The sequence below is a fragment of the Macadamia integrifolia genome, chromosome 9 (genome assembly GCF_013358625.1).
Source record: "Macadamia integrifolia cultivar HAES 741 chromosome 9, SCU_Mint_v3, whole genome shotgun sequence".
In the NCBI taxonomy this organism is placed as follows: domain Eukaryota; kingdom Viridiplantae; phylum Streptophyta; class Magnoliopsida; order Proteales; family Proteaceae; genus Macadamia; species Macadamia integrifolia.
The window spans coordinates 36,311,013-36,383,101 of record NC_056565.1 but is presented as its reverse complement, the minus strand read 5'-3'; the positions used below and the strand labels follow the sequence as shown (position 1 = coordinate 36,383,101).

The following is a 72,089-nucleotide window of genomic DNA, read 5'->3' as shown; positions in this document are numbered from 1 at the left end:
TCTATTAACCACATGGGTGGGTCACTCAGGTGGGCGGATGCGCCCGCCTGTGACCATCCACCTAAGGGCCAAAAATTAGCCAACAAGTGAGATTTTGACGGAATTCGACTCTCGACATGTATCTCACTCTCGACATAAGGTATATTATACGTATGCACTTTAGGATACGGCTACATACCAGCATTACCCGTACATGGCCTTATGATACGTGCATGTGCACGACTTGGGTACACCCGTCTCCTCTGGCACTTACTCAAACTTGTCTGGCCAACTTGTGTTCAAAGTCACCCTTGCCATCATGGTCCATAAGGAACCCACCTTAACCCTCTCTGGTTCGGGTCCTGCATGGTTAACCGGGTCAACCGTGTAATTAGATCTGGTTTAAAAAGTAGGGTATCACATTTACCCCCCCCTTTTTGAAAATTTCATCCTCGAAATTGGCATACCTGGTTGTTCGAAAAGATGTGGGTACTTGGCTTGGATTTCATCCTCTTTCTCCCAAGATGCTTCTTCAAGTAAATGATTAACCCATCGCACCTTTACGAAGGAAATTGAGTAGTTGCGAAGGTTTTTCACTTTTTGGTCCAAGATTTCAGCTGGCTGCTCTGTATAGGTCATATCAGCTTCTAGATATTTTGGTTCCACGGGTAATACATGCGATGGATCATGAACATATCGCTTTAGCATGGATATATGGAATACATTATGAACATTCCCGAGTGAAGGTAGCAGAGCAAGCATGTAGGCTACTGAGCCAACCTGGGTTAAAATCTCAAATGGGCCAATGTATCTCGGGCTCAATGGAATCTTTGCAACCCTTTAGTAGGAGAAATCTTGAGAAACACCTTTTCTCCTGTTTGAAACTCAATGTTTTTCCTACGGTTGTCTGTATAGCTCTTTTGACGTGACTGAGCTACCTTAATCCTTTCTCGAATAACATCGACCTTGTCACAAGTCATCTGTATTATTTCAGGTCCTAACATTCGGCGTTTGCTTACCTCATTCCAATACAGAGGAGTTCTACACTTCCTACCATATAATGCCTCATATGGAGCCATCCCAATTGTAGCTTGGTAACTGTTGTTATAGGCAAACTCCATAAGGGGTATCTATTCTTCCCAACTACCACACATTTCCATTGCATATGCCCTGAACATGTCTTCTAATATCTGTATGGTTCGCTCCGACTGACCATCAGTCTGTGGGTGGAAAGCAGTACTCAAATTCAATTGTGATCCCAAAGCATGCTGGAAGCTTTTCCAAAATCTGGAAGTGAACCTTGGGTCCCTATCTGACACAATGCTCACTGGCACTCCATGCAAGTGCACTATGTTATCCATATAAAAGTTATGCTAACTTGGCCATAGAGAACTTGGTCTTGATGAGAATGAAATGAGCAGTCTTAGTAAGCCGATCAACTATCACCCATATCGCATCCATCCCCTTAGGTGTGCATAGTAGTCCGGTGACAAAGTCCATTGTAATCCTATCTCACTTCCAGTCTGGTACTGGGAGTGGCTGAAGAGTACCATAAGGTCAATGCCTCTCAGCTTTTACCTTTTGGCATGTAAGACAAGTCGCCACATATTGGGCTATTGTGATTCTCATGCTTGGCCACCAATAATTTTGTTTAAGTTCTTTATACATCTTTGTACTTCCTGGGTGGAGTGAGTACTCGGAGCTATGTGCTTCCCGCACTATCTTGTCTTGTATCTCCAATCGGGCACACACAACCTACCTCGAAACAATAATGCCCCGTCGCTGGCTAAAATGAAATCAAGGTCATTTATTATTTGATCTTGAATCTTAACTCTGATCCGTTGCAACTCAGGGTCCAAAGGTTGTTTCATTATCACCTCTTGCTTAATAGACGGATGCACTTGTAGGGCTGCCAGGGATACAGTCAACCATTCAAGGTTTTCTAGTTGATGTTCAAGCTCTAAGGTTGCTCCTTCATATAAGAGGGTTTCATCCATTAGCATCGCCTCTTGTATGAGTGGTGGGCTGACTGCTAAGTATGAGAGTGACACAGTCTGTGCCTTCCGACTCAATACATCTGCCACTACATTAGCCTTTTCGGGATGATACTGAATATCGTGGTCATAATCTTTCATGAGCTCAAGCCATCTCCTCTGCCTCATGTTCAAATCTTTTTTGGTGAAAAAGTACTTAAGGCTTTTATGATCACTATATATCTCGCACTTCTCCCCATAAAAATAATGTCGCCAAATCTTTAGGGAAAAAATGACTGCGGCTAGTTCCAAGTCATGAGTGGGGTAGTTCTTCTTATATTCCTTTAATTTTCGGGATGCATACGCTATCACCTTACCGCGTTGCATGAGAACATAACCCAACCCAACCTTGAAAGCGTCAGTGTAGACTGTCATTCCACCTGTGCCTTCAAAGATGGTCAACACAGGGTCCGACACCAACCTTTTCCTCAATTCCTGAAAACTCTTCTCATATTCCTCTACCCATTCAAATTTCACACCCTTTTTGGTTAACTTAGTCATTGGTGTTGAGATCCGAGCAAAATTCTCAATGAAACGCCTGTAGTATCCAACCAAACCCAAGAAACTTCTAATTTCAGTAACATTCTTAGGGCTTTCCCACTTTACTACTGCTTTCACCTTATCAGGATCCACCTCTATTCTGGCCTCAGACACTGTGTGTCCCAGGAATCCAACTTGCTCAAGCCAAAATTCACATTTACTGTATTTGGCAAACAATTGTTGTTCTCTCAGCCTTTGTAACACCATCCTCAGGTGTTGAGTGTGCTCCTCTTCTGTCTTAGAGTAGATCAAGATGTCATCAATAAAAATAATTACCCATTTATCAAGGACATCATGAAATACTCAATTCATTAAATCCATAAATGTTGTCGGTGCATTGGTTAACCCAAAAGATAACACTAGGAACTCATAGTGACCATACCGAGTCCTGAACGCTGTCTTGGGTATGTCGCCGCACTTTATCTTGAGCTGATAATAGCCTGATCTAAAGTCTATCTTTGAAAATACCTTTGCACCTTGTAGTTGGTCAAACAAATCATCAATGCGTGGCAATGGATACCAGTTCTTAATGGTTAACTTATTTAATTCCCGGTAATCGATGCACATACGCAAGCTGCCATCCTTCTTCTTAACGAACAATACTGGGGCACCCTAAGGTGAAACACTTGGGCGAATAAACCCCTTCTCCAATAATTCTTGCAACTGCGTCTGTAACTCTTTCAATTCGGCTGGTGCCATCCTGTATGGAGCTTTAGACACTGGAGCTGCTCCAGGAATCAAGTCTATAGTAAATTCTAACTCTCTATCAGGCGGAAGATGCATCAGATCATCTGGAAATACGTCGAAAAATTCTTTAACCACCTTTTCCTCTTCTAGAGGTATAACCTTTGCATCAACATCAAGTACCGATGCTAAGTAACCCTGACATCCACTTTCCAATAACTTTACCTCTTGAAGAGCGGAGATGAGGACCCTTCTAGCCCGTTTCATTTTATCTGCTTGGTATACCAATTCTTTTCCTTCATTATCTGTCACCCTAATTAATTTTTTGGCACACACCACATTAGCTCAATGGGCCGACAACCAATCCATGCCTAGTATAACATCAAAATTCTACATGTTGAATTTAATGAGTTGTGCATCCAATTTCTTCCCACTGATTTCCACTGGGCACGACCCATACACCTCCTTCAACTGTGTAACTTTGCCGGTAGGCATACTAACAATCATCTCATGATCTAGTGTCCTGGGTGACATACCAAGTTTCTCAGCAAATTTCTTAGATATGAATGAGTGTGCAGCTCCTAAATCAAACAAGACATAGGCTGGTATACCTGATATAGGTAGAACACCTAGTGCAACAATGCATATAAGTATAGCAGGTCATCAACATTTAGCATAGGGAAAATCTTAAATTAAAATGTACATGCTACCACTTCTGTGCTGGCCTCAGCTTCCTCAGCTGATAAGGCATACATTTTTCCTTGCGGTTGATTCCCCCGAGTTAAGGGAGGTCTGTACGCAGAGGGCTGACTGGAGGGTAAGGCTGGTCTAACTCGACAGTCTTTAGTAAAATGTCCAAAACTGTGGCAATTGAAGCAACAAATCTATGACGTCGAAACTGAGGCAGGGCCCCTCTGCACTTGACCTGATACGGATGGGGGACGGGGTGGCCTTGTGACTGTAGGCACCATACTAGTGTTTAGGTGAAAAGATGTAGAGCCTGGGCCACCAACTGGTCAAGGAAGGTAGCCAGATGGCCTATAGGGCTGTCTGTATATAGGCCCAGAACTATACGACCCACGGTATACCTTGGACGAGTTGCCCATGTCCGGAAATGGATTAGTCATCTTCCACAATCCAGGTGTGAGGGACTGTTCTCCCTTCTACTTATCTTCCATGGTTTTGGCCTTTTGTACAATCTGGCCATAATCTGTCAAATCTAAGACCTCGAGCACTGACCCAATAGATGCCTTTAATCCCTTCAGAATCTTACAGCCTTTTCTTCAGCTGACCTCATATGCCTAGGGGTAAAATGGAACAAGTTTTCAAACTGCTGCTGATACTCAAGGATAGTCTTATTCCCTTGAGTTAAGGCCATGAATTCCGTCTCTTTACGGTCTCTAAAGCTACGAGGGTAATGGTTGGTCAAAAACAACTCCTTGAACTGCTCCCATGTGGGTTTCGGATGTGCGGCCAACAATATAGGCTTAGAGGCTTGCCACCAAGAGTTGCCTTCATTCTTGAGTTGTAGCCCCGCACAAATAAGCTTCTGTACCTCAGTGCACTCAATTACCTCAAATATCTTTTCCAGCTCTTGGATCCACTGGTCCGGCTCTAGAGGGTCACTTCTCACCTTAGAGAATGCAGGTGGCAAATTCCTCTTGAAAGATTCCACTACCCTTGACGTATTATTCGTCGGTGGGTAATTAGGTGCATATGCCGTATAGTAAGGGTATGGAGGGGGCACCATATACAGAGGAATGCTGAGTGGCGGAATTGGAGGTGTACCTCCAGCTTGTGGCCCCATATCAAACCCTACAGGTGGGTCTTGTGGAGTAATTATCTGGGGATGTTGACCGGTTTGAGGAAGGTCTAACTGTTGCTGTATAGCAGCCATAAATGCCTGTTGCTGCTGGAGCATTTGTTGTTGGGAGGCTTGTTGTGACTGCTGGATTATGGTTGCAACATCACCCATAGTGATGACCGGTGGAGGATCCATAAGTGTAGTCACAGGTGGGTCCCTTTGTGCCACACCCTGATCAAAGGTTTCTTGAGGTTGTGGGAGTGGGCTTTGCCCCACAGAGTGGGACCTTCTAGGATTTGGTGGTCGATCGACCGAACGAGGACCACGTGAGGTACCTTGTGCATTGCTACCAGGTCTAGTATGTACCATCCTATCCTTGAACCTGGAACATACCATACACAAACATTGGTTAAGTACCTTAGAATTTACATTGACACATAATCATATACCAACACACGGGGTATTATAGTGTATGATGTCTTGCATCTAGCCATAGCTTAACCCTGAAAGTATTGTGCAAGTGCTTCGACAAGTAGGACGATGGTCCCACTCGACCCCCCCTTTTTTTGTTTTTTTGTTTTTCTCCCAACCTACGGGCAGCTTGGGTCGGGCCCGCAGGTCCAACCCGAGGCGGAAAACGCACAGGGGCTTTTAAGCCCCTTTTTCCTCCTCTTTCTCCCATTCCTTCTCTTGGCTTACTTAGGGTGATTTTTGGAGGTTTCTTGGCGCGTCCACTCTTGTTTTCACTCAACGATTTCGTGGATTTTGGAAGATCCAAGCTCATTTCACTCTTAAGTAAGTCTCTTCTCCATTTCTCTTCTTGGAACATGTATTTTGGAGGTTGAATCCATTTATACTCCCCAAATCTTGATCTTTTTCATGTTTCTTTCCATAGAACAATCATTCCATGAGAATATAATGCTTCCTTTGTGACTCATTCATAGTTTTGGGCTTTACTACCCAATCTATGAGAGAAAATCCCAAACCATGCCCTAATTTCTCCAACTTGGGGTTTTCTTCTATCACTACCCTTTTCTCCCCAACTAACAACTCAAATGAAATTTCTCATCCTTAATTTGCACTTACAATGTTGGAGAGATCATGGAAACTTGTATATGCTTGCAATCCCATCTCTTTTTCATGAAAATCCATCTCTTTTCCATGAAAATCCATCTCTTTTCCATGAAAATCCATCTCTTTTGTGTTGGGTTTCTTGAAAAAATTTATGGGTTTCTATGATTCTCTTCACATCATTCCATACTTGTGGACAACTTGAATCTCTTTCATTCATTGCACCTCAATGTCATAATAGAAAATTTCTTTGCATAATCTTGATTGTATAATGATAGGCATTTCATTCATAGACATGTAAGCTTCAAGTTCTACACTATTATGGGATTTTTTATTTTCTTGGATTGAACTTGCACATTGAAATTTTGGGTTTTCCATCATTTGACACCAATTACCCCACTTGAGGAAATTCTCATGAGGCTTTCCATCACTTCTCACTTGCCATGCTTTATACGCCTTTGTTACTTTTCTATTTTGCAACATGCTAATGGATGTCATGTTTTGGGGGCTTCCTCCTCTTCATTTCTCCATGGTTTAACCACTCCTCTTTTTATAATAATCCACATTATGTATTTAGGTGCATTTACATTTGCTTGCTCACCCACCTATTTGCTTCCTTTGTTATGCAACATCCTTACTTATCATTATTCCTTCTCTTTTCTTACTAGGATGTCTTCTCGCAAGGGCAAGGAACCCGCATCCTCTTCCAATCGACATAGGGCCACTACTTCTAAACGAAAAAGTGTAGGGACTAGTTCCCTAGCCCTTCGCACAAGGCAACAAAGACATGCCCCCATCAATCCTTTAGACTATGATGAGGGACTCTTCCGGAGTTTGAGGGCAGAAACTAATGGGTAGATCTTTCTAAAGAGGTCTGTGATGATGGAGAAGACCGTGGTAATTAGTGATTTCAACAAGATTTAACTTCAAGAGAGATTTACTGCATTGGGTTGGCAATCCATCCTTAACATCGATCGTCCATGCTATGAACAACTGGTTCGAAGATTCCACTGTAATTTGGAGGTCTCTTACCAGTATGGGGAGTACTCAATCACCAGCATGGTGAAGGGGGTGAACATTTGCTTGACTGTGGACACCCTTGCTAGTATTTTAGATATTTCATCAGTTGGGCATCAATTCTATAGTCCCCCAAGGAGTAAGCCCGTGGCCTATCTTTAAGTTCGGAGACGCAGGACCACATTTACGAGACCATTTGTGACAGCAAGGTGCATCCGGATTCTGAGACGACATTTTACCCGGAGGTTCATGTATTTGCTCGCTTGGTTCAGTTTAATTTACTCCCTAGAGGAGGTCATCGGAACTAAGTAGGCTTCATGGCGGCCTACATAGCCTTCTGCATCTATAAGGCCTTGAAGGGAGGTGCCAAGCACTTATGCTTGCCCTACATTATACTTAAGACTATGGAGCATCATACCACACACCCTGAGGACGGAGGTTTCCCATATGGTAGGACCCTCATCAGGATCGTTGAGTTCTTTGGGGTGGATTTGAGTGGTGAGGAGGGAAAGACTCCAGCGGACAAATTTAATATGAGGAAACCTACAAAGGATGGGTCTCCAAGCTCTTATGGATGTACCTCAGAGGGTAGGAGCTCAAAGAGGCAAGGACAGGGGGAATGCCCACAGGGAGGATGTCCCCATGGAGGAGGAAATTAGGGAGGAGGATGAGGATTATATTCCTCAGTTCGAGGAGGAGGACTTTCTGGACGAGGATATCCTCGAGGAGGAGCCTCTTGATTCGAGAGATGCTTATCCTGACTTTGCGAGGGCTGCAGGGCCACAGCATAGAGCCCCACCACCTGAGAGTAGTGCATTTGAATTTGAGAGTATGATGACTAGTATGAGGGCCTTGAAAGATGGGCAAGATCAACTTCTGAGAAGACTAGATGAGAGTGCTACTAGAGAGGAAAATATCTTAGAAAGGCAGGCTACATTAGAGAATTCCTTCCTAAGATTGAGCGAGGATTTGGACATAATGGACAATGCTATTTCAGCGGATTTTTCCCGACTCCGGAGGGATGTACAACTAGTGAACTCAAGGTTTGATTACTACGACCGTTGGCTCAATATTAGATCGAGGCCTAGGAGGGATGGAGTAGTAGAGCTAGACAATGACGAGGGTCTCTGAGGACATAGCTTGCCTGTCTTAATCAGCTTTTTACTTGTCTCTATGTTGTTTGTGTGTTTATGGTGGACTATATTTTAATTTTATTTTTACCTTGGTTAAGTTTTATTATTTACTATTTACCGTAGTAAATCTTTTAGATTGGGACACTTAGTCAGCGTATCTTGTAGATAGGGAAGCTCAGTCAGCATTATCTTACTTCCTTTATTTGATTTATTATAATCTTCTTATAAATAAGAAATATCTTCGTCATTACTGATAAGTCAAATCATCTCTAAATCTTTGATTCTCAACTTGGTATCAGAGGCAAAAACCCCTAAAAGTTCTTTTTCCTTTTTTTGATTCTCTTCTCCACCCTTGGGGCCTCCCGCCTCCTAGTCTAGTATGGCAAACTAAACCCTGCTCTATGCAAACCTAACCCTAACTCACCATGCCTTCTAATTATGCCTACATTTATTGCCACTGCGACTCCCTGCACCTTGCCGCTGCCTACACCTCCTCGTCCCCCGCTGCTACTTGTGCCTCATCGTCACCTACTGCTGCTGCCGCCTACCACTGACTGCTACTGCCTATCACTGCCACTGCCTGCGGCCTGCTGCTATGCCTCTCATCATTGTCTTGTCTGCTTGCCTGCCTACACCTTCTTGTGCCTATGCCTATTGTTGTCGTGCTCTCTTTCCACATGTGCTTTCTCTCTCCTTTAAGCTAAGACTAATATAAGTAATGATGCCAAGGATGTTGTGGTACCTACCAATGCTCTTAATGGATGTCGTTCAAGTACTCAGATCACTCTTCATCTTGGACCCATCAAACTTAATGGTCAGAACTACCTCACGTGGTCTTGTGCTTGTCTTCTTACTATTCGTGGGAACAACTTCTCTAGTTTTGTCATTAGAGACACTCCTCAATCGACTGATCCTACCGTCGCTAACATCTGGTTAGCCAATGATGCCATTATTATGTTCTTTCTAATAAATTCTGTGGACCCTGCTATTAGTCCAAGCTTTGTCTTGTTCAACTCTGCTAAAGATCTCTAGGATGCAGTGAAGCAACCTTATTCTCAGGGAGGGAACTATGCCCAAATCTATGAGATTCGTCATACCATTCGTTCCACCACTCAAAAATGGTTGTCTCTCTCAGCGTATTAATCCACCTTATGCAGCCTCTGGTAACAGCTAGATTTCTATCATTCAGTTTCTATGGCTTGCCCTATTGATGTTGATACACTTCAGATAGAGCGTGAAATGGAATGGCTATACGACTTTCTTATAGGTCTCAACCCTGAATATGATTAGATCAGGATACATATATTAGGTCGTGAGACTTTTCCGATTCTTCTCCAGGCATATACTTGGTTCTATCTAAGGATCGTCATCGCTTTGTTATGCTACCCTCTATAGTTCCTATTCAGTCTGCACTATTGGCTATTCCACCTGTATAAACCCCGTCTAAGGGTTCTAACCCTCCTCGAAAAACTGTTTAGTGTGATTATTGTGGTCATCCTCGCCATACCAGGGAAACATTTTGGAAGTTCCATGGTTGTCCCAAGGGTGGGTATAATAGCAAAACTGAAAAACAAGGCCCCCAGGCCCATCTATCTAAGTCTGTTGATAGTGCCTTCACTACTGCACCATTCTCTCCTGATCAAATGGCTGCCCTTAAGCAACTAATGGCACAGTTAGGCACTTCTCTTACTCCTTCTTTTGTGTCCAACCTTGTTCAAACATATAGTTTCCTTGTTTCTTCCTCTCATTCTCCTTTATACTTGATTCTTGTGCTACCGATCACATGACAAGTAGCTCTGAGGTCTTACATACCTATATTCCTTGTTCCAATTGGGATAAGGTACATGTGGCTAACGGTTCCTTGTCCCCATTTTTAGTAAAATTTTTATTTCCCGTACCTCTACAATTTCTCTTCCATCCATATTGCATGTCCCTAAATTATGTGCTAAACTTATTTTCGTCTATCTCTTAACTAGGGAGTTGAAAATTGTTTTATTCACTTTTTTCTACCCATTGCCTTTTTTCAAGATCTGGTGACGGCTGCAACGATTGGGTATGGTTAGGTCCATGATGGGCATTACTACTTGGATTCTCCATCGGATGTGCCTTCTCCTGTGGCAGTGCATATTCTCCATTCTGACAGCTCTCTCTCTCTCTCTCTCTCTCTCTCTCTCTCTCTCTCTCTCTCTCAACTCCACCAGTGGCACCTCATCTAGGACATCTTTTCTTTTTTTCATATTTTACGTCGCATGTTTTCTATTTTAGTTAAACATTATGGTTTGGACCAATTTAAGTGTGATGCATGTGAGTTTACTAAACTTAAGTGTGATATATGTGAGTTTGCTAAACATACACGTACCTCTTACTTTCCCACTGAAAATAAAAGTGATATTCTTTTTTTCTATTATACATTCATATTTGTGGGTTCCTTTTCGGACAATTGATAAGAATAACTTTTGTTGGTTTATTACCTTTATTGATAATTGTACTCGTCTGACATGGGTAAATCTGTTGCATAATAAGTCGTAATGCCTTCTCTTGTTTTAAATCTTTTCATGCCATGCTTCGTACCCAATTTGATATCAATGTATGAATCCTTTATAGTGACAATGACACTGAGTATATAGATAGGGAGTTCCATGAATACCTTGATTCTCAGGGCATTCTCTCCCAAACTTCTTGTGTTAGGTCCCCTGAACAAAATGGGATTCTAGAGCGCAAGAATCGTCATCTCCTTAACGTTGTTTGGGCTCTAATGCTTGCTACTGGTGTTCCTAAATATCTATGGAGCAATGCCGCTCTTACTGCTGCCCATCTTATTAACCGGCCCTCTAGTGTACTTAACTTTAAGGCCCCAATTTCTTTTCTCCCTGATCCTACAATTGTCTCTAGTCTTCCTCCTCAGGTATTTGGGTGTGTCTGTTTTGCCAATAATTCCTCTCCTTCAAGGTCCAAGCTTGATCCTCGGGTTGTAAAGTGTGTTTTCCTTGGTTACTTAGCTTCTCAAAGGGGTTATAAGTGTTATCACCCTCCTACTTGCCACTTATATGTCACTACGGATGTCACTTTTCATGAGTTTGAGGTGTATTTCACATCACCTCTTAAGGGGGAGAGTCTTGAGGAAGAGCCTCCTTTTGTTATTGATACGTCTCCTATTCATGATATGCCTCCCACTCAAGGAGAGCCACCAGATCAACTTGTAAGAGACGTGATCACTTATACTCGAAGATTCAAGGAGCAAGACACCACTGGTAACCAACCATACCCATATGAAGCACCTCCATCGGATCCATCAATATCAGGTAATACTTCTCCCATACTTGGTATTGTACCTATTATTTCTTTAGAGCCTCTAATACTTGATTTTATATCTCTTGATCTTACAGTGGACGATCTTCCTATCCGTGTTAGAAAATGAGTTCATTCTTGTACCAAGCATCCTATCTTCAATTTTGTTTCCTATGCATCTTTGTCTCCCTCCTATAGGGCCTTTGTTTCTTCGTTGTCTATTGTGTCTACTCCACAATGTTGGAAGGAAGCCATAAATGATTTGAAGTGGAAAGTTGCAATGGTTGAAGAAATGCTAGCATTGGATAAAAATAGTACTTGCGAACTTGTTCTTCTTCCTCAGGAAAATAAATTAGTTGGGTGCAGGTGGGTGTTTATGGTCAACCAAAGGTTGATAGGACAGTTGAGAGGTACAAGGCATGCTTGGTGGCTAGGGCTTTATCCAAACCTATGGGATTGATTACTAGGAAACCTTTGCCCTAGTTGCAAATATGAACTCTATCAGGGCATTGCTATCTGTTGCTGCATATATGGGATGGAATCTCTAACAACTAGATGTTAAGAATGCATTCTTGAATGGTGATCTTGAAGAGGAAATTTATATGGATGTTTCTCCTGGCTTTGCCACTCCTTCCAGTGTTAGACGTGTTTGCAAGATGAAGAAGTTGTTATACGGCCTCAAGCATCTCCTAGGGCATGGTTTGGCCGATTCATGAAAGCTATGATAAGCTTTGGATATAGACAAAGTCAAGCTGATCGCTCCTTGTTCACAAAGGCGAAAGGTAATCAGGTCACTGCTTTGATTGTCTACGTTGACGATATTATAATTACTGGTAACAATGATAAGGAAATCTCCAACCTTAAGGCCTTATTAGTGACAGAGTTCAAGATTAAGGACCTATGACCCCTTCGGTATTTCCTTGGGATTGAAGTGGCTAGATCTAATAGAGGTATCTTCATTTCCCAAAGGAAGTGTGTTTTAGATCTCCTTAGTGAGATATGTATGCTTGGGTGCAAGCCTGCAGATGCCCCTATGGAGGTCAATCATCAACTAAGCAATACAATGAGTGACTCTATTGATAAAGAGCAATAACAGAGACTTGTTGGCCTTCTGATTTACCTGTCCTGCACCAAATCCAATATTACTTATGTTATGGGTATTGTTAACCATTTTCTTTATGATCCCAAGATAGCTCACCTTGATGCTGTGTACTGGATCATACGATACTTGAAATCGCTCATGGAAAGGGTATTTTGTATTCCAATTAGGGGCACTTGAAGATTGAGGCCTTTACTAATGCTGACTGGACTGGATTTATTGATGATCGACGATATGGGTGTTGTACTTTCCTTGGAGGGAACCTTGTTATTTGGTGTAGCAAGAAACAATCCGTGGTATCTCGGTCTAATACTGGAACTGAGTATCGCACAATGGCCAAGGGATTTGTGAACTGGTTTAGCTTAAGATCCCACTGAGTGATCTCTGAGTTAATGTTGAAGGTCTTATGTGTCAGTATTATGATAACAAGGCAGCCATCAACATCACTCACAACCTTGTTCAGCATTATAGGACCAAGCATATTGAGATTGATAAAGACACTTCATCAAAGAGAAGCTTGACCAAGGGATTGTCTGCATTCCCTTTTTTAGTACTACAAATCAGTTAGTTGATGTGTATACCAAGGTTGTTCACTATAAGGCATTTCATCCTCTCATCTCCAAGTTGAGCATGCATGATATATTTGCACCAATTTGAGGGAGAGTGTTGAGATAACTGTAGTTAGTTTTATTCTTACCTTATTAAATTTTATTATTTACTATTTAACATAGTAAATCTTTTAGATAGGGACTCTTAGTCAGTGTATCTTGTAGACATGGACGCTTAGTCAGCGTTATCCTACTTCCCTTATTTGATTTATTCTAATATTTTTATAAATAAGAAAGACCTCTGTCATTATTGACAAGTCAAACCATTCTCTAAATCTCTGATTCTCAACTTTTTTGTCATTAAAATGGATTCCTTATCATCTTCTATTCTTGATCTCTAAGAGATTTTTCAGTTTCAGATTGAATTCTGATATAGCAAAATCAGATTTGTTTAAAGTTCATTATTATCCTCCATACTTGATCTTCAAAATTTATTTTAGCACTTTGTTGATCCTCCTGTCATGATATATATATATATATATTTGGCTAACGACGGGTATCCATGTCTTTGGCTTGACTAGTCCTGTGGGCCCATATTGACTAGACAACCACATGGATCAGGTCATACCGGGGTTGAATGAGAACCATTCAACCTTCACTGAAAGTAGTGAAGAGCACTAAATATCCCCATGTGAGTGGCCCAAGGTGTGCCTAGTGGAGTCGAACTTAGGACGTTCTAGTTTACGGCTTGTACCAAGTTCATTGCTCACCAACTGCGCTAGCCCCTTGGGTTAATTTTCAGTATATATGTAATTTGTATGCGCTCACAAAAACACATGTTATGGCAATTGCAATATAGAGGGGAATATAGGATTATGTCCTTAGAGGGTTTGCGGACAAGCCACTAAGTTGAAGATAGGGATATCCTTCATGGCCTCTTAGAGCCAACCGGGATAGTTAGAAATTGCTAAAGTTTGGCTAGATTCTCACGAGTTAAGGGACATGCAATATGAATTAAACATTGTTGTGTGGTTTTGGAATTTTTTTTTTTTATTATTTATTATTACATATCTCTTGTATGCTTATTGATACTATTTTATTTATATTTTTTTTACATTACGGAACTGACATAGTTAATTTGTTTTAGAATATGGAATTTTAAAATTTGAAGGAAAAGTCGAGTTTATCGACTTCTATAACATTGGAGGATGTGATTCTTATATATAAAGTACCAGTCTCTTTAGTATACAGTCTTGCTTCTTTAAATTTCAATCATAATTATTCGAGAGCATAATAAGTCCAAAAAATACAAGTGGTTTCCAAATAAGAATAATATTAAATGCTTAGATAAAATCATAACACAACACACACACACACACCAAAAAGGCCTATAATAATTTTTTTTTTTTTAATTCAAACAAAAGCTTTTATAAAATAAACCATTATGGAAAATCAGTAATATTCATATTTCATACTAATAGTGTTATACTAGGAAATCCTGAAAGAGCAGTAACCGGGTTTTGCATGCAAGGAATAAGCGGGTCAATAAGGAAATCCGACCCGCGAATGATTGGTTTAACTTGAACAAGGAGCAACCAAACCGGTTCGTGAAAAACCATTTGGTTCACGTAGGTTTTCTCCATCGGACAAGTCGAGTTACGAGAGGACTAACTCGAACAAGTATGAATCGGGCAGAGATTCGCCAACATAAAACGAGTACAGGAAAATCAGATTAACGGGTCGGGTCGAATACGAGCACCCATAATACATACACGGCCCGCGCGTTCTTCTTCCTCCTCCTAGTTATTGAGGAAGAAGGACAGAAGAACGAAGGCAAAGAAGGACTCTAGGGTTTCAGTTTCAGGTGTTCAGATCAATTGAAATTCGACTATTCAACCATTAAATCAACTAATTAATCGGCACAGGGACGATTTTTATTGGCGTAATTGATGAGGTAAGTTGTGAATTTCTTGTATTTGTTGCTCTATTTTATTTTCGAATGTGTTCGATTGAACGCCAAATTTCTGAAATTCTTCCCTAATTTTGGAGAATACACGCTCCGAATTCTCTGTACATTGTTGACCATTACGAACCAGACGTAAGAATAATTTTAAGTCATTGTAATGGTCGTGTAGGGTACTATAGTTTGTAAGTTTAATTCAATTCCTTGTCGTTCTCAAGGTTTCGGGGCTAAATAGTGGCAGAAGCAACAGGAAGTGGGGATACTTGGGTTCAATTGGAGGGTTTGATCTGGTTCTCTGTTCAAGGGAAATGCTCTCTTCTGGGTTGTGTTTTTATCCTCACTACACATGCTTGTAACTGAGTATCTGCGTTTTCTGAATGCTGAGAGCTCTGTTTCTTCTTCATTCATCTCCCTTGTTGCAGAATGATCTCCGTGCAAGGTTGTTATTTCAGTTTTTGATGATTTTCTATTAGTTGTGTTAGTATTGCATCAGTTACTACATTTATATCTTCCTTTTTAGAGGCATTGGAGATTGTTTCCTATTGTTTGTTGAGACTCCATTCATTTACTGGTAATACAACTACCTAGCTGAAGTCAAGTCTACCTAGCTTAACAATCCTTTACATGATGCAAGCAGACCACTCAATTATATCATTAGATAGTAATACCAAATAAGTTTATATTTGCTTTGCTCCTGTAAGTTTTATTGGAAGCATTTCAGGGGCAAGAGAGGTATAACTTGTGACTAAAGGAAAAATCGGACATGCATAATGATATATTGAAGCTGATATAACCTTCTTAAGAAAAACTAAAAACTGGAGGGTCCTCATATCTCTGCTTGTATAGAGAACGTGGATTAAAAAAAAGGAGAATTAATTCATAAACTAGCCTAATTAGATGGGCCTAAGCACTCTCTCTCTCTTAGTGTGTGTGCACGCCTGCATGAGTGTACATGAGTGTGTGACAATATAGGACTGATGCCATTGCCCAGGTTGATCTCTTTCTTGGGTGTGAAAGGATCTCTTGGTTAGTGGTCTCATCTTTTGAGCTCACTGCAGCACCTTGTTTTTATTACCTTTTATTTTAATGATATTTTTGTTGCTGTTGCTATGGTTATTGTTTCTTTTCATATCAGTGTTAGCTTTCTGTTGGGGAATTATTCAATCCCTGACTGCGAATCCACACTCATCTCCTTTTCTTTGCACCTCGTTATTTCAAGTTTGTGTTGGGGTGTCAGTGTTTTATGATTGCTAGTCCTTTTTGGACTTTGACAGAGGTGGGTCGGGTTAGGGGTTTTTGGTACCCTTGCTTTAGGCCCCATTAAGGTTCCTACAAAGTATGGGTAGAATTGTTATAAAAGACACAATGTACAAAAAATTTTTTAAAATTTTATTTTCAGTATAAACTTATGTAGAAAACATGGTCTTGTGGCTGACATGGAATCTGCGGGTATTCATGTTAATCTGTGAGCAAATACAACGTGCTGCCTATAATCCACTTGTATGGTTGCCAGCATGTAAGAACCTGCTTCCTGAATTGTTTCTCTTTCTCATAGCCATGATATGTTGGACTTAAGAAAATGTAGGGGATGTGTTGCGGTTTAATTCCACTTAGATATCGAAAATATTTGGCAGACAAATATTCATATAGTTATGTATCATTCGTGTATTTCAATGATTGTAAAATCTAAGCATATCAAATAAAGTACTTTAGAACAAAATACAGTAAACTTATACAAGTTTGTAAGGAAGGTGTTACTGTATAAGATATGAATAATTATTTTTTTTTATTCTGTAGCACTGATAATATGGCATACAGCACATAATTTAACAATATAGCATGTGTGAGTATTATTAGCAAATAATAGTGAATTAACTAACTTCTGTAATACTGTTTATTTTCACCCCATTCACCCCCCCCTTTATGCGTCCGGTCACTTATGTGTGTGTAGTTAAATATATTTATTAGAGTATTTCTTCTATTCAGTACTTCATAGTGGTGTATCCATCCATGTTTTTCTATCTATCTGTTTGTCAATCCATCCTGTCTATATTTGGGTGCATATATGTAGGTTTGTAGATCTAATTATGTACTATATCTAAGTGTCTACTAGTCAATCCATCTAGCAGTCTATATATATATATATATATATATATCTATATAGTTGAAACAGCCTCTCGACATTCTCGGGGTAAGGCTGCGTAGTTCTTGCCCTTCGGACCTCGCACATCCAGGAGCCTCGTACACCGGGTACGCCCTTTTTTATATATGGTTATCTATATCTACTGCATCTAAGTGTCTATCTGTTTACTCGTCTATCAGCTTCTCTGTTTTTATGTACAAATGCAGGCAATGATGCCGTCGATTTTCTGTTGCCTTTCTTATACAAATTAATACGGTATGATAATGCCTCTCTACAGATCAAGCGACATTTTTGACAAATTTTATGAACAAACATGCAGGCAATGATGCTGTAGATTTTCCGTTACCTTCCTTATACGATTAATACTGTATTTTAGTGCTCTGCAAGTAGATTGATATTTCCTTAATACTCTTAGGATGTTTTCATTTGCCAATTATCTACTGCCTTAGTGTTCTCTAGTCAGAGTGTTCTTAATTGTCAGATAGGGCTCTTTTATTAGTTTATGCACTTCAGATCCTGGAAGTAATGAGTTGTTTCCTGGCCTTGTCTATGAATTCATATCAGTAACAGGAATAATGGAGAAATGATCTCACTTAGGCAAGGATTAAAGTATCGGTATCGGTCGGTCAAAATTAAGATACGTATCGGAGGGTATCGTATCGTATCGGAGATACGCTAAGATACGCTAAAGATACGCACATAAATGGATAGGGAACACATTTTTATACACTTTTGCATAAAAAAACAGTTAAAAAAAGTTATATATAACATGTAGAATGCATAAATACTTAAGTGGAGGGTATCGTATTGATAGACAAATATATTGAGTTGAAAATGTTCAAAATGATGAGTGTATGGTATTGATAGACAAATATTTTTTTTTGAGAAAAATCAAAATTTTCCATGGAAGTTGTAGAACACTTGTTTTTACATAACATATAAAAAATCTAAACATTTTTAATCATTGAGCATGAGTAGATCTAAGAAATTTGAAATAAATTGAAACCCTCATTTTCTCTTGAAAAAAGTTTGTAAATCCTTATAAATCCAATGATTTCATGTAATAATGATGCACAAAATGTGATTCTAAGTATGATGAACTAGGGGTGTCAATTCGTGGCCCGAACCGACTAAACCCATCGGGACCGACCGTTTATAGACCGGTCCAGCCCGGACCGTTTATTAAACGTGTCGGGCTTGAGCCCGGCCCGTTTATAAACGGTCGGTCTTGATTTTGCTACTTGGACCATCGGGTGCCCGACCGAGACCGACCGTTTAACACCCGATCGAGACCGGCCTATTGTGCACTGGCCTAGCCCGACCCTTTAATGATTGTAGAATACCTATTTTACCCCCCAAATTAGAAATTAAAAACTAAAAAGTAAAAACATGTTCATATTTTAAATAATGGTTATATTTGGTATCATTTATTAATTTATTGTCATTTTTTTGGGTTTGCATGAGTGGGCCGGAATATAAGAGCACATTTTAAAGAGGGTCCGTTTAAACATTAAACATGTCCGTAGCCCAATTAAGGCCCGACTAAAGCCCGATTAAGGTGGCCCGATTATAGCCCGAGGCCGACCGACCGAATATAAAGTGTACCATGCCCTCAATAACTAAGCCCGATTAGTTAAATGGGCGGACATGGTGTAGCCTTTGAAAGTCTTTAAACCCGATTAAGCCCGATCGAAACCGAACCGACCCCACCGGTTGACACCCCTATGATGAACCTTAGATTTGTAAAAAAACTTGAAAATCTAAGGTTAAAGTTGAAAAAAGTGAGTAAAGATTCAAGAACTTACTATTCAAATTTTTCAACTTTCAAGTTCAAGGTTCTTCTTGGACTATGTTTTTTTCCTTCTTTGAACCATTCACTTCGACAATGTTTCTTTCAATCTACCATTTGAGTCTCCAGAAAGGTGTGTGAATCAAAGGGGAAGAAAGAAGAGAAATATAAAAAACTATTGGTGAGAGTTTGAAGTGTTTGTTCAAACAATAAAAGGCACATTCACGGGAATTTTCATATTTTCAGTCGATACGTACCGATACGGTACCGATACAGTACGATACGGCTCGATACTTCACGATACGGTCGATACATACCGATACGGTACCGATACGTACCGATACTCTCGGGAATTTCCAGATTTTCAAAAGTTCGTATCGTACAGTATCGTACGTATCGGTACCGATACGGTACGATACGATACGATACTCACGATACAGCGATACGTAAAAGGGGGCCCAAAATTCCCCGTAGCGTATCGGTATGTATCGTGCCGATGCCTACCGATACGGATACGTATCGGCCGATACGGCACGATACGCACCGATACTTAAAACCATGCACTTAGGTGATACCTTACTCAGCGCTTGTGTTGGTCCCAATCTTTTTGCTCAGTGCCTTTGGAGTATGGAAAATCTTGCACTCCCTCATCCAATGGAGTTATGGAGCATATTATTTCCCTATATATTATGCATATGTTCTAGCTCTTTGTTTCTCTCATTTACAGATCTACTTTGCAATATATTTTCTTAATTCAGTCAGTGAGTGACCTAGATTATGAAATTGAAAGGCTTGTATCTGATCACAGTGAATTCTTGTTGAATCCACCTTCGTGCTAATTCTTGTCTTCCGGTTTTTATTTATAAATTTAGGCTTTTGAGGGAGTTTTTGAATCCAAGTGGTTGGAAACATTTCTGTAGAGATTAAAGAGTTGGCATAAAAGGAATGCATGGACATAGCCCTGGATCTGCTCTCTTAGTAAATGCCGAGGTTGACTCCATGGGAGGGGTCATTGATGGTGGAGTTGGTATTGATAGTAAATTCTCTCCACACCGAGCAGCAATTGAGAAGGCTCAGGCAGAGTTGAGGTAACTGTTATGTTCAAAGTTCTATGTACCAGTATTGAATTAGGCATATTGTCTGCCATTGTTCTGGCCTGATCTGGACCAGAATCGACTGAGACCGACTAATCCCAAATACAGATACTTAAGTCCTTGCCTACATTTCTTTAATGTTTTTTTTTCTGGTGTTCTCTTAATGTAAAGCCAAAAAACTATAATATGTTGATTACAGGCAGGAGTATGATGTTCGTGAGGAGCGGAGAAGGGAGCTAGAATTTCTGGAGAAAGTATGATTTTGTGGACCCTATTATGCTTTCTTAAATTGTACTTTTTGAATTTTATATTAGCTCTTTATTGTGGTTTAAATCTCTCTTTCTTTCAGGGCGGTAATCCCTTGGATTTTAAATCCAGGCCTGCAACCTCACTCAGTGTTCAATCTACTTCTTTGACTGATCAGCCTGCTGAGCAATTTGTGACCAGGTATAGTCCTTGTGTTAAAGTAGGTTATCAGATCACTTGTTAGTAAACACGTAGGTTTTTGGTTTATGGGTTGGATTATTGTGATGTCACAGTGAAGCGAAGGGTAGCTGTGCATTGGCTGCCTCACCTCATGGAGATTCTGTTGACAGTAGTGGCAAGCCTGGGGTTCCTCCAAGTCGGGAGCCAAATAGTGGTGATAATCTCTTGCTTTTTGATGGTGAAAATTATCCACTTGAGGGAAAGAGAAATTCTAAACATACTGGCAGAAGAAATAACATTGCTCCATCAGAACAATCCTCTCAGTTAGATGGGAACCATAATGCAAAGGAGTCTGAAGACTCGGTGATGTTCCGCCTTGTGAAAAGTCAAGCATATGCTCGAAGGAATAGGTCCAGATCAAGCCGTGACAGTGCTTGGGCTTGCTCAACTGATATAGTTCCGCCTGCCGATGGTAATGGATCTTCAAGTTTACCCTCTGCTCCCCATGGTTCAAGGGATGCAAAGGGGTCAATAACCGAAGCAAAGGACCAAAAGGACCATACTGTGCGTTCCATTGCCAACTCAAAATCAACAGGTCCAAACGGTAGTTTGGTTTCTAAGACCGTGGCTTCTGATAATCAGGCTGATATGGAATTGGATGCCGGGCAGGCTATTAAGACAGCTACTGACCTGGCAGAAGTTAGTTTGCCGGCAGGCCCTGAAGTTACAGCTTCTAGAGACTTGCATGATGGCAATGGTAATCAGCAACTGCCAATGGATGATGGTAAAATTCCTGAATCTGCTGCTTGTGTTTCTCCTGATTTGGGTGAAAAGGGAGTTTCAGCTGGTCTTGCTTGCAAGTCTTCTACAGCTATTGCAAAGACAGAGAATCATCCAAGCGTAGGTGAGCTCAATGGGTTCGGCACTCCAATTAGAGATGAGAAAGACTTGCAAAACCAAGATCAAAATGGAGCTATAGGCTTGAGTACAAAGGGGTTAGACTCAGAATCCTCTAGCACTCAGATTACCCATAGCTTAGATGGCAATACTTCCAGTGATCCTTGTCTGAATAAAGTCCATGCTAATGGAAATTCTAAAGAGCAGAAATTAATCTTTGGAGAGAGTCTTGCTACTGCCAATGCCGATTTGGTCAAACAAAATAGTGAGACCAAAGCTGTTGATGCTTTTGGTGCAAGTAATTGTGTTCATGATTTTGTTGAGAAAAACCTCAGCAACAATGTTTCTGATGTCAAATTTGAGGAAGAAATATATGATAGTAGAACTGGCTTGCAAAATGAGGGGAGACCTCTCACCAACATTGAGGGGATGGAACCCAGTGACAATGTTGGTTCAAAAACAGAGAATAAGCTTGATAATTCATTGGGTGATAATTCCAATTTGAAAAAGGCTGGTTTCTCTCCTCAAGGTGGGCCTTCAAGCACTCCAGTTTCCTCCAATTGTGAGCTTCTGGATCCCAACTTCTGCGGCAGGGGCCTTTTATCTGCCTCTGAGCCTCAAACTTGTACAGGGAACCAGCTAAAAGTGTTGAGCAAGGAACATGAAGATTTTATTCTGAAAGAGGCACATACAATAGAAGTAATTTCTGATGCTTCTGTATTCTAGTTTTCAGTGGTGGACCTTTCTTCCTGATTTGGGACTTCTATTTATTTATTTTGTTAATATAATAAAATTTCGTCTGGTAGTCAACAGTTTGACTCATTCTGGTTACAGGCCAAGCGTAAGAGGATTGCCGAGCTGTCTGTGGGAAATTTGCCCTCTGGGTACAGATGCAAGTCTCACTGGGACTTTGTCCTCGAGGAAATGGCATGGTTGGCAAATGACTTCATGCAGGTATGCTTTCAAAAAAAATTTGGAAAGAGATGGACCTGCCCAGTTGTTGGCATACTTTATGGCATGTAGATCTTTTTCTCCCTCCTTGAAATAACAAAGATGATATTCATCAAAGTTTTTATTTTTTTCCCTTCTTATTTTTGGCATTAATTTAGACTGTTAGATTTGTTATTTTTCTGAGTAGCTTGATTTGGGAGAACTAAATTCTTGCTTTCTTTCCCTTAATTCTGTGAATAGGAGCGTCTTTGGAAGATCGCTGCAGCTGCCCAAATGTGTCGTATGGCTGCTTTTACTGGTCGGTTAATGTTTAATGAACAGAATCTATGTCAGAAGCAAAGAAAATTAGCTCACATCGTGGCGAAGTCTGTCATGCAGTTCTGGCATTCAGCTAAGACATTTCTAAGCAGTAATGATCCAACCGTTGTGCTTAAAGAGTGGAAGGAAGCTTTAGTTGGATCAAAAAAGGTTAATGCGGGTAAAGCCATCGAAGATTGTGTTGGAGAACATAATATGGTATTGGTTTGCTTTTGCCAAAATCCTTTTGGTGCTGCTGGTGCTATATTGTGATTTTCCTTGTTTCTATATTTCAGATGATCTTAATGGGATGTCATATTGGTCCTTCCATTATACTTTTCTATTTGTGGATATGGCTTTGTGAGTGAACTTTTTATGGCTTCATTTTATAATTAATTTTATCTAATGTATGGTATTCTTTTTTTATGAATTATATAGGTTTTAATTTCAAGACAAGGAAAAGAAAAAAATGATAGATTGCATCACACAGTAAGAGTAAAGTACAGGGTGAAAATTGTACCCAGAAGCAGCACAATAGTCATCAAATACAGAAAACAGGAAATTTCCACAACTAATCCTACTGCTGCTTCACTTTCCTAAATGAAGTGCAATGTATAATGTACTCCTAAAAGCTGATTATTTGACCAGAAAATTGTGCTGGAAAGGTGCCTGATCTGGGTTGCCACTGGTTTGAGATATTCCAGTGAGCACACATCATCCTTGCCCTACGTATCATATGAGAGAGTATATCAAAGATCCTGAATTCCACACTTCTGTCCACCCCATGAATGAGAATGACTTAATTCCCCTTCAGTGCTCAAACTGAACTGCAGTTGCTACCTTTAAGTAGTGCTCTTATTTTTTGTTTTGTTTTTTGTTTTTGTTTTGTTTTTTGTTTTTTGTTTTTGTTTTTGTTTTTGTTTTTGTTTTTATTTTTATTTTTATTTTTTATGACTGGGAGAAGGATTGATTTGTCTGAGATCTTCTATATCAAAAACTAAACTTGCTTTACAATTACTGATCCACAATATCTGACCTTGCAGTTGAGACTGCTTGTTATCTTAACAAACAAGCAGTTTGGCACATTTGAGAGTCTGGTTGTATCAAGTATTAGTATTAATTAATCAACTCTTAACAAAGGCAGTTATATTAGGCTATTGGCTAATTCAATGATGCTGAACCCTTGTGGATGGCTAAATTGAAGCATGGGAGGTGTTGCCTTCCGCTTTAGGTGGACCATTGAGAAGGGTTTGAGAGATATGAATGGCTGGATTTCCAGTAAAAATAGGGCCTTTGCGTTCCTATAATATTTAATGCCACAGTCCAGAAAACACTTTAAGCCACATACTGTTTTATCTCTGGGTGTGCGTCTAAGTTTACAAGTGATTAGCTTCCTTTCTGACAGTTGCTCTCTGAGTCTTCATGGTACCTTTAATGCCGAACAAGTCTGTCAACAGAGTGTCAGGAATCTCCTTTAATCAGATGGAATCACCCAAGTTCCTGGGGATAACTCCTTTGACTTGTCTTGAAAAATCCAGCACTTCCTTTGAAACACTTTTCTAAAGAAAGGAAATGGACAATCCAGAATCTCCTTCCATCTACTCTTTAGAAGTTGTGGTGGTTCTCATCCATGTGAAGATCTTACATCTCAGAAACATCGGCTAAAGCTAAAATGGAGGCTTGACCTCATGATTTTCTAAAGTGGAGCAATGAAGAAACAAGTGGTTCATATTTCTCTGACAGGAAGAAGGATTGACTCGATAAAGGCGAGATGTAGAAAAATTGGGCAGTTAAAGTTGTATTGTGGTTCCACTCTGAGTTTTCCTCCAAGAATATCTGTACAAGTATCTTATAATATTCTGAGATTTTTTTTTTTTTGGATCTGTCCTGTTATAATGCAAATGCTCGTTCAATGAATTTAATATTCACCTTCTGTTTGTTGGATTGAATGATTAACTATTCAGAATATGGATCTGTTTGTCTTACATCAACACCCAATGCGTGGCGGTGTTTTATCAGGAAACAAGCAAACATACGGAAGAACAAAACCCTGGCCAGAGTCCCAGACTTGCAATTCAGGGATATGCAGTGAGATTCCTGAAATGTAATAGTTTCCATGATCTTGCTTTCCAAGCTGAAGCACCAGTAACTACTGACAGGATATCTGATTTGGGCATTCTGGAAAGGGAGGAACGTTCTTCTAGAGTATGGGCCTAGTACTTGCACTTTTTCTTTATCTTTTCCATTTTTTTTACTGAAGCCGATGTTATCTCATTATGAGATTTTTCTCTCCCACCCCACCCCTCCCCCCCCCCCCAAGCCCCCCCCCACCCCCCCCCAAAAAAAAAAAAGAAAAAGAAGAAAAAAAGAAATAATGAAATAATTCATTTTTCTCACTTATTTTAGAAAACTATTTTAGTTTTTTGATGTTCTTTATTTAAATATCTGTAAATGTTACACATTCAGAAAATAACTTTTATTCTGCATTTTCCCCCTTCTATATGTGTATTCAATTACAGCTTCATATGACCATTATGCGCTGATTTTTTTCTTGGCAGGAAAGCCTTTTCTATACTGTTCTCCCTGGTGCAATGGAAGAGTACAGAAAGTCTATAGAATCTCATTGGGCTCAGCATGAGGTAGTTGTGTGCTTGTCACTATGTTATCTACATACATGCTATAGTTGTCATGGAGTCTAGGCAACCCAAGGTGTTGGAGGGGGCCTGGATGCAAGGCGACCAAGGTGCCTGGACACCTAGGCATCGCCTCGCTGATGCCTTGACAACTATAACATGCAAGTGATAGATCAATCCTTGAAAACATAGAAATCAATGTTTATACCTTTTCATTTATTTCATTGATTTTAAAATTTCTGTCAAGTTGAAGCTATCACTTCAAGTATAATTTTCAAAGGGGTCATTGGGGGATATGGGTAGGCTCTTTCTATTGAAAATTAGCTTTATTTAGGACATGGGTTCCTACTGTTGAAAATTAAGTTTATTTAGGTCCCCACTTTTTTTTCCCTTCTATTCCCTCCCCTCCCCCAAGGATTAAAGTATCGGTATCGGTCGCCGTATCGGTCGACCAAAATTAAGATACGTATAGGAGGATATCGTATCGTGTCGGAGATACGCTAAGATACGTTAAAGATACGAACATAAATGGATATGAAACACCTTTTTAAACACTTTTGCATAAAAAAATTATTAAAAAAAATCTATTGATAACATGTATTATGCATAAATACTAAGTTGAGGGTATCGCACTAAGAATTCAAGGTTTGTAGTTGTCTCATAAATGTAAAATCCTTGTTCCCAACCTTGATTTTCACTTTAGTTAGAGAGAAATATAGCTGGCAGCAACTTTGGAACAAAAATCCCTCAAAAAATTGTGTTTTCTGAAAAATATCCATCGCCATTATATGACGGTAGCGCACTGTATCAGTACATACCGATACTCACCGATACGTACTGATCGATAGTTCGATACATACCGATACTCACCGATACGTATTGATACTCATCGATACATACCGATCGATACATACAAATACTCACTGATACTTACTGATACATACCGAAACGTACATTTCACCTCAATTTTATGTTTTCCATAGAGTATCAGTACGTATCGATAGTGTATTGGTGCATATCGATGTGTATCGTAGGATACATATCGATACGAAAGGATTTTAAAAATTCCATGTATTGTATCGGTGTGTGTCGTATCGCTCGGCTAAATTTAAGATACATATCGGAGGGTATCGTGTCGGAGATACTTTAAACCATCCCCACCCCCCCCAAAAAAAAAAAAAACATTCCGTGTATGCTGTGTAAGGATCTAGATGATGGCTTCAGTACAGTATATGGGCATATATGTGGCGGTTCTCCGTCGGACCTTTAGAAGAATACGATATCATCAGAGAAAGAACTACTACTTCTCTAAGAGAACATCTTCCCTCCAATTATCAATATGAAAATGAAAAATTTTATGCAGCTACTCTTTGAGAAGCAAACAATTTTTGCTTTGAAACTGCTTTGACATTGCATAATGCATAGGCTTAAAAAAAGTCAGGAGAATCCAATAAGTAACAAAAGAAAAAAATAAAAAAAAGTCCGGAGGATCAAATAAGTGACAAAAAAAAAAAGAAGTTCCAAAGGTGCTTTTGAAATCCAGAAAATACCCCTCCTTCAAATTACTTTATAGAAGAGATATCAAATGGTCACAGCCCTTTTGCAAAAATATTTTGCTGCCAGAAATATAATGCTTAAAGCTTTTTTTTATTTATTTTTTATTTTTTATTCTTGCATATAACTGTTTACTAGCTTACCATATACTATTTCTTTTGAAAATTTCAGAAAACTTGCAACAATATGCAACAAGAGGAAGTTGAGACATCTATGTATGATGCTTTATCAGGTATTTGTTGGGAGAAGTTTTGATTGCTTCTTTTTTAGTTTAACATTGTCATGCACTTGACGAACTTTATTTTGGATTCAGAGTTTGGATCCAGAGAGAATGCATATGAAGAGGATGAAGGAGGAACTGGAACATATTATTCTCCTGGAAACTTTCAAGGTAGAAAACCATCAAAGTTCGTTCAGAAGAAGCAGAAAACGTTACTGAAATCATATCCTCCAAGATCATATGAAGTCAGAGCTGATCCGTATGGGCACTGTATGGAAAATAAACTAGCCACACAGCCATCCTCATTAATGGGGAAAAGACCTAACAGTCTCGCTGTCGGTTCAATTCCAACGAAGCGTATGCGTACTGCATCCAGACAGCGTGTTTTGTGTCCTTTTAGTGCTGCAGCTACTGGGAGTGTACAGATTACTAACAAAACAGATGTTTCAAGTGGAGACACTAGTTCTTTTCAGGATGACCAAAGCACTCTACATGGTGGATCCCAGTTCAGGAAAGAAATGGAGGTCGAGTCAACAGGAGAATTCGGCAAGCAGTTACCTTCTGATTATACAGATATATTAACGAAACCTAAAAAGAAGAAGAAAGCTAAGCATCTATTTTACAAGAACTCATTGCATTCAACAGAAGCTGGTGTTCTCTCTGGAAAAGTATGGTTCTATCATTCTGGATTCTTCTTTTCTATTGTCATGGTTAGATTGCCTGAATCCTATATGGTAACAGGGTGTTGCATTTGAACAGAGATGTCAGCTTGATTCCATGGTTCAAAGTGAACAGGTATCATATTTTGTTTAAATATTTGAGTCCTGGGTCTTTCTTGTCGGTGAGACTTGGCTATTGCAATCTGTTGGTTGCAGGTTTGAAACTTGGAAACAGCCTCTCCTGTGAAGCAGGGGGTAAGGCTGCATACTTTTGTCCCTCCCAGACCCTGCAGTAGTGGGAACCTCGTGCACTGGGACGCTTTTTCTATTCTTGGGTCCTTTCTTATGAAGCTTCTGGTTTAACCAATGGCATATGAAAATGGCTTTGTTAGATTCCCTTTAGAACAACAAAATTTTAAGCATTTAGCTGTTACTGTTAAGTATGATTCATTATGAAAGCTCCCCTATCAACTGATAGGGTGAGCTTATATTGTACTTGAGAAAGCATCGAGTATATTGGACCTCCTTTTGCTGGTTTGGTACGATTTCCAGGATGGTGTAGAATCTGTCAGAATTCCCTAGATTTATATATATATATATATATATTTTCCCAATGGGAGTGAACATTTAATGTTGTGTTTCTTGTCCATATGTGTGCTTTTCCATCCTGCTCCTGAAAAAAGAAAAATGTTTCTAGTAAACTTGGCTGGCTCACATGAGAACAGAAAGGAGCATAGTAGTTGCCCAAGTGTCTTAAATAATTCCATTACATGATTATTTCTAAAATTTAAGAAATTTGAAGTGTTAAAACAGTTATTGAATTCCATCTCTACCATTGTGGTAGGAAAATTGTGGGGTAAAAAAAAAAAAAAAGGAATCTCAAGGTTAAACTGATGTGATGCAGGAACAGCTCTTTGGACTGGGCCGAACCTGTTTGAGAGTTCTGACTGAGAACCGGGACAGAATTGGGAGTTGGGTCTAGTAGGATATTAGTAATTTATTTATTTACTTATTTGAATTTATCTTGTAATCTTTTACTTAGGCAGAGTTCCATTTCTTTTTTAGTCTAACAGTTTGATTCCATTATATGTTTAGATTGGGTTAATTAGGAGATAAGAGTAAGACATGTATGGTGATGTGGTGACTTAGAAAAAGCCTATGACAGGGTCCCTAGAGATTTAATCTGGCAGGTTCTAGAGAAGAATTGGGTGTCAAGTAAACACGTGGATATAATTAAAGACATGTATGGTGATGTGGTGACTAGTGTGAGATCAGTGAGAGGCCAGGGAGCTCAGTTCTCAATTACTATCGGGTTACATCAAGGATCCGCATTGAGCCCCTACCTATTTACTCTAATTATGGATGATTTAATCAGGGATATTCAAGGAGAGATCCCGTGGTGTATGCTTTTTGTAGATGATATTGTTCTGGTCGGTAAAACGGTGGCAGAAATTAACAATAAGTTGGAACTATGGAGATACACTTTGGAATCGAGAGGTCTTAAGATAAGTAGAACGAAGACGGAATATATGATGTGTAACTTTAGTTGATTGAGGATTGATGGCGAGGGAGTGAAAATTTAGGGGAGAGAGATCCCGCAAAGTGACTGCTTCAGATATCTGGGCTCTACCTTAAACAGGGAAGGTGAGATTGATGATGATGTTTCCCACAGAATTAAAGTAGGATGGATGAAATGGAGACGAGCATCTGGAGTGTTATGTGATCGACGGATTCCTCTAAAGCTTAAGGAAAAATTCTACAGGACTGTCATAAGACCGGCTATGATGTATGTTGCTGAATGTTGGGCAGTCGAGAACCGTAACGTAGATAAGTTGAATGTGGTGGAGATGAGGATGTTGAGATGGATGTGCGGCAAAACCCTAAGGGATAGAATAAAATATGACCGGATTAGAACCAATTTAGGAATTGCACAATTTCAAGATAAGCTCAGAGAATGTCGGTTACGATAGTTTGAGCATGTTCAAAGGAGGCCTTTGGATGCCCTGGACGGAGGAGTGACCGGATGCAGATGGATGGAGATAAAAGGGCTAGGGGTAGGCCAAAAACGACCATAGATGAGTTAGTAAGAAGAGATATGCAAAAGTTAAGTCTTCACCCAAGTATGGTATCGAACAGAGCTACTTGGAGGGCTGTGATCCGGGTGGCCGATTCGTGAGTGGGATGTCCAAAATTTATATATATATATATATATATATATATTTAGCCCTTTGATCCATGTAGCCGACTCCATTCAGTTGGGATAAGGCTAAGTTGTGTTGTGTTGTTGTTGTAGTAAGATTTTACTTTTATTTCAGCATTAGACTACAATTAGGAAACTTTCAATTTCGTTTTTATCATTGGATGAATTTGAGAATGAATTGAATAGCTGTGAGTGCCTGTGTGGCGGTGCTTGTGCGATCTCCCTCCCCTCTTCTAGTGACTATTCTTTCCTAAGCATTCTGGTTATTCTGTCCTGCACTACTAGCAGCCCCATAGATTGGTTCAAATTTCCCTCACGGCCTCACCTCCTCTTCTTTCTCTTTGATATTGTGGGTCTGAGGGCCCATACCCTAGACGACTTAAACCCCATAATCTTACATCCATATAAGTCCCCTGCTGTGAGTTCCATAGCAAGATTCTGAACTGGTTCGTACCCTACCACCACGCCTGATTTCAGATCTCTTCAGTTCCTCTTCCGCTGATTTCTTCCAACTGATCACTTGGGCATTCGATAGGCCTGGGGGTATGGTTCCTACATCCAGATTTTCGGACTATAATACCTTAAAATGAGGGGGTTCTCCCAAGAGAACTGATACCTGTCTTCTGCCTCTTCCTTTGTCAAGAGGTAGAAGATAACCTCTCCTTATCATGGTTATTGAGGCCCTCTATCCATAGCCCCCCCTGGCTTTTACCACCCATTCTCAATAAATTGAAACCCTTTTCATATCCTTTCCTCTTTAAGGGTTTTTTTGGTATGATTTCGATTTCAATTTCATAGGGTCATAAATTGACATTATGGTTTGGTATGATTTTTTAACCTTATTTATGAGAAATTAAAATCAATATCATCTGAAATACTGTAATAGCTGAGGACCTGTTTGAATATTGAAATTGAAATCAATTTCAAGTCTTTTGTGTGCCCCACTTTAATGAGCATGTATTAATAACAGAGTATATATATGTCATTTGACATGTTTAGAAAGAAATGAAAGCAAAATCGCTCTATTTCGCCGCCGCCGCCGCCACCACCACCACCATAGCCCCACCCCTCTGCCTCTGCCTCCGCCACCAGCAGCACCACCCTCTCCCAAAGAAATATAGAGAATATATTCTCAGAAATTGAACCACCAAATGGATTTCTGATTCTTGCAATATGTCAGATTGATGCAAACAAAACAATTTCAATTTCTTGACCAAAAATCTATTTGTTGACTATTTCCTGAAATCAATCTGAAATTGAATTGAAATAATGCCAAATCAGCTATAACTTCCCTAGTAACCCCTTGAGAAATCTGATTATTTACAAGTTCGACATCGTCCCTGTTATTGAGTTGCTTAATGCTTGAGTGGGCCCATGGTGAACCCAAGTAGGGTTTTGTGACCCGGGTTCCGCATCATGATGACTGAATACTAACTCTCCCCTAACCATGTGATTTGCATTAAATACCCAAATAAAATATGATCAAACATAGCTTGTGTGGCTTGTGAGAGCATAGTAGTTACCCAGCCATCTTAAGTAACCCTATCACAGAATTACTCCTCATACTTTTAGAAATCTCAAGTTTTGAAATGAAACTAGAATTCCTAGTCTGCCTTGTTGTTTAAGAACCTTGTGAATAAACTAATGAGTTTATTCACAACTCTACCCTAGCTGTGTGACTCGATAAAAAACCCAAATGAAATATGACTCAACCCTAGCTTCTAATACTTGTGTTGCACTGTGAGTTCCATTGTGTATTCCTTGATTGTTTTTAGACTTCCTCTTATTTAATGTGTTTTACTTTTAGTTTTTTTGGTTAAGGCTTTATCACTTGTCTAATTTGGGGACACTGCTTTTCTCACAGTGCCTTCTAACTGCTGAGCTTGGACTTCCTCATTAAAACTTATGGAAGTTAAAGTGTTAATAAATTGCCAAAGCATGATTTGGTTATATGTTGCCTGGGGTGTAGAACATGAAAATGATTTTGAGTTGAAATATTGATGCAGTTGCCTTGGCCTGGCTGGACCAAAATGTCCCCCTTTGGAGGCCTAAGCCAAGAACCTTTCCTAAACCAGTTTTCTGGTATGGCAAGGGTCCGTAGGCTACATGGAAGATTTATTTCCATGTAATTTTTATTTTATTCTCTTTATTTTAGAAGGTCGGGTAGTGGGCGAGTCTTGGCGCAATGGCTAAGTTGCGCTATTTTTAACCTTTTGGTTGCGGGTTCGAAACTTGAAAACAACCTCTCTTGCAAAGCAAGGGGTAAGGTTGTGTACATATGCCCCTCCCAGATCCCATAGTAGCGAGGGCCTCATGCACTGGGACACTTTTTTTTTTCTTTTGTTTTGGAGGTAGATTACATAGGGGATAGTTTCCATATTTTGTTTTCATTGTTTTAGAGTAGTTTCTTATTTTAATTGGGTTTCCATTTTTATGTAAGCATGTTTCTTCTTTATATTTGCTACCATGCAATGGAGAAATCGGATTTGAGACTTGAATATTGAATGAGAAGAATTGAAGAAGATTGGATTTCGTGTGTTGCAAAGGCTTGCTGCCGTGAACTTTTACCCCCCTTCTTCTTCTTCCCTTTCCCTCTTGGTGCCATTCTCTTTCTCTGTTCTTCCCTGCTGGTACCGAAGTGTTAGAGCTGGGAGAGATTTGCTCAATCCCCTTCATTCCTTCTTTCTCTTTACAACTTCCAGCAAGGGTGTATCCGACATAGGTGATTCTAGTCTTAGTTTATTGGGCCTTGAAATCAATCCTGCTGCTTGAACCCATCCTCTAACCATTGCTGAATTTAGTTCTACTGCCAGACCTAGTTTCAGAATATTTATTTTACTTCTGTATTTGGGAGATGGACTTGCAACTGGCTGCTTTCAGGATGAACATAGGTTAGGATCAAACCCCTAATTTTTCAGCTTTGTTGGATTCCTCTCGAAGGAGTTCAAACACTCAACTCGAGCTCTGTTTTTCCATCGTAGGTCTCGGCTGGAGGTAAGGGATGACCACTACTCTCCAAGGTTTGGGTTTATTTTATTTTAAGCCTTGTTTCCCATACTACCATCTACTTAGTTCTTTACTCATGTCCTTACTTTGTCCTTGGTTCCAACTATACCCTTTCCTCTATCATATGAATTATTCCTTCTACTTCTTGTTCTTATGGTTAGTTTTTCCCATGAATTACGGTTCTGCCACCACTTGTTACTATATCAAGTGCTAGATTGTTAAAGAATTTACAGTTTTTGCCAGTGTTTACAATACTTAGTTTGGTTAGTGTTTGGGTGGTGGGGCCCAATTAGCGATTCAAACCAGGTTTTCGAGCCTTGGATGATCTGCATCACCTTGGTATCAGAGCAAATTCCTACAGCCCTGGTGAGTAATAGTAATGTACGGCTAGGTATGGTACACCCCTAACCATTGTAGGATCACAATAAAGCCCCAAATATAATGAAGATCCAGTGGCTAGATTTGCAACCAGTGTTGTCAAGGTCAGCTTGGAGTGGTTTCTTGGTTGCCTTGCTGATGTCGCCTTGAATTTCTTCCACATCGATTGCCTTGGTGCTGTGACAACTATGTTTGCAACAGAGATTAAATATTGAGAATCTGGTAAATAAAATTTCAGAATTAGATGATTCGGTGTAGCACCAGATCAGAGGCCCAAATTTGCACAAGAACCTTGGTTGAAGGCTAGGGTGGTGCAGTGCTTTATTGCCCTAAAATATCTCCCCCAAACTGATGATTAGATCCCCTAAAAATTAGGCCACAGTTCAGCAAAGAAAGAGCCCCAAAACTGAACTACTGTAGGGATAAACTAATCAAATTCAGTCAGGCCTTGTCTTGATCTGATCTAATCTTATTGGTTGACCCTGTCCAATAAATAAGGAGATATATATCAAGGGAAACACATATCTCGATAAAGTAGCTTGACCCAGAACATAATCTGTTGAGAAGTCCACGAAAATAAACAATTTATTTCACTTAAAAATCTTCCCAGGATTTCTAGTTTTGGCAAAAAATTACAACTTCGCCAATTGATCCCAAGAGGGACTCTTTAAGTGATAAGATTAGCCCCCAACCAACCACCATTCTTTATAGTCGATTGTTTGTAAATAAAACCTTGCCGGCTTGGACTGGAGTGGTTGAATGAAACAGGGAATCCAATCAGCAATGCTGCAAGATATCTCTTGTCTCTTGATCTTCCACCTAGGGTTTAAAGTATTGGTCTGTATCGTATCATATCGGTGGATATCGATATGTATAATATTGATAAACTTATCAGTATCTTTAAAAGGGTTACTATGTGCAAGGTTTAAAGTATTGATCCGTATCCTATCATATCGGCCGTATGGTATCGGTATCTATATCGGCGGGTATCGATATGATACAGGATACCTATACTTTAAACCTTGCTCCCACCACCAATTTCTTAGGGATATCGATGGATCAGATTAAGGAACTCCAACAGCTCTTCAAAAAGGTATTCAGGAGGTCTTTGTAGATCCTTCCATAGGCACCGTTGCAGGTTATGAAATAGAAATTGGAAGTAAAAGAAAAGCAGAGAAGAAAGGAAGAAGAATAAAGGATAGGGAAGGGAAGCACCTTTCACCTCGCAGGAATCTCTCCACTCGACTGCATCTCACAGCTTATGATCAATCGACCAAGTCCTTTCCTTTTTTCAAATTGTTGGCTGCTGAAATCCAGCAGTTGCTCTTTATTTATAATAATTGATTACATCAATGGGGATTCTTTCTTGCGTGGAAAGACAGCTCCCTTTGTCCTACTTTAGACACTAATTAGGAAGTCAATCCCATCCCAATCTACTTAACTAACAAACTAAAGAGTTCTAAACTTAGAAACTACCTATTACATGAAACAAATCTAATGAAAATTGGAAATTAATTTTAGCTAAAAACCCCCTTACGCAAGGAACAAAAATTATTCCAAAGATCAGAAGCTGTCAGATCCCTCCACATTCTTCTCCATGCATTGACAATGGGGCCTACTTGAGATATAGAAATTATCTCACAAGCTGCTGCCTAATATCCTGTTATGTTGGGCAGAATAAGGACTTGAACTTGCCTAATAGCCTCAAATATGGCCTAACTATGGATCTATTTTAGAGCCTAACCAGTGGACCAATGTTGCATCAAATAATGTTCTCTTCAACGGATTAGTTTCAATAAAGATGATTGTGATACAACTATAGCCAATAGTTTCAATAAAGATGATAGTGATACAACTATTGCCAATCTCACTGAACGAGTGACCACTTTAGAGTCAGTGTCAACACGCTTAATAACAATGTCAATTCTCTACATAGTATGATGCATCTTTGCAAGCGTCCATTGACATGATAACTGCTGAGAAAGGAAAGAGTCCCATCCTATCTGGGGATTCTTCCAACTTTGTCCCACATGATTTGCTACACGTCACCCCACCATCACTCACAACCACTCCACCACCACCTCCACATGTTACCCTCTACCAACACCACCACTAGGGGTAAACAGCGCTGGTTGGGCCGGATTTCTTAAAACCCTAGCCGAACTTAGGTCCTTAAAACTCAACCCAAGCCCAACCCTACTAGGCTCATGCCAACCCAACCCGACCCTAACTGACTCTGATTGGGTTGGGTTGGGCCAGGTTGGCCCTGATTTGTGCCAGGGTCGGGCTAACCTTGATTGACCTTGTTTTTTCCATTTGTGTCCTATGAATTAAAAAAGAAATAAAAAAAAAGAAGCACCAATAGATCAAATGATCAATACACAACTAATATTATGAAGTGCAACACAATAATGGATGTTCAGGACACTTGACCATAAGAATCAATGACCCAAATTTCATTATTTTGAATAAAAGGATAGGATGATAATGCTAAATTATATTATATAAATCAAGGTTAAAATCAAGGCCGGGTTAGGCCAGGCCAAGTCGTGCTGGGCTTTAGCCTCAACCCAGGCCTGGCCCAACCCTGACCTAGGGTCCATGTTTTTCAACCCTAACCCGTCTTCAGGGTCAAAAATCTTAGCCCAAGCCCTATTCGAGCTTAGGGGGGGTTTGGGCCGTTAGGGCCAAACTTACACCCCTAACCACCACTACCATATAGGGCTAGACGATATGAAGACTGAGTGGACAAAGTAGTGAGGTTGGATGCCCTTGATTTTTATGGGGACCATAACCCAAAAGAATACATTGACTGGGTTCACAGTTTGGAAAATTTCTTCAGATTGTACAATTTGATTGAGGTCAGGAAATTGATATTTGCAGAGGGTAAGTTAAAAGGCACGGCTTGAATTTGGTGGATTAAACACCAGCAGTAGAACATGACTCAAGGTCTTGGGCAGGTTACTACATGGGCTAAGATGCGAAATGCAATGTAGCAAAGATTCACATATCAATGCCGCACTTGCTACCAACAGATTGTCTACTATATAGGAAGCAATTCAAGTTGAGGAAAGTCTGAAGATGCCTTACACTTGGGGGACTTTTACTGACACATTCTAGAGGGGATAGCTCCCATCTACAATAGTCTTCTTCTCAAGAGAAATTGATTTCGATTAGTAAACCATAGGCTTTACACAACCGGTTCGTCTTTACTCCCACCTCGGCGAGGTTTAGACAGACCTTACTCCCCACCTCGGTGTGGATATGACATGAATTCGGTGATACTGACGGTAGCTATTCAGTACTTCGAGTGCAACGGGTACGAACATATGCCTATTCAGTGCACTAACCAGTTGGTAGCTTACATTGACAAGGATAAATTTCATACCATTTGAATCGGAAGAGAAACGAAAGACATGGACAGTAAATCTGGAGGTTGAGTGTGAGAGTGAGCCTACAGTGGTCAGTGGCGGTGATAGTGACGGAGAGCGTCAGCAATGCTATATTATTTGCCATTTCTTAACTACATAGAAGGTTCTCGATGAGGAAGATTGGCTTCATAACAATATCTTTCAGACTAGGGTGCGATGCAATGACAACTTGTGTACTATGGTGGTTGATCCCGGCAGCCGCATGGTTTAAAGTATCTTTGATGCCGATATGATACCTTCCAATAGTTATCTTAAATTAAGCCGATCGATACGATGACTAATACCAATATTTTAATTCTTGTTCTTTAGCATATCTTAGTGTATCTTCGATACGATACGATGCCCTCCTATGCGTATATTAAATTTAACCGACCGATACAGAAACTGATACCGATACTCTAATCCTTGCCGGCAGTTGCACCAACATCGTTCTGAAGATGTTGTTCGCAAGTTAGGTCTGAAGACGGAACCTCATCCGAATCCCTACAAGGTTGCGTGGGGCAAATAATACAAATCTCAAGATTAATGAAAGGTGTTGGCTTACATATTCCATTAGTGGATTGATTGATTAGGTGAAGTGTGATGTCCTCCCTTTGAAAGTCTGCCACATTCTTCTCGAACGCCCATGGTTGTATGACAAGAAAGTCAAGTACTTTGATTATGAGAATACATATTCCTTTTAGCGTGGTGGACTTTAGATGGAATTTCTTTCGGCAAAAGATCTTCCATCTCTCAAACTCAAGCGGATGGCTGGTACATTCCTCCTCTGGCGCGTTGACTCAAACGTCATTCTTTGACCTCATCCAAACTCGACGAAGTTGATTTCTTTTTAGAGGAGGCGAGCTGATGCAATTGGCTTGGCTGGACCAAAACGACCCCCTTCGGTAGCCTAAGACAAGAACCATTCCTGAATCGGTTTTCTGGTCTGGCTGGGGTTGGTAGGCTACATAGGAGACCTGTTTCTATGTAAGTTTTATTTTATTTTCTTTGTTTTAGAAGGTTGGGCATATCGTGTAGGGGATAGTTTCCATATTTTAATTTCCTTGTTTTAGAGTAGTTTCTTATTTTAATTAGGTTTCCATTTTTATGTAAGGGTGTTTCTTCTTACATTTGCTGCTATATGATGGAGAAATCAGATTTGAGACTTGAATATTGAACGAGAAATATTAAAGAAGATTGGATTTCGTGTGTTGCGAAGGCTTCCTGCCGTGAACTTTTAACCCCCCCCCCCTTTCTTTTAATCTTTTTCCCTTCCCCTCTTGGTGCGATTCTCTTTCTCTGTTCCTTCCCTGCTGCTACCGAAGCATTAGAGTTGGGAGAGATTTGCTCAATCCCCTTCATTTGTTCTTCTTTCTCTTTACAACTTCCAGTGGGGGTGTATCCAACACAGGGAAATTCTAGCCGTAGTTTGTTGGGCCCTGAAATCAATCCTGCTGCATGAACCCATCCTCTAACAATTGCTGAATTCAGTTCTACTGCTAGAATAAGATTCGGAATATTTATTTTACTTCTGTATTTGGGAGTTGGACTTGCAACTGGCTTCTTTCGGGATGAACATAGGTTAGGATTAAACCCCTAATTTTTCAGCTCTGTTGGATCCCTCCTGAAGGAGTTCAAACACTCAACTCGAGCTCTGTTCTTCTGTCATAGGTCTCGGCTGGATGTAAGGGATGACTACTACTCTCCACATTTTGGGTTTATTTTATTTTAAACCTTGTTTCCCATATTGCCGTCTACTTAGTTCTTTAATCCCTCATGTCCTTACTTTATCCTTAGTTCCAACTATGCCCTTTCCTCTATCATGCGAATTATTCCTTCTTCTAGTTGTTCGTATTGTTAGTTTTTTTTTCCCCCCATTAATTATAGTTCTGCCACCACTTGTTACTTACCATATTAAGTGCTAGATTGATAAAGAATTTACAGATGTTGCCATTGTTTACAATACTTAGTTTGGTTGGTGTTTGGGTGGGGCCCAATAGCAATCCGAACCGGGTTTTCGAACCCTGGATCCGCATTGAATATGCATCCAGTAAGATTTAGTAAGTTGTATTCATACCCATTTTTTCTTTGGTAGCAAGCACACAATTAACATATGTGGAGTTTAAAGTGATGATAAAATGAAATTATGCTGATGAGGTATAGACTCTGCACGAGGCTCCCGCCAATGCGGGGTTTGGGGAGGGTTATTATGTACCAGTCTTACCACTGCTTTATTGAGAGATTGTTACCTGACGTGAACCTGCACCTGCTGACACTAGGTCGCAATGGAGCAACCTTACCGTTGTGCCAAGGCCCACCTTTTAATGTCTGTTTGTGCATATGGTAATGCAATATCTTCAGATATTCATAGTGTGCCCTTTTAATTGCAGAGGGACCATTCCAAAAAAAGAATGGAGGGTCATCATTTTGAATCTAATGGAAACAATGGTAATGCTCTTTCTCATTTTGCACCATGCTCTTAAGCAGGAAGCTTAATAAATGCATAAATTGTACTTCTTACATTTACTTGAATTATGAATGGCTTCTGTGAAGGTCTTTTTGGCCAACATGTCGCGAAAAGGCCTAAGATCATGAAGCAATTAGCAGATACCTCTCCTGAGAACTTTGCACCAGTGACTGGGTCAATTCCTTCTCCAGTGGCTTCCCAAATGAGTAATATGTCCAATCCAAATAAGCTAATGAAAATGATTGCTGGCCGGGATCGGGGAAGGAAAGCCAAGGTGCTGAAGGTTTGTTTTATGTTGACAGCCTGTTGACAGCTCCATGTGATCTCTATTTACTTTGACACTGGTTTCTTTGCTAGTGTATCTTCAATTCTTCATTCGCATGATCTTTTGGCATTAAATGTTTGATCTCCCCCCATGATTGTTGCAGGTTCCTGCTGGGCAGTCAGGGTCAGGGAGTCCATGGTCACTATTTGAAGATCAGGTGATATGGATCCTTTCAATGATATTTAGAATCGAGGGGTTTTAAAAACCAGGAATGAATCTCTTAAATTCTTTCTGATTTTTTTTTTTTAATGCAGGCACTTGTTGTCCTTGTACATGATATGGGTCCAAACTGGGAGCTTGTAAGTGACGCTATCAACAGTACACTACAGTTCAAGGTAAAACTAAATTCATAATCTTCCTCACTCACGACTTATCCTTGCTTTCGGTGCTGTATTAAGTTCTTTCACTAGCCCTTTGGTTGCTTTCTGTCGTCCTCATTCTATGGTTTATGGCATATATATTCATTGCTTTTGTACTTGGGGATTAAAGATGCTGAATTTTATCTACCCGTCCAATGTTTCCAGTGCATCTTTCGGAAACCAAAGGAGTGCAAAGAGCGTCACAAAATTTTAATGGATAGGAATGGTGGTGATGGAGCTGATAGTGCTGAAGATTCAGGGTCATCACAACCTTATCCATCTACTTTACCTGGCATTCCAAAGGCATGCTTTCTGTTTTCTAACTTGTACTCTGCTTCCTTTTTCTTTGTATGTTGGTTATGGAGTAACTTTATAACTACATAACTGCAGCTTGAAAAATTAACTGATCCTATCTGTTGGTGGTGCTGCATTCATAATCAGGGCAGTGCCAGACAATTGTTTCAACGTTTGCAGGGTCCTATGGAAGAGGATACTCTTAAGTCTCATTTTGAGAAAATCATTTTGCTTGGTCAGCAAATGCATTCTCGTAGGAGCCAGGTTTGGTTCACAACTGCATCTTGAAGCATAATATCATACTATGTTTTTATATTGATTGATTTTTTTTTACCGAGTTAAAATTCTAGGATGAAAATTTGCATACGCAAGTCAGCCTCTTTTATTTTTAATTGGATTACTTTCGAAGAGTTTATATAAAAGGTCTTGTTTGGCATTTAATAGTCCATTTTTGTAGTTCTTGATCGTTAGATGCCCAACTCCATATAAAATTGGCATGTTTTTAACTTCTATTTTGGCTAGTTCCCACTTTTTGGTACTTTCCAGTTTCCATAGTTTCTATATATTACATATATATGGATACGAAGTCAAAACCTTGCATAGATACACAAGGCACTAGCATTGGCAACATGAACCCACTTACCAAAAGCGAAAAAAAGAAGGATGATTTGGACATATGAATTTTTGGTTTTAAATGTTTTTTAAAAATATTTTTATTCCATATAAATAATTATAATACTAATATGTTTGGACCTCAGTTTTCCCTACTTTGTTTCGTACGGATCCATGTAGCCGACCCCATTAAGTTGGAGATAAGGCTAAGTTTTTTGTTGTTGTATAAATAATTATGAGTGTCTCCTAATATATCAGAATATTTTCTGTGCATATGTACCTAAGCTATTGGTAGTGTGTCTGAAATCAACTCAACTAAGCCTCATCCCAGCAAAATTTGGGGTGGCTACCCTGATCCTGTTTTCACCATTCAACTATATACCCTAACCCATGAATGCCGTCTCTCAGAGTTTCTCTCAAGGCCATTTCAGGTCTACTCCTTGCTCTTTTAGCTCCTCCATTTGGAATCTCCAATCCTCTTTATGAGTTCATTCAAGGATGTTCTTTGCACATCTTCATGGCTTCATGCCACATTGCCACCTCGAATGACTCTTTCTTATCATGTATTGGAGCTACTCCTAAATTACCTCTAATGTGCTCATTCCGAATTTTATATTTTCTAGTTTTATAACTCATCTCAATAACCTCATCTTAGTTACTTTAATTTTATTTATATGTTGTTTCTTCATTGCCAAACTTTCAATTCCATTAATCATTGTAGTTCTCCAGCATTCTCTTTTCTATTTTACTATCTTTCCCAGGTGTCTAGGTAACAGCTGTAGATTCGTTGGATTATAATTCAAGCTTCTAATCTTCAATATATATTCAATATTTGTGGTTTCTTGGCCATTTATTATCTAATTTCGAGATTATATGTTCATCTGCATGATAAATTAACATATTTTATCCTTGATAGCTAATCTGCATAATGAATCTGTGTTCCTAACTCTGAGATTCTCAGGCTAGTTGATTCTTTCCATGCTATGTTCTATGATGGAACAAGGCGTTTGTATATTTGTGGGTTTTAAGGCATTAAATATATAGTCTGCATGATTAATTGGCTCACTGTTAGTGGCCCTATGTTGCCACTCCCGAACTGCCAATTTTTTCGGTGTTCCTCATGTTCTCAGATTGAGAATTCCTGTTTCTATGGTTTTTTGGCAACATGGATTTAAGTGGTTTGCTATCTAATTATTTGCATCAGAACTTGTTTAAAAACATTGTAAAAGTGTAAAATCAATAGTTTTTGGATCTGCGAGCAATTGTACTAAGGTGGCTTTTGAGTTATTTGATGTTGCCTCCATTTACATCCCTTAAACAAGTTTTTGAGTGATTGATTATTTTTATTGCTTTTTTCCTTTTGAAGAATGATAATCAGGAACTGAAGCAAATAGCACCAGTCCATAATTCTCATATTATTGCCCTTTCGCAAGTCTGCCCTAATAACTTGAATGGAGGAACTCTAACGTAAGTTTGGTGGCGTGCATTTGAGTTGCCAAAATTTCTAAGAATTTGACTTTTTGCTCCACATATTCATTCGTGTTTTCATCATTCACGGTTTTGGGCACTTGATGCACTTTATATTGCTTCATGTGTACTTATTTCTCATAATAATATGATTTTTAATTGATTCCATTGAATTTGATGAAGGCCTCTTGATCTTTGTGATGCCACAACATCTGGCCAAGATGTTCATTCCCTTGGATACCAAGGGTGTCATAATAGTGGTTTAGCGATTACAAATCAGGGTTCTGTTGCATCAGTTCTCCCAACTTCTGGAGCAAATACCATGCTGCAAGGGTCTTCTGGTATGACTCTTGGCAACAGCCTGCCATCACCATCTTCTGGCCTGAGTGCTCCTACGAGGTACCTTGTGTTTGTGATTTTTTGTTTCTCTTTTTTCAATTCTAAATTCTTATACTGGTATTAATTGGCTGTTATTTATTGGGGATGGTCAAAGATATGGTGCTCCAAGACCAGCATCTCTACCAGTTGATGAACAACAAAGAATTCATCAAATGCTATCTGGTAGAAACGTCCAGCAGCCTGGCATGAGCGTTCCTGGGGCTATGCCAGGCACAGATCGTGGTGTTCGCATGCTACCTGGTGGAAATGGTATGGGTATAATGTGTGGAATGAATAGAGGTATGCCAATGCCTCGACCAGGATTTCAAGGAATAGGTTCAGCAGCTATGCTGAACTCCGGAAGTATGCTCACCTCAAGTGGGGTGGGGATGCCAAGCCCTGTAAATATGCACACTGGAGCTGTTTCTGCACAGGGAAGCTCTATGCTTGGACCCTGTGATGCTTTGCATTTGATGCGAGTGAGTATGTTTAAATTCTGCTGGACTACAGTAATTGTTCTGTTTTCTGTTAGATAATTACTTTTTTGGTTTAAGAGTTTTGTGGATGCCACTAAACTCCTGACCCATTCAATACAGTAAGACAAAATGTTCAAATTTTGACAATTCCCAATAGTTTTGGAATTTTTTTTTTCTCTGGTTTGAAAGGTGGTGAGGGTGATATGAAGGATATATTATATGAATTTTTGTGGGGTAGGAAGAAATGAAGAGTTATTAAAAAGGAAAATAGAAATAAGAAAAAATTGGAAAAAAAAAAAAAACTGTAAGTAATAAAAGGTGGATGGTGGGGAGGAATTTGTTGGACATTTTGTCTAAATCATGAAATCTATTTGAAAATTGTCAATGTTGGTTGATGCCTGTCGTCTGATAACCCAAACTCAAAGGCCTGAGAGGACCATTATACATGTTGATTGTTAAGTTGCATTTTTTATCATTAGATATCTCTAGAAGTTCACCCTTTCCTACATGTCAGTGACCTTATGCACTTCTCAGAAAAAAAGGTAGTGATATAAAAATCCAGAAGACTAAATATCTTTCACGTGTAAATTCACCTGACTTTCAAATTTGGTGCAAATATTACCACCAGCCCCTTTCTACCTATAAAATTTCAGTTCAGTAGATTTACGACATGGATAAAACCAGTTCAAAATATGGTTAAAAACTCAAAACAAGGACCCAAAAGTACAGGATATGCAAAATACACAAATAATTGAATACAATTTGGTCATATGATTGAATAGGACCACGAATTTGACATGTGGCTAATCCATAAGGGGCCCTACTTATTCATACAATTGGAAGTTGCCACATCTTCAGCCACTTACCAAAATAAACTGAAATGATCGGCAACATGTCCGTACTGCCACAGTTTTGCCAAATGTTTAAAAAAAATAAATAAAAAATGATTGTATTTGAACATATGAAATCATCAAGATAAATGAAAAGTGGAGCTGTGTTGATGGCATCTGCAGTACTGAGTTTGCGTGGCAACGTTATACTGTTTATTATTGTCACTGTAAATGGTGACACAATGCTTATTTTTGTTGTGGTTCTGTTCAGAGCTTCTGTCTTTTTCTCCCTGAACTAGTCTATTAATTGTTCATCTGATTTCAGAATTTTGATACAACAACAATTCTCCCTGATTATGGCATTTCTTTTCTGTTTTAGCCTGGTCAGAATCCAGAGGATCAGAGGCAGATGATGATGCAAGAACTTCAGATGCAGGTCACGCAAGGGAGCAGCCAAGGGGTGCCCCCTTACAATGGGCTGAGTACTGCATTCTCCAATCAGACAATCCCTCCATCAGTTCAGACATTTCCAGTCCAACATCAGCAACATCAGATGCCCCCACAACAACCACATGTGTTGCACCACCCTCGCCTCCAAGGAAACAGCCATGCTACAAACCCACAACAGCAAGCCTATATTCTTCGCCTTGCTAAAGAGAGGCAGCTTCAGCAACGGTACTTGCATCAGCAGCAGCAACAACACCAGTTTTCTGCCTCCAATCCTTTGATGCCGCATCCCCAATCACAGTCTCAACATCCCATATCATCTTCCATGCAAAATAGTTCTCAGATTCAGAAACAGGTATCCTCTCAGCCAGTATCAATGCCCCCTCCGAATTCCGAGCATCCCTTGACACCGTCTTCTCCAATGAATCCCATCTCTTCGCAATCCCAACAGAAACATCACCTACAACCTCATGGGCATGGTCGGAACACTCAAGCTGGTGGTGTCAGCCTCCCAAATCAGATGATGAAGCAGCGGCAGCGGCAGCAGCAGCAGCAACAACAGCAACAACTTCAACAGCCTGGCAGGCATCCTCCTCAACAACGGCAACAGGCACAATCGCAACAGCAAGCTAAACTTATGAAGGGATTGGGTAGAGGAAATATGATGATTCATCAGAACCTTGCTATTGATCCCTCCCATGTGAATGGGTTTCCTACGACTACAGGAAATCAAGTTGCTGAGAAGGGTGAGAAGGTCATGCATCTGATGCAAGGACAGGGTTTATATCCTGGTGTAGGTTCCAATTCCATTCAACCTGGTAAACAGTTGATACCCCAATCTTCAAATCAGTGCCAGCCACAGCAAAAGATGTTTCCTCGTCCACCACCCCCTTCATCGAAGCAGCTGTCACAGATGCCTTCTCATCCGGATAATTGCAATCAAGGACAGGTCCCATCAGTTTCCCCTGGTCATATATTACCATCCCAACAACCAGTTTCTTCACTGTCTATGGCTTCTTCACATCAGCAGCAGCATTCGCAGCCACAGCAAAGACAGGGAGGTCAGCCACCACATGCCATCCAACGAATGCTTCAACAGAGTCGGCAAATGAGCTCTGATCCCCCTCTGCAGTCTCCAGTTGAGCATATTCAAGTTACCCAGCATACTGGGAACAATGCATTTCAGATGGCTACCACCACAGCAATGCCCCAGTCCTCTACTGAATTGAGCAATGTTGTACCTGTTGTTTCCTCTGCAAGCACTCCACAGTGGAAGGCACCAGAACCATTATATGATGCCGGTTCGCCAAATGCAGCCACTAACTTGGCTGCTGTTGGAAACTCACCTCTGCCGAATACTATAGGAACCGAGTCCATTTCCTCTCCTCGCCGATCCCAGAGGCAATTCTCAGGCAACATGTCCATTCATGGACACAATGTTGGGACACAGTGGCAGCAGCCACCACAACAACAGTCACAACCATCTCCGCCACCACTAACACCTCCAGCACCGGCGCTAGCTCCCCCACAACAAACACAACCGATGCAGCAGCAGCCACCAGCACACCCTGCACCATCACCACCACCACCACCACAACCCCCAGCCCAACCCCCACAATCAAACCCACCATCCCAACAACACCAGCTGGAGCCACCCCAACGGCAGCAGCTACCTCAACTGCAGCAATCTCAACAGCAGAATCTGCCTGCTGGGGAGGGTGGTCTGCATGCCAGGCATACTGATTCTGGATCAGGATGAATAACTGCAGTGGTTGAGCAGTCCTCAGTGTAGTGGGTTGGTCTGGTTGGGCTTTTGCCCTGCATGCCCATGTAACAGCAATGTACAGGTAAAGAGCTAATTCCATGACCCAGATTCTTCTAATTTTACATTAGCACATCCATATGTCATACAGTGAATCAGACATAAGAAATATGGTGGGATTCTTCTGTTCTGTTTCATGGAACATGTTGAGCTGATTGGGTATTGGGTTATGTACAGATGGAGGCTGGTTACTTCCCGTCGGAATGCTTTGTTGGAAGGAGTGTCCTGATGTGGGTTTCACCGGTGTTGGAGGGAGGCAATGTGGGTTATTGTTTTTGGAATCTTCTTGTTCTTCCTTGTACATTACTATTGATAAAAGCATCGGACAGAGGGTGACAAAGAGGTTCATGTACAGGGGTCTCATTCCTATTTTTCTCTTTGTTACCTTTTAGCCCCGAGTTACCATGTACAGGGGGAAGGGAGGGGGAGGGGGTCTTAGTTTATTTCTGGCTCCCGCTAGTGTTTAAATGTATTATTATGTTTTTTGGATTAAGCTGTTAGTGATCATTGTTCTGAGCATAGCTTTTGTACAAGTAAATGGGTTATTTGTGTAAGAGAGTTCGATGAGCCAAAGTAGGCTTAGCATGGCCACTGCATAAGCCACTCAAACCATTTACAGATAGCCAGTCTATACTTCTATTGTTTCAAACCCATTCTCCTTTACACTCTGCAATCCTTGGAATACTCCATTAGCTTCTGACTCCTTGGTGGATCTTGAAATCTAGAATCCTTAGTAGCAAAATGAAATTGATATTATAAAGTATAACTGAAGCCCATCCAGCAACCCTAGATGAGGAATCAAAGTTTGCTTCACAAATTAAAAAAGGGTGATACACTGACAGTAGACTTAAGATACTGAGGAAGGAATTTGGCTCCTTGACTCATCACTCATCTCATTTTCTACTCTCCTTGCTGGGCCTTTCTTTATTGCCATTGAGGTGCATTCTAGGGCTGCTAACTGGGTTCTTATCTGCATCTACGCCCCCCTCAACCTAATCCTCAAACTGCTTGTTGGAATGACCTCTCCCTCTTTCTTGTTTCCCTCCCCTTTTTGCGCGTTGGGGATTTTGATGATATTCTGAAACCTTCAAACCATCCCCCTCTTCTCTTCTTGAAAACGCTCTCTCGTCTTTCAACCTGGAAGAAATCAGGATTGTAGGGAATCATTTGCCTGAACTAATGAACGAAAATCACCCAAGTTAATCAAAGAAGCACTAGACAAAGTCTTTGCCTCCCCAACTTGGCTTTCCTTGTTTCCGGCAACCTCTCTATCGAAGTTGCCCTCTCTTTTCTTTCCAATTCTGTTCCTATTCCTAAGATTAGGAAACTTTTCCACTTTCAGAACGCCTGGTCTTCCCACCCTGAGTTCTACTCCTTCTGTCACAACAAATGGAACCTGATCTCTGACACTAACCTTGCTTCTAAGCTGGCCAGTTTCAGCAGGAGCCTTTCGAAATGGAACATTACCACCTTTGGTATTATCTATCTATTAAAGGAGTCCTTGGTTTATCACACCTTGCTGCTGAAGACCATCCATCCCCTTCCCCTGCCACCCATGAGTCTATCTCCCACAACCTTAAAGTGGATTTTTGAGGCTGAGGAATTATTCTGGTTTCAAAAATCCAGACATTTGCAGCTCAAGGATGTTGTATGCTATTGTTCGGAATAACCAATAGAAGGAAGATTGATTGTGTCCGATCTCTCCTTCAAAATCCTGTAGACATTGCCAGTGCCTTTGCCACTCATCTTCTATCATTTTCACTACTTCCAACCCCGTTGACCCATCCTTCATTGAATGTCTCTTCCCACCCATTCTCGATCCTGAAGAGCTACGAGGCCTTCATGAAATCCCTTCCTTTACTGAAATCCATAGTCTTGTCTTCTCCACTGGGGCCTATAAAGCCCGTGCTGATGGATTCCAATCGTGTTTTCAGAAATTTTGGGATTTGATCAATGTGGATGTTTGCAACTTCTTCACCTCATTTTTAGGAACATCACTCCTCCCCTGGTTCCAACCATACTCTTATTTGTCTTATTCTAAAAAAAAAAAATACTCTTCCATTGTTGGGGATTTCAAAACTATTAGCTTGTGCAATGTCTCTTACAAATTCATTATCATAATTTTTTCTTGGAGACTCAAGTCCATCCTTCCTAGAGTTATTTCCCCGTTTCTATCATCCTTTGTCTTTGGCCGACAGATTTTTGACAGTATCATTGTTGTCCAAGAAAATTTTCATTTTCTTAAATCTATAGAAGGTAAGTTGGGTTATGTTGCTATTAAACTGGATATGGCCAAAGCTTATGACAAGATTGAATGGGCTTCTTATGAGACACTTTTGACTATCTTAGGTTTGGAGAAAAATGGAGAGGCATAATTAGTTACCTCATTAGTTCCCCATCTTTTCTCCATTAAACTTAATGGGGCTACCTATAATATTTTTGAACCTTCCAGGAGTATCGGACAAAGGTGTCCTCTCAGTCCCTTTTTGTTTATTGTAACCATGGAAGGACTTTCGCGCCTCTTAAATGCCCATAGGGACCTCAATTTATTCAAAGGTATTAAAATTACGAGAAATGCCTCTAAAATTTCTCACATTTTCTTTGCTCATGACACCTTTATTTTTTGTAGAGCTACTTCTGAGGATATTTCTACAATTGAATGCATTCTTGAGATTTTTTCTAACTTGTTTCGATGAACCATGAACCTTGAGAAAAGTGGTCTTGCCTTCAATTCTAATGTTAGCAACCCCTGTAAGGCTAGCGTATGTAACTTACTTGGCATCAAAGAAATCGATAATAACTCATCTTACCTTGGTACCTCTCTCTTCCTTGTGCATGCCAAAAGTTATAGATTTCAGCATATTGTGAATCGCGTTGTAAGAAACTTTCCTCTTGGAATGCTAATTCCTCTCTTTTGCAAGACTACGATTTTAATATAGTCGGCTTTATCCTCTATTCCTTTTTATCTTATGTCTTGTTTTTCTTTCCCCAAAACCACTTGTTGACAGCTTGATTCCATTTATTTAAATGTTTGGAATGGTAAACACCTCAAGGAGAAAAAAATGCACCTTATTGGTTGGCAAAAATCTACAAATCAAAATCATTTGGAGGGTTAGGATTGAGAACATTTGAAACCCAAAATCGAGCCCTCCTTCTAAAATTGGGTTGGGGACTTATTTGTGAAAAAGATGCTTTATGGGTCAAAGTGCTATCTTCTAAATATTTCCCCCATAGGTCACCTTTCTACCTTACCACCCTAAAGAAAAGGGGATCACGGTTCGCCTACTTGGAATAGCATTGTCAACATCCTTCCCTCTCTATCTAAGATGATTTTTCGAAAATTGGGAGACGGTTAGAATACCGACTTGTGGAATGACCCGTGGGTTCCAATGTACCCTTCTTTAAGAAATTCTGTGCAGGGATTTCTCCCCCCACCCCCAATCCTCTCTTTGTAAGGTAAGTGACCTGTTAATTGGGAATTGTTGGAATTCTAGTTTGTTGACCTCTTTTCTTCCCTCCATGTCGTTGATGACATTTTGAAAATCCTAGTGAATTCTCAAATAAGTGATTTTTGGTGGTGCCACATCTCTAAAACAACAATCGTAACCACTAAATTGGCTGCTAAATTTCTTAATTCATCTAAAAATACTAATCCCAGTGGATTATCTATTAGGTGTACTTGCTCATCTCTTTAGTTACAGTGGTGGCGTTACTTATGGAAGCTCCATATTCACGTGAAATTTCGGATCATTTTTTGGAGATTCTACTATGGTGGTTTCCTCACAAAGGGTACCTTAGGGAAATGGAAGCAAATTGACCATATCTGTGCTCTATGGCAAAATCAATCCAAATCCATCTAACACATTTTCATCTCATGTGAACTCACCAAATGGATTTAGGTTGCAAGTCGGCTGGGTTTACACACTGAACATCTCTCTACTACCTCCTTTTAAAATTTAGTATTGTACCTTTTTAATTCTGATTTGGTTCCCAAGTACAACCTTAACTTTTTCTTCTCTGCTTTTATAATAATTTGTTACTTTATTTGGGATCATGGAAATTCTGTTCTTTTTAAATTTGATAAACCTCATCCTTTCAAAGTCCTTTCTCTTGCCCTATGGTGGCTTAATTGCCTAGATTATAACAATGCTTCAAAGATTGAAACTTAGGTACCGGACCTGATACCCCTTGGACCAATGCCTCATTTTCCAAACCTTGACACTTACATTTTGATATGTGTCTCTGTTGCAAATTATGGTCTTAATTTATGTTGTTTGGTATACTGTTTAATTTTTAAGGGAGAATGTATCTTATTCACAAGTATCTATTTGATGGCAGGGAATCCCACTGAAGCTTTTACTAAGAAGTTCCTCCTCAGGGTGCAGGAAACACAAGTGAAGGGCTGACAAGTCAAGGAAGTATGAATGAATTTTGAAGATCTTTACAATCTTTTTTAAAACCAAACACCCGTATCATGGCCTTGGAGCATAGTTCTCATTTTCTTAGATGTTTATAATACTCTTCCTTCTCTCTTTTTTTTGTTTAGTCCCACCAATGAAGTGGTTGTTTTTTTGGCTAACATTGCTTACAATGCAATGGTTGGCTAAAAAACTTTTTCTAAACAGGTGTAAACTGGATAATTATGGTTTATCCTCTATTTTTTAAGTTTTATTTTTTCTTTCTATTAAAAAAAAAAGAAAGTCTATCCGCATTATGTGGTTAAACTTTAGACTAATGTTGAGTTCTTCACATGTCTTGAAGTGTAGTATATACGTGTATTGTGGGAGCTTCCCAATCTACCAAACGATTAGGGTGACTTAGGGAAAAAGAACTCTATCGATAGTATTGAGTATGCCTAGATATATGGAGAAGTAAAATCAGGCTGTAAAAAGATGCCCATGCCTCAACTCTATTTCCCCATGTGTCTGGGAGGACGCAATACTATCGGGTAGAGTTCTTTCTCCCAATTAGTTATTAGTGCTTTAACGGGAAACATCAACATGCGTCTCAGTTGGGAACACTTTTCTCCTATGGCCAATGACCAATGGCAGTGAGCTTTTTGTCACCCTCTGTGTTTAGGAGTAGGGGAGTGCGACCGGTTAATTATTTTGTTCCCATTTGAAAATAGGGAAGAGATCACAGCTTAGTCATGTGTCCCTGCTTGAACATGTGTGCCAATGAGAGTATGCACGGGGCATCAACATGGATGAGATTTTGATTTAATGAGGGATGGGGTGGTAATTTGTGTGCTCCTGTATTTAGGTATAGAGGCCACACGATCAGGGAACATTTTTCTTCTGTTATAAAATGTTCCTCTCTCTAATTTTTGATCTGTAGTGTTCAATGCTTGAACCCTTAAACATCCCAAATTTTGTTTTGACGAAGATAAAATCTTGTGCCCCATAGTTGTTTAGTCCCACATAGGAAGTGGGAGAAACCTCTAACTTGTTATATACTTATGATAAAAACAAAGTTACTTTCCTTGTGCTGGGGTTGGATTCGGGGTGCTTTTCACACATAAACTGTGGGTTCGGTCATGTCATGTGTAGGTGTGTACCAATCTTGGTAGTTAGTAATTTTTACATACATATGGCTGTATAGGTACATAAGGGGTTCATATGCCTTTTATACGTACAAAAGGAGGAAACAACACGTTACCAAATGATATAATATACTTTGTTTAAAAAGTTTGACAACAAACCAAACAGCTATTTTATTATTTAAAAAAAAAAAAAAAAAAAAACAAAAAGCTACTTTGTGGTTTAAGGCAAGGAGCTAATTCCATGATCCGGACAGAACCCTATTTTCTAATTAATTGCAACCAATACTTAGACATGTTCTTTCATGACCAGAAGATTAAAATTTAAGAAGAAATGTCAAATATAATTGTTTTCTTTCCTCTTGTGTTGAAAAATGATTGATATGATGATTTTATGAGAAAGAAAGGTTTTGTGCATACATCCATTAGATAGGGTGACGGAAATGCATCATAGACTCTCATCTTCCATTCAATAATTGTTTGTATGGCCATAATCATGCACAAAACCTTTTGCCATATTTTTAATAAGCAATCTTGTATCGATGTGCCACCAATCCAATACCTACATCATCAGGCCATGTATGAAATCATGCCTGGCTACTAATCCTGAGCCATGGATTGGATGGAATGATGCATGTTATGCTATGCTACGATTGAGTTGTCAAGCGTCTTGTCTCATCTCTATGTTATTCACCACTTGCATGCTTGCAAGGAAAAGGTTGAGGTGTATGCGAGGGATCTCCCAGCTATTGGATCCTCACTGTTACCCATCGCTCACCGCAAAGGATTTGAACACATGAATGATCTCTTGTTACATACGGATACGTTCATGCATCCTTAAAACTTTTTCCGATCTTTAGCACTATCGATGGGGTGTAGCTTAGTTGACAAGGGAACATGCTTAAATTGACATTAAGCATGATTCTTCTATTAATGCACACACCACTAAAGAAGAGAAGATAATAAAAGAATTGGTGAAAACCAACCAATGCCCCCATCAGTACTTCAACGTCCTGCAGTAAAGTTAATTTGATACTTTGACTCGGAATTAATGGCTCATATCAATTTTTCTTTATATAGTGGTTCATATAAAAATGGTTGAATATATACTTATTCATCACACCGTTCAAGAAAACTTTGTCCTATTTCAATAGAAGAATCTGAAGATTATTATTCCAAACTGATATCACCAAGGTAGTCTCCCTCTTGCTTCATGGTAAGATGGTGAGTGAATTGATTTTTGTTGAGTGTTAAGAGTTGAAGATGCCAAGAGAGCCAAAAGGCAGCACGCTAATTAAGCATATGCACTAACGGTCAAAAAGTTTGAAGCCCCAATTGAGAGTAAATTAAGGTCTTTTTTTTTTTTTTGGGGGGGTGGGGTGTTAATCTATAAGTCTTTGTGGATCATTAAATTTGAATTGGTCTAAATGACTTCAAGTCTTCATATATTATGCAGTCAAGAAAAGGACCTTCATGAAAATTAAGCATCAGCTAGTTCCTACCAACTGGCCACGGTGGATAGTGACCAGATAAGAATTTTCCATTTTCACATATGGACAAAAAATTCGTATTTGGAATGCAGATTTCTTGGCGCATCCTCTCACATAGATTAAGGCCCCACACACTGTCCCCTTCATAAATATCCCTATTTGAGTATTCGTAATGGGACCTCCCATATGCCCAAATTAGTACTCAGTAGCGTCGTGAGAAACCCTTTCCTTTGCTTTCACAATCTAATTTCCTTTTCTTTGTACAGTCCTTGTTTGTGGGCTGGATCCTTGTGTTTGACGTATAATTTATAGGAGAAAGAACCCTGCTAGTTTTCTGTAAACAACACTAGCGTGCAGAATCAATGAGAGAATGCGTGGAAACATCTTCAACACACAGGACGGGGCAACATGGTCTTTTCACAACTACAAATGTCTAACTTGTTTTCTATGTCAGACCCGCAGGATTCTTTTTTCCACAATTGATATGCTAGATTGATAGAAACTGTCTTTCCTCTATTTCTTTGAGGTCATAATTACCCGTCTTTCCTCTATTTATTTGAGGTCATAATTACCCCTGTTTACAGTGCGTGAAGTCTGTAATTGAATCTGTTTAACAGGGGTAAAAAGGCCATGCAAAAGTTTAAAAAGTTCTGGATTATGGCATTCCAGTGGTACCCCTAGTGCATAGGTAAATGAATGCTTATCGAGGGGGGATAAGGGATAAATTTATAACAGAGAGGCAGGCAATTAGGTAGTTGTACTCTTGTATAAGTCTAAGAAAAGTTACTTGTTTGACCCTTCTACCACTATAAGTACTTTCAACTATAGAGTAGTGGAGTAATAGATTAATAATTAGTAATAAATGTGATCTGTAGCCCATCTGGCCCCAGTGTGGCCTTGCACCAAAAAATATTCTTATCAGCACACAACAATTGTTTATACCCTCTTTTTTTTTTTTTTTGGTAAAAGTTGTTCATACCCTAGCCCCATAAAATAGACTCGCTCTGTCCCAAAGTTCAATGCTTCGGTTGCTTATAGAAAGCTTTCATATTGAACTACCAAACTATGAATTCTCCCTTGTGTTAATAATCTGTGTAAGTTACTGAAAGTGAAAGTTGGTATCTAACTATGATGCTCAGTCTGTGAAGGAGTCGTCAAATTAATTTGTTCGAAAGGGTCAATTCTGAATTCGTATTTATATAAGTTGCACTGAACCCTGGAAAGTACAGATCCATTGTCATCTTTCTTCAATACATAGCTATGCACAACTCTCAACAATTCCCAGAAGTAAGACATTATATAAATAAATAAAAACAAAATCAGAACTAACATTGTAATAAATTATGGGTAGTAGCTGAGGATTAGAAAAGAGACCAAGCGAAGGTTCAAGGTCATCACCATGGTGGTCGAAAAGGGTGGGAGATGTAGCCTTCAAGTTTTGAATGTAGATATGAAACTTGTGTTCACAGACAGAGGTCAGAGATGTGAGATTACTTCATAGGGCACATCAGAATACCTGGAGAGATGGTAAAAGAGGGGAGGAGAAACACAAAAGACAAGTCAACAGGAAGTGGTGACTAGTCCATTCCCTTTAGCTTTACTGAATACAATGAAACGAGTCGAGATAAATGTACATCGCAGAGAAATTTGACGCAGAGGCAGCCAGCATAATCACGGTGAATGCTTGGTATATCATTTTCTGAAGGAAATAGTTACACCTCTTTGCCCCCGAGTAAGTGCCTGTGTGTGTGTGGGCGCATGTGTGTGTGTTCCTGCCTACTTCAAACACCTGAAGAATTTCTGAAAAGTTAAAAATGAAAACAACAAGGGCTATCAGAAGAAAGAAACAACCTTTACCAACAAAAAACAAGAGGTCAGAGTTACACAGAAACATTTACCTTGAATCGGTGAAACTCGTCCAGGTGCTTTGATCAAGGCTAGTTACCACCAGCACTTCGGAAAAATCTGAAACAAGGGGAAACTCTGCAGCAGCTTGGAGCATCCATCCTGTCTCCAAATGTATTCAGCTTCCGGGGGGATGAGGTTTGCAATTATTGAACCAGCAAGAATAGTTCTTTCTCTGTGATTGACAAGTGCATCATCAGCAATCTTTTCTTTCGGGGTGGGGGTGTTAGGGAAATAAAAGATGTGATAAATGCCACAAAGTTATCTTGTAGCAGAACTAAGAATGAAAAAAAAAAAAAAAAAAAGAACTACATTTAGCAGTAAGGTTTTCTCCGTTTCATCTGCTGGTAAGATTTGGCTTACATTTCTCCAATTGTTCTTCAGATTTCATTACAAAAACTTTCTCCTTAACAAAAGGAAACATGATTTTTGACAACATTGTCCACTACTTTCTTTCAGGACCATGTTATTCCATGTGCACCTAAAAAAGAATTAAGACAAGTCCTTAGGTCCATCACTGTTTAGAAGGGTATCTCTGTCTCCTTATGCTGTGTTTGTTTCATCATAAAATATTTCAAGGGAACACAGTTCATATTTAAAAAAAATTATTTTGTATTTTCTGACATTAGGAGTTACTTTGGTTGTACATTTGATCATGATTGAAGAAAACAATCTAGCCCAGTGATTGAGATGGAGTTCTCTGTCGGTGCCAACCGTAACAATGATCAATATACCAATACTATTGGAAAAATGTTGTTTTCCATTTCCGTAAAACACCCCTTTTTTCTTTCTACTCCTTGTACAATTTGTTGATTTTCAACAATTCTTATTATACAGCGAAACAAAGGTAGCCTTCAGGAAAGAGGGGGTGGTTTATTCAGCTAAGCCCTTTAACAAACTAAATGGGGTTGACTCCATGCATCATGTCTCACCACCGAACTCTGTCAAAGAATAGTTTGTGGAGAACTCAAAGCCAAATCTAAAGAATAGCTTGTTAATGAGCCTAGCTAGGTCAGCTCATCTGAACAAAGCTTGAGCTTTGGTTGGAGGCTTATGAGCCTGAACCCAGAAAACCTTGTTTAGCAAGTAACCATGGCATGCTGAAAGCCATGATAGGAAATTTTTGGTTTGCTTAGCCCAATTTATTTACAGTGCTGATAAACTCACACTGGAAGAGCACAGACATCTCTTGCACTCATAGAATGGAATCAGGATTTTTTTTTGGCCTGAAAGGACCACAAACTTACTAGGTTAGTTTCCTTTAAATTCTCCAGTGACTCTGCAAGTGCCACTTGTTTTGATGCTGTTGCTTGTAGTGCCTATGAAACATAAAAAGGATAGTCAATTTCCAGAAGTCACACTGAAACAAATTCCAATGAAGAAACTGCTGAAACCCATGATTACTATAATCTGCAAACTAAACAATAAATCAGGTGGTGAGAAGGAAAATTTCTTACTTTCTTTGTCTTTTGTAAGTCATATTCTATGGATTTAATACGACTCAATGACTCCAGAAGCATGTTATCTTTCTCTGGAGGAATTTTCACTGGTTTATTGGTCAGTTCAGCTACCAATGTTTCTAAACTCTGTAGCCTCTGCAAACAAGGACGGATTAGATCCTCTCTGGCAGCCTGTGAAGCAAGTTGGTCTTCAGAACTTGGACTAGCTGATTCTGAAATACGTTGGTTTTCCAACCGTTCACTGGCATTATTCATTGAAACGATCTTCCCAAACCCAAAACGTACAATATGTAGCACAGCTAACACTTCAAGTAAGAACTGAGCCACTAAAGTTGTTAAACGAGAAATGAACTTCTTCAGCCTTCTTTCCGTGACATTATCAATTGAATCCTCTGGCAGAAAGAAAAAAAAAAAATCTATAAGAAACATTTCTGTAGGCATGCATGGGCGAAAACATCTTATGTGACATGACACAAGACAATATCCAAAGCATTATACTTAGTATTCAATAACAACTGATAGAAAAACAATAACCATGGATTTCAAAGATAATGCAGAGGGATAATTCAAATGAAAATCCCCTCCCAAGCACATAATATAAAAAGTTCTGACAAAAAATAACGAGATTGGACCGAAAAAATTCTAGCTCTTCTGATGCTGTTCATGGAAGAAATCAGTTTCACATGTCACTGTTCGCATGAACAATGTTACTATTCACACTGTACTGTTCACGTGAACAGTGGTGTGGGCTCATAGGCCTTGCATGGAGAAGGAAGTCCAAGGAAATATTTAAGCGCGGGGCTCCATTGAAGATACCAAGAGAAGGGAGATTTTATTGCTGATTTAGTTGGTTACTATTTATTTACTTAAGTTTCTATTTTTGCAATCATGCTTAATTACTAAGTTGGAGTTTTTACTTAGTAATTTTAAGTTAGATTTTGTTTTGTCTTTAGTTTCTATTTTGAGTTGTAATCTTATATTAGGAATTCTACTTTTTGGTTTGTAATCTGTTGGTGGATTCCCTCCCACACAAGAAGGGCTTTTTGAAGGTTATTGATACAAGAGAGAGGGGCTATTACAGCTCAACGATTTGATGACCGAAAACTTGGCTTTTAAGCTGGTATGCTGTGTGAAACAGTAGCAGTGGAAAACTGTGTACAATGAGAGACCGTATGTGAGAGACCCTTCCTATCCCTTCTTCTTTAATTCATTCGAACCAGTCCAGTATATACTTTCTCTGTCATGGGCTATTTCCAGGTAACATCAGTACCTCATTGTTGATTAAATGTCTCATTAATTCTGTTCTCATAGTTTTGATATTTTTCCAGTCCTAACAGCACATGTGGTAGGTTGTTCTGACAGCAGCAATTTTTTTTTTTTTTTTGAGTTTTAATCCACCCCCTGTCAGCCCCCTTCAATCCAAGTTTGAGCCTCATCAGACTGCTGGATCATGAGTTATAATTGATTCTCTTGCCTTCTATTTTCTGTGTTTCTAAACCTTCTAATTTCTGTTACTGTTTATTTCTCCCCAACCATCTGTTGGATGAACCTGGAATTTTCAGCATTGAATCAACATATTAGGACCCTCCTTCGGTTTATAATATCTGCCCCATCCATTGGTCTAAACTAGAGTTATCAGTGCTTCCATAATCTGTCAATATATTCTGTATATTGATCACTATGATGCTGGTTATTCAGTAGGTTAGCTAATGTCCATTCTCTTCCTCCATCATCTTCTCCCTATATATTGATCACTGTGATGCTGGTTATCAGTGCTTCCATAATCTGTCAATATATTCTGTATATTGATCACTATGATGCTGGTTATCAGTGCTTCCATAATCTGTCAATATATTCTGTATATTGATAACTGTGATGCAGGTTATTCAGTAGGTTAGCTAATGTCCATTCTCTTCCTTCATCATCCCCCCCCCCCCCCCCCCTTTTCACTAGCCAAGAGGAGAAAACAATTAACTAGTAATGCAGGATAGAGATGGTTGTTGCCTCTCTAACAATTTAGAAGCAGAGAATGCAAGGGGAAGATATCCCTGGGTAACAAGTACACGACACCTTCCCACCCTCCCAAGGAGAAAAATATGCCTTAGTAACATAAACCCAGAGTGAAGAGGCTTCAACAAAAACTTGGTATAAGCTAGACACTTGATAGAAAAAGCAACAACATTGACCCAGAACTACATAATTGCCAAGCAAAAAACTCGGATCATAGTGCGGGGAGTAAATCCTATGGACTCAGTAACTCTGATGATTTATGCAGATGATTATGTTGCATAGTTTGATGCAAGCATTAACATCAAGCAAATTCTTTATTAAATAAAAATTTTCTTGCTGATCATGTACCAGCAAATGCTTTATTAAATGAAAATTTGCTTGCTGATCTTGTACCAGAAAGTACTTCATTAAATAAAAAGTTGCCTGCTGATCATTTACCTGTTGAACTGACATCTTCAACCGCAGTGGCAATACCAACTGATTCAACCTGGCTGCGGACGGGTACAAGATCATCTATTCTTTCCTGAGAAAAGAGTAGGAACCAACAATGAAGAAGATGTTATTTATTTTCCTCTTTATTTATTTATTTTTGGGGCGGGAAAAGGAGATGCAGAAATTAGACAGGTGTAAAAGTTCAGCATCCCAAGAACATACACAAGAAGTCAGCAAGGCTTTGAACTGTAATTCACTGGTTTGCATGGGATTAGTACTTTTGTACAATTTTTCAACATGTGTCCTATAATACATCTGGGTGCGAACCTATTACTTTCCAATAAAGCACTACATTGTTTATAAAATAAGGATCAGTAAGCTTTCAAAAAATCTCTCTCTTCAAAATCCACATGACCTCAGCCCGTGTTTTGTTGTTCTGCCCTGTTGATCTGAGGCCAGATAAAATGGAGGATTTTGTCATGTTGGCAGGACATTTAAAACCTTCAGCCACACCTATTTAAACATGTGAAGGGGCTGAAGAGGTACAGCCAATTGCAAGCAGTTGGGAAGGTATTGTTACTAAGTTCAGATTGAATTGTGTAATCCACGATTTTAAAACACGATATTATTTATTATTCCTTCAGAAAATAGCTGGCAAATATTGTAAGCTATTTACAACCTTCGTTGTGTGTACAATCATGGCAGGCAAGTGTGACCTTAACAATCTCCCAACCTTAAAGGTTCTCAGATATGTGTGGGGCAACAGGAAACCAATTTTTTTAATGATAGAATAGGAGCCACAATGTTGCACGGTATTATAACTAATTGGTCGCATTACTCAAGGTTAATTGCCAGTGTGTGCAAATTCTGACACCTGTGAGGGATGTAAATGGGGTCTAGGAGCTGACAGACTGTTCTTTCTTAAAATAATTCAGTAGGAACGGGTTAGGATTGCACAGATGAGTGTCAGGTTGTACGTTGCAGTATGTAAATCACCTAACTTAACTAGGGACTCATGCTCCTCAATTGAGAATATAAAATTGTATATTAAGTCTTACTCATGGTATGATGATGCTTTTAATTTATTATACAAGCATGGTTTTTACATTAAAATAATATCAAGTTATGAATTCTTTATGCTTTCTTTTTTCCCTTCTGAATCTGGCACTTGACAAGAAGTCATACAGATGATCGATCTCCTTGTAAGTGTGTTCCCTTCAAAAGCCATCATTCAGGAAACAGAAGACACAACCTGATAACTCAATGAACCAACTCTTTGAGGAAATTGCCGTACTAGACAAGAAGGGATGCAAGGCTCATAAGTCATATCTGCATTTTTCATTGAGAAAGGGGAGAAAGACAAAATATGACAATCCATATGAAATACAGAAGCCTATGAAGTTCTCAGCCCTGTGAATAAAAAAAAAAAAAATAAATAAACTATGAGGCAGCATCTGCACATGTTTTGTGATTTTCTCTTTCTTGGTTGCATTGCACTAGCGGCTAGCCCAACTTGTGCATCCTACGCTAGCGGGTAAGGTAGCAGCATCAGCAGCGGAAAGCTTGCTAGGAGATCACAAGGATCACCAATACAAGCAGCAAACCACAAATGATGCAGAGGTACAGGCAGTCCGCTGATGGATTGACTATTTAAATGCAAGGAAAAGCTCACATTCCCCGAAGAGTAATTGCTCCAACTAAGTAAACTACTCTATGCTGATGCTACTTTACAAATCTTGGTTCTTGTTACACCAATAATATGGTCAAGTATACTCCAAAAAAAAAATTCTAAAGAAAAAAGTTCCAGAAATAAACATTACAGAAAAGGTTCTCTGACCCAGGGCATAGGGGAGTGCACCAATGAGGGGTGATGGAACTATTTCACAAATACGAGACAGAGAGGTCATTTCATATGTGTGTGTGTGTGTGTGTGAGAGAGAGAGAGAGAGAGAGAGAGAGAGAGAGAGAGAGAGAGAGAGAGAGGATGCTAGTGTACCCTCCGCCACTTGCTCAGAGAAATTTTTCCCTAAACATTATACTTGACTCTTGACACCGACATTCTGATAGCAAATATAAAAAGGAAAGCTGATCCTAAGGGAAATATGAAACATACAACTGCTTATAAAAATATTATCGGGCATAAACTCACTTCTTCACGGAGTGTTGTTAATTGTGTGAAGCTAGAAATTCTCAGCCCAGTTGATGAGACTTCAACATCTGATCCTGACTCAGCAGAGGATATTTCATTACCAACAATCTGTGACAAAAAAAGAAATGGTTAAATAACTCAAACATAAGCTAAGATAAGCAATGTACAAACTGTACTGTACTGTTTTTTTTTTTGGGGCATGTCACCTTGAGAGGCATGTAATTTATCTAGAGCATTGTCCTCATAAAAAGTACTGCTAGTTTTTTTTTTCTTTGTTAAATGTGTAGCTTCTCCAGTATGTAACTGCTGTTGATAGGGAACATATGTGATAAAGAAAGTATTTGAGGCATCTGTTCATGTGTCATAATTTATGAATTAACAGTAGCAATGAGTAGAAGGATTGGACCTTCATTATTTCTGGATCATTCCATGGTCCCTTATTAGATTTCATGCACCCTCCTTCATTTGGGCATGAACAAGAGCCGCCTAGGAAATCCGGCAGTTGGCTGTTGAGAATCAAAATGACAGGATGAAACTTGGGAAAAGAAGTCTAAAAAGCTCTTGAGGTAGTGCAATAATATTAATTTCTAATTGATAAAAGGAAAAACTTGACCTTGCGTCTATATTTTCCAGCAGTTTGCTCTGAAATTTATTTCCTAAAACCTGCGAAACCAGATCAATGTCAGTTACCTTCCGAAAGCCAGCATAAGTTGGAGACACTAGAAGTAAGACAAGGTCTTCTTACATTTATCTTTGAGGTAGTTCTCGGATCAAGAAAACCTTTTACAGTGTTCCATAGAAGTTTGAAACCACTTCCAGCATTAACAATGAACATCTGATTCAATGTCTGCACATGATTAGCTGCTATTAGTAACAGAGAGTGAACTCCTCTAGAACTTGAAATGATTTTGAACTTTTGAAGCAGTTTCTTTATGAATCAGACACCTCAGGATAGTTGTCACCATCAAGTTTTTGCATGCGGGTAATCAATTCATGTGCAGCCTTGCTGAAACTCATCCAGTTCTGCCCAATTGACAAAGCCATGCAAATCAGGAATAAATCCAAAATATTATGCCACATGGCAATAGAATTATCATAGCAGTGATTTGTCTTAAAACATACCAATCCTTGTACATCCAAAATTGTTGTTGATGAGTTAATTTGCCTTTTCGCAGCAATAGAACATGCTGGAAACTTCTCTGAAAAGTTCTTCTCAAACCCCTGAACATGGTACTTCAAAAACCGGTCCACTGTGGTAACCTCCATAAGTTTAGTAGGGTCAATTTTGCCAAGTCTCTCAATATAAACAGGCCTTCCCTCTTTGTCCACTCCATGGTAACCGTGAGGGTAATAACGTTGAACCTCTTCAAATTCTTCATAAACAAAATCCTAACCACAGTTTGTTGTGGTACAGCATCGATTAGAGCGTAGAAAATTATATGTAGAGTATACACTAAAATAACAGAAAATAAATGAGATTTTGAATGAATGATTACCTGTACAATAGATTCAACCCCATACTCCTTTCTCCACTTTAGCATTTCTGCCCACATCTGGACAGTTTTTTCAAGATCAAATTTTCTTGCCTTCAAAAATCTGCATCAACAAGAACCCTTCTTCCATGAATTAGGAGAAAACAACAAAAGAAAATTTCACATAACACAGGAACTAAGCATTGAAAACTTACTCATTTACAAAGTCAACTTGGTCAACATACTACAATTTTCCCTTAATAACCTAAAGAATCCATGCATCTCATCAAACTATGTGCACCTCAGGTATCTCTTGAAGTCAACCAATGCATTGTGGGGCAAAAAAAAAAAAAAAAAAAAAAAAAAAGAAGAAGAAGAAGAAGAAGAAAGCACAAGCACGGGAGAAATCTTTCTAGTTCTGTTCCTAAGCTCTGAGAAGAGAAGTCAAAAAGGAATTTATACAAATTACAAAAAATATGCTATTCCAAAGACATAAAAAACACACGAAACCATCAAATATAGATCCCAAAGAGAAGGGTGCGTTGCTTGAAGACCTAGAGCAGATCACCTTCTTCCCGTACATGCTAATGCGAAAGCTCTGCAGAGTCAGGGAACTAGTTAAACATATCTTTAGTTGTGGATTGGACTGAAGAAATTGATGGAACAAGTGATAAAAATAAGGATTACTGTCTCCAGATGCATGGGAAATTGCCTTTGTCAGTTAGCAATGAAACTACTTCTAACTTCTAATGAGTGAACTATGAATTATAGGAACAAAGGTATGAACGTTGTACAGCAGAAGGCGGCCTCCATCCAATCCTATCTCATTCAGGAAGTCTAACACCATGATCGGTAGACAAAAACAAACACTAGGATGGGGCAATTGATTAGAAGAAACAAACTTTTCATCAATTAGGAAAAGGAAAGGTTTCTCTAGTTCCGTATCCAATACTATATTTGAGATTAGTCGAGTATCAGAAAACAAGGAATAGTTTTTCCACCATATACTACTTTTCTGAAAAAGGATTGAAGAAAAGTGACAGAGGACTTGGAAAACAATAAGACTTGAATGGTTTTAGGGACAGCAAAAATGAAAAAGATGATCAACTCGAATACCAGACACCATCAAGAAAAATTTTAAAAAATAGCAAATATGAGCCGAAAACAAGTTTGATTGTTCAAGGAGTATAAAACTAACATTAATTCGATCAAAGAAAGCAAAATACCCAAACTACAGTACAGGTAAATTTAGATAGACAAACTGTGAGGGGTCTGCGTGATGTCAGTTTCTTCATTTATGATAATGCTGTGGCATCAAATTCATCAATTATAATGCAACATAGAACAGAATGTAGCAAAATGATTGAGGAATTCATTTTGTCAATCATCGGAAAAGAAAGAATAAATTCCCAATTTTAATCTGGTATGATATAGTAGAGAGAGAAAAACACAAATGGATAAATTTGCATACCTTCTCATTGTATGATAATCATCGAAGCGGGGTGGAAGAAGATCTTTCTTGAGCAGAGCCTGACGAAATCCAAACACCTCTTCTTCCTCCTTCGCATCTCGAACATCTTCGATTGATACAGATGGAAACCGACAGTCGCCGACTCTTTTACCTCTTTTCCTGAGAGTGTGTGAAAACTTGGTTGAAGCGTTCATTGCCTTCTTCTTAATAGATCCGATCCGAGTCCTTCTCCTCTCGTCCTCAGATGTCTCATAATCAGATTTTCTCGCCCGTTCATCTTCTTGAATTAAAAATCCTTCGGCTAAAAAAAATAAAAATAAAAATCCAGCTAATCAGAATAATACGATCTTTTTCTTTTTCCACAACTCAATCCGATTCAAGACTAAAACCTGGAACTCGAATTTACCTGGCATTGTCAACTGTGCGAGAAAAATCCTATTTAAAAGACTGAAATACAAGGAAAAGCTGCAATGTAAGCACTAGATCTCATCAATCTGCCACAAGATTCTCTTTTTAGGCTCTCAAATTAGACAAAATTCATCAGAAGCTTTCAATAAGGCCAATGAAGAAAGACAAAGCAGGTAATAGCAACAACTCGAAACGCATAAAACCGAGGCAGAAAGAATGAAGAAAATTCCAGGCTTCTAGCTTCAATGACGTGAGAAGAATCAACAATGAGAAACTAAGATCAAGAAGCGTGAAGACAAGAAACGTTGTTCCTCATTGTGAGATACGATCTGGAAAACCCAAAGGAATCGATCGATTGGAAAAATAATGAAAGAGAATGATCAAAGATCGATGTAAACTGCAAAGAATTGTGAGAAATAAATGAAGCGCAGGTAGGTTTCAGAGTTCCAGAGTCTCAGAGTCTCATCAATACGAATGGAATGAAAACGAACTTTCATTGTCTTCGTCTTTGTGTCTTCTCACTCTCGATGTTTCCGATCTGTCCGAATCTGTCTGTGAAGAAGAAGAGTGCGCGCACTAGCTCGTTCTTCTCTTTTTGCTCTGCTCCCGTCCTGCGTAATAGGCTGCGTGATATCATAAAAAGCTTTGCGTGAGCTTAGCTTACTAGCATTCCCGTTAAGAGATCACGTCGTTCTCAAGAGAAAGAGTTAGAGAGAGAAAGTGTTAGAGAGAGAAAATAGCGTGGTATGCAACGGCTGCTTTTACTTGGTATTTGGGTGGAGAGAGAGACAGGAGTTTGAGATAGTCAGATAGCGCCGTCCGTAACCGTAGGAGAGTGGGGTATTCGTTTCAATGCTTTTCCAGTCCTGTACTGCGACAGTCCTACACGGCTACACCTACGTGTAGCCTTGTTACCCCTACGTCCTGGAAACTGATGGGGTCAGTATCCATCAAGGATCAACTTATTAAGGCTCTAGGGCGTCAGAGCTTAGGGCTTAAGGATTAGGGCATAGGGCCCACTTGTTACGTGGTCTAAAGGGTCGATTAGTGCCTTAGATTCTAGAACAAGGTTTGTAAATCTCTTCCTCGACTGAGTCCACTATTGATCGGATAAAATGATCGGATAAAATTACCCCTATCTTTTTCTTGGGAATAGAATCATCCCTTGTGGCGGGGTTGAAATCATCTACAATTCTGATCTCGTATAATTCTGTGTAATACCACCTTCAGGCGGTGACATGTGTATTGATACCAATACAATGGTCCAGATCTGGTACAACTAATAAAACATTAAATCAATGAAGAAGCATTTAAATCAGATCTGGATCATTGCATTGGTATCAATACATGTGTCACCCCCTGAGGTGGTATTTCACAGAATTGTACGAGATCGAAATTGCAGACGATTTTTTTCCCCTTATGCAGTGGTTTCTACGGAAAAAAATCGTCTGCAATTCTAATCTTGTACAATTCCGTGAAATACCACATTCAGGGGGTGACACGTGTATTGATACCAATGCAATGGTCCAGATCTGATTTAAATGCCGCTTCACTGTTTCAATATTTTATTAGTTGTACCAGATCTGGACCATTGTATTGGTATCAATACACATGTCACCGCCTGAAGGTGGTATTGCACGGAATTGTACGAGATCGGAATTATAGACGATTTCAACCCTGGTTTCTACACCTATACACAGACTGTAATGAAATTACATTCCACCCCTATGAAACCCAAAATATCTATACTATTTTTATGCCTATATGATCACTCGATCATGACTCAATTAGCGAAGAATGAGGATTTATTGGAATCACTATAGCAAATTGTCTAGATTAGATCTCCACACAGATCCAAACCCCCCCCCCCTCCTCTTTTAAAAATAAGGTAAAATTATATGATTATCCACTTCTAGGTTTCTTTTTATAAAATTACACACTAAAAGTTTTCAGTTAACAAAAATACCCAAAATTAGGTTTCCTTTTACAAAATTACCTACTTAAAGTTTAAGTTAAACAAAAATACCTAAAATTAAGTTTAGGTTTGCAAAACCACCCACTAAAAATTTTAGTAATAAAAAAATACATGATTATATGTGGAATATGAAGAATCACTATTCTTGGTAGTTTTGTAAACCCAAACCTAATTTTGAGTATTTTTATTAACTGAAACTTTGGGTGAGTAGTTTTATAAATCCAAACTTAATTTTGGGTATTTTTATCAACAAAAACTTGTTGTGGGTAATTTTGTAAAGGGAAACCTAAAAGTGGGTAATCATGTAATTTTCTCAAAAGAATTCCCTAAACAAAAAATGGCACATTTGGTAGAAAGAATTTAAATGAGGTAATAACTGATAACATGGAACAGTATGAGGCATAGGAATGAGAGTTTTTCGGCAACAATAAGTTGGGAGTTTTGTGTTTAACAGAGGCAAGGCAATAATTTTACACCCTCTTGTGTCTGTCACAAGATCTATGTGAACAGGTGGCATTCTTTTACTTTTTTATTTATATTAAAGATAATTTTGTCTTAAGATATTGGGAGGTTTGAAAATTTGTAATACAAAATAGGGATTGAGTTCCATGCTCGATTGCATAGCTTAAGTTAGTGTCTCCCAATGTCTATATCTTTCTTTCCACAAGAGGGGGTAGATACTTTATATTTCATAAGGGAGAGGGAAAAAAAAAAGAGACATAAGGAGACGCTAGCATACGTTAAACAACTTGCATCGCTTTTCCTCTTTACAAACATATTAGGAATGAGAAGATCCCAAAAATTTGAGAATTTTATTTAGAGAAAAATAAACTTGCATAGTTGAGTGGATCCTGCCCCCAAACACAAGTACACTCAAAATTATCATCCCACTCTTAGTAAAATAAAAATCTCATTCATGTTCATGTCCTATTCACTTGCATAGGTGTAGGGTTACTGACCATGTGGCGATTTCTTGCCCTTTTGTTTATAGTACATTTGGCAACATTCAATTCAAATATATTGTTACTAAAAAGATCAAATATATTGGCCATGATCCGACTAGAGCTTCATATATGAGTAACAAATCTTTGGATCACCCTCTCCACAGATTTTGAGCTCCACCTAAACTACCAGGCTGTAGATATTAAAGTTTCACTAGAGAATCCTCTTCCTTAATTATTATTCAAATTTATCACAAATAGATGAAGATACTAAAACTCTACAATGGGAGCACATCTAATAGAGATGTAAATAGATCAAATACAAATCACATATAGATTGGTTGTGATTGAATCTAGATATTCCCTTATCAAGTAACATCTTTATTGGTTTAGATCATTGACTTTTACACTGGGGACCTTCCTCTCCCTTAAAGGGTACAATTAACTCTTTTCCTCATTCTTTAGAATCTGTCGAAATTTCAGGAACCCTCAAAATTATTAATTAATTATATATATTTCTCATAATTGATTATCTATTTAGATTGAATAATTATTTTCTAGATTTTCATAATTCGGACCTCTAACCAGATACGAGATACGAATACACCTCAACGGATATACCTCTAGATTTTCATAATTGATTATCTATACATATGATGCACAGTAGAATGCAGGCCTGGTGAGTGGTGTCTATTTTCATGGCAAAGCAGTGGTGATAATCCAGATTCTCCTAGCTAATAGGTTCTGTTTGGTTGTTATTAAATGGGGTGAAGCTTAAGGTACAATAAAGTGAGTGGTGCGAATCTTGTCAACTTTTTCCACCATATCTCACAAACACACAGGAGAGAAGTTAAAAAAGAAAAAAAAAAAAAGATAGCAGAGCGAGTCACATGGGCAAACACATACACATAAATTAATATAGAAACAAACACATTGGAAACAAATGCCGGATAATAGTGTCACGGACTTCTTTCCTGCAACACCCGCGACACATAAAAGTTAAATTTATTCACTCAAACAATTCTTGTGGGACACAAAAACAGATAATAGGATACTCTGCAAAAGCTAGACTTGCACTAGGGTTACATTCCATATTTGAAGGAGCCAAACAAGAAAGCTCACACTGTTTGGTGTATCACTTCCGGTGATAAAAGGGATGGCAATTGGCAAGGCAAACCTGATAAAAAGTGGGGAATGCATGGTACTAGAATAAAGGATTTAGTTCTTGGTACGGTATCGGTATTGGTCACTTTTGTCCTTTGGTTTTCAGAAAAGTATGATTTTTTAATTTTTTCTTTTATCCCTGAAATGATACGGATGATCGACTTGGATCGATTAAGGATTAGAGATCGATCTCAACCAATACCGATACTTAAAACCATGATTAGAATTGCATTTCAAAATCATGGGTGTTGTTGCAACTATAGTAGTTTTCTAATTGAGATTCCAAAAAAAAAAATCTATCAAGTGGTAGTGTTCTTTAACTAAGGGTATAAATTGGTATGAAACTGCGTATTTGGTTTTGCTTTTGATTTTAAGGAGTGTTGGTGTGATTAAGAATCACAATGATGCAAGGAGACTAACCTCTACTTAAGGCATTAATGTAAGGAGCAAATTAGTATCCACCAAACAATTGGAAAGTCTAGGAAATCAAACACATGGCGTATCAAAATGAGTACCACATTTCAGAGTTATTTTTCGGTTCTAAAAATGGATAGAAAACAAACGTTTAGAATATTTTGTCCACATTATATCTAGCCATGCGGTTGAGACATAATCGTATCACAATAATACATGATCAAATAAACAAGTCTTTTTTTTTTTTTTGTGGTTTGTAAATATTTAAAAAAAAAAAATTTCCATGACCTATTTCAACTATATGACCTTTGTATATATAAAGCTATTAGATAATGTTAAATCTTTATCAAAAAAGAAAAAGTAGATAATGTTAAAATCATTCAAGAACTAAAGGAGAAAAAGATTAGATTTTTGTTTATTTAAACAAAAAAATATGGCATGCATTCCATTCAAACCCCGAACCCCAATTTTTTTTTCAGTTGATCTGACCAAAAGAGTATCTATTTCCAAACATTTCTCCCTTTAAATGTAATATAGCTAGATTTTTTTTTTTTTTTTTATCTATTAAAAAAAATGTATCTAGATTCAATTGGTCTGTTGCTAGAATATCAACTATAGATAGAGAAGCATAGAGTTTTTTTTACTTCTTATTATTTTAGGCTATGTTTCTTTTCACTCGTTTATCTTCATTCCTTTACAATGGAAATTAGTACCATCAAATGCCCAAGAGAACGGGTAGTTTTGACCCCAATGATATAAGGGTTGAGAGTTGATGATGGATCAAGTCCTATCACATGGTCATATCATCAGTGGTGATCATGGTTTTAAATGTCAATCTTGTATTGGTCATATCGGATTGGTATTGGCTAAGACCGATCCTTGATCATTGACCAATCTTGATCAGTTATTCCTATCATTTCAGGGATAAAATAGTAAAAAAAATTAATACTTTTCAAAAAAGTAAGGGAAAAATTGACCAATAACCATCGATCCGATCATATCCAATCTTGATCGATATTGACAGATACAATATCGGTATTGTCCCCTAAATCCATGGTGGTGATGGGATTCTTCTTCCTTTCCTTTTTTCTTTTTTTTTTTCAAACCACAAAAACATGCTAAGCTATTTTTTTTTTTCCTTCTAATTTAATAATACATGAAAAACCCCAAACACAACCTGCTTGGGTGAGAATTTTCCCCCTTAAATTAAATATAAAATGTCAACATAAGGTAAAAGTCAAGTTTAAGTAGTTATTCTTTCATCTTATTTTATCACATCAGAATTGAAAAAATAGACTCAAAAGGTAATTTTCAAGAAAAAGGAGAAGAGGAGCATAGAGTTTCTTGATTTTTTTCTTCTCTAATTTTGCACTCGAAGAAAGAGCATATGGCCAATCTCTTTTTTTTTTTTCCCCTTCTTATTGTTATTATAATTTAAAAAAAAAAGAATGTTCCTCCTAGTGTGTATCTCCGTCAAGACATAACGAGTGCGAAAGATCGCATTACTCCCATGCCAAAGATACTTATGCGTGTCCTCTTATTGGCCACTCCCTTTGACGTGTACTAGGGGGTAGCGTTCTCTTATCTATAATTTTAATAGTACATAGAAACCTTTACTAACCATGGTTTTTGGTATCAAGAATCATCGGCTAGGGAATCAATCATATAAGATAGTTTTGCCGTTAAAGATTCTTATTGTTGACTGTATTTTGACAATAATAACCATTACTTGTACCATTTCGGTTAGTCAATATCGATAGAAATTGACCGATACGACCGATACCTAAAAAGCTAAAACCATGCCCTCAACCCAACCTCCCTAAGGTGGGATTGCCCCTGGTTACCACTATAAACAGTTGGACACAAGGGTGGGTGGCGATTTACTTGATTTGTGATCTCCACTATCGACAAATACCTAAAAAAACCCATCATCCAGGAACCCCCCGTGGTTCTTCAAATCTAAATCTTGGATTATGAAATAATTAAGAATCTATTTTTAATTAATTCTCTAAAAATCAATGACCAATAGAAACACTTATTTACACACATTTCCAAACAGCAACTAACCACGCTGAGAGATTTGGGTGAAGATAGAAAAAGACAACATGTATGCTATCATGAGCTTGACGTGGTCTGCACCTTTGCTTGGAAGGTCTAAGACAACACCATAGAGCTTTTGTTTTAAGTGGATCTCATTTGTTGGGTCAAAGTAAGACACCATTTGTTGTTTAGTGTCATTAATTATATATTTACCTAATTATGCTGTCGTAATTGGGGAAATGGTCTGTTTGATCATGCTTATGTTAATTAATATAGGATTAGTTTTATATTCAATTTTGATCTTTCACTAATAAATGTATTAAAGAATTAAATGAAGATTATTACACGAACACCGATCTTATCCTTGCATTTTTCATATCACTAGGTTATAAACTTTTTTTTTTTTACCACGTGGTAGATTAATTTGGATGAATTCTAAGGCACCGTTTGACAACATTCCATTTCTGCTTTTTCTTGTTCCTAAAAACAAAGAAACAACGTAAAAAGCTTTTGATAAAGTTATTCCGTTTCACCAATTTCTAGAAACATAAATCAAAATTTATGCCTATTTACAATTCTAAAAATGACTTTGACGATCGTCGTTTGAAGAAACAAATTTAAGAGGAGAAAAAAAAAAAAAGGCTATTGTGCCCGATAAATCTCTCAATTATTTAAACCTAAAAAGAGACAATTAAACCCTCTCTCTCTTTTGGACATCCGATGATATTATTGGGTTTTTTAGTGGCATTATGTCTGAAAAAACATTTCGAGAAACAGGTTTATCAAACACCCAAAAATCTGTTTTTATTTTCGGAAACGTGAAAAGCCGTTTCTGCTATTTCTAGACATAGAAACAATAGAAACGTTATCAAACGGTGCCTGAATAGGTGAATCCATTTTATTGATCAAGACTGAACTATTAAATT

At 38.9% G+C, this 72,089-nt stretch overlaps 2 protein-coding genes across 12 annotated transcripts; one reads left to right on the top strand and one right to left on the bottom strand.

Moving 5' to 3' along the window:
* Window positions 1-14,990: 14,990 nt before the first annotated feature.
* Window positions 14,991-46,866, top strand: LOC122088163 (chromatin modification-related protein EAF1 B-like). Of its 10 annotated transcripts, none has more exons than XM_042657337.1 (24): window positions 14,991-15,150; window positions 19,964-20,179; window positions 20,385-20,439; window positions 20,535-20,632; window positions 20,725-22,207; window positions 22,343-22,462; window positions 22,700-22,975; window positions 24,776-24,961; window positions 25,315-25,398; window positions 27,115-27,175; window positions 27,257-27,831; window positions 27,905-27,958; window positions 39,207-39,264; window positions 39,370-39,566; window positions 39,712-39,765; window positions 39,863-39,943; window positions 40,133-40,270; window positions 40,409-40,525; window positions 42,240-42,340; window positions 42,524-42,739; window positions 42,834-43,197; window positions 44,404-44,826; window positions 44,923-46,318; window positions 46,471-46,866. In XM_042657337.1, the coding sequence occupies exons 2-23, from the start codon at window positions 20,037-20,039 to the stop codon at window positions 46,228-46,230; spliced, it is 6,192 nt and encodes a 2,063-aa protein (XP_042513271.1). In that variant the 5' UTR covers window positions 14,991-15,150; window positions 19,964-20,036; the 3' UTR covers window positions 46,231-46,318; window positions 46,471-46,866. The 10 variants fall into 10 exon arrangements, with proteins under 10 accessions (XP_042513271.1, XP_042513264.1, XP_042513263.1 ...); XM_042657330.1 differs by adding an exon at window positions 15,378-15,598 and having other exon boundaries at window positions 20,012-20,179; window positions 44,404-46,318; XM_042657329.1 differs by adding an exon at window positions 15,378-15,598 and having other exon boundaries at window positions 44,404-46,318.
* A 7,615-nt stretch (window positions 46,867-54,481) lies between these two features.
* Window positions 54,482-65,352, bottom strand: LOC122089819 (phosphatidylinositol/phosphatidylcholine transfer protein SFH9-like). Of its 2 annotated transcripts, none has more exons than XM_042659514.1 (14): window positions 64,628-65,352; window positions 64,222-64,522; window positions 62,775-62,874; window positions 62,401-62,667; window positions 62,224-62,301; window positions 62,024-62,125; window positions 61,892-61,941; window positions 61,685-61,784; window positions 61,279-61,386; window positions 59,136-59,220; window positions 56,685-57,079; window positions 56,475-56,546; window positions 55,221-55,402; window positions 54,482-55,111 (listed from the first exon to the last, which is right to left on the bottom strand). In XM_042659514.1, exons 1-13 carry the CDS (start codon window positions 64,632-64,634, stop codon window positions 55,346-55,348), a joined length of 1,722 nt encoding a protein of 573 aa, XP_042515448.1. In that variant the 5' UTR covers window positions 64,635-65,352; the 3' UTR covers window positions 54,482-55,111; window positions 55,221-55,345. The 2 variants fall into 2 exon arrangements, with proteins under 2 accessions (XP_042515448.1, XP_042515447.1); XM_042659513.1 differs by having other exon boundaries at window positions 54,482-55,122; window positions 64,628-65,351.
* Window positions 65,353-72,089: the final 6,737 nt, after the last annotated feature.

What these genes read in the sequence shown, in the direction of transcription:
- LOC122088163 (XM_042657328.1), top strand. Translation starts at nt 20,037, where the DNA reads ATGCATGGACATAGCCCTGGATCTGCTCTCTTAGTAAATGCCGAGGTT. An exon ending in TGGCAAATGACTTCATGCAG is followed by an intron (nt 22,463 to 22,699) that starts GTATGCTTTCAA and finishes TTCTGTGAATAG; the next exon opens with GAGCGTCTTTGGAAGATCGC. An exon ending in CTTTACCTGGCATTCCAAAG is followed by an intron (nt 40,271 to 40,408) that starts GCATGCTTTCTG and finishes ATTCATAATCAG; the next exon opens with GGCAGTGCCAGACAATTGTT.
- LOC122089819 (XM_042659514.1), bottom strand. An exon ending in TGAAGATGTCAGTTCAACAG is followed by an intron (nt 57,080 to 59,135) that starts GTAAATGATCAG and finishes TCTTTCTGCCAG; the next exon opens with AGGATTCAATTGATAATGTC. An exon ending in ATTTAAAGGAAACTAACCTA is followed by an intron (nt 55,403 to 56,474) that starts GTAAGTTTGTGG and finishes TGTCAATCACAG; the next exon opens with AGAAAGAACTATTCTTGCTG.